The following is a 68,415-nucleotide window of genomic DNA, read 5'->3' as shown; positions in this document are numbered from 1 at the left end:
CCTGGGTGATGATGAGTTATTAAATCCAAGGTGTGCAGATGATGTGGTTGCACCAGTGAATAGGAATGTCAACAGAGATCGTCAAGCTAGAATGAGACCTGAACGCCGAGCTGTGCAAGTTGCTTTTGATGATGACGATGACGACTTGGATGGGGCTGGTGCCACAGGGGCTATTATTCCTCCGCCCTTGGCACCCGAAGCCAAGTTCAATATCACTAGCACCATGATCCAGCTATTGCAACTCAAAGGGTTATTTGGTGGACTTGCAGGCGACGATCTGAATATGCATCTAATTAATTTTATCTCAACATGAAAATCGTTTGACAATCCAGGGGTTGGACAGAATGCGATCCGGCTGCACTTATTTCCATTGTCTCTATCTGGAGAGGCAACTCTATGGTTAAACGGGCTAACTCCTGACTCTATTACCAATTGGAGGCAACTGAAAGACGCTTTCCTAGAAAGGTTCTTTCCGCCATCCAAGAGAGCACAATTAAGAGATGAGATAAGCAATTTCAGACAGCTTCCAACTGAAGCTCTCCACGAGACATGGGAGAGGTTCAAGAAGAAGATTATGTGGTGCCCAAATCATCAGATGACCAATGTCCACTTAATGGAAATATTATATAGGGATTTGAACTCGGTGACTAAGCCAGTGGTCGATAATGCTGTAGGTGGGTCATTCATGGACCTTACTTTTATTGAGGCATGTGATATGCTGGATCGTATGACAAAGCAAAGTAGAGCTTGGCATACCAGGGATTCTGAGGTAGCAAGCTCTACTGTATCTATTGGCATGACAGCAGAACAGAGACGAAGAGAAGAGGAACGTAACCAGGATATGGCTCACATGAAAACGCAGATGGACCTTCTTACCAAGCATTTATTATCAGGAAAGACAGAAAAGGTCAAGGCTGTTGTATCACAGGGAAGAGATGACTCAGATTCTAAGGAGGAAGCAAATTACTTGAATAATCAGGGAGGTTTTTGGGGCAATGTCCAAGGAAACCAAGGTTAGAACTATTATGAAAAATCCGGATACAAGGACCGAGATCAAGGGAATTGGAAGAATAAGAATGACAGGAGTGGTTTGTATGTCCCTCCTGGAAATCGTGAAGTTGTTGCATCTAGCTCTGGGAAGATGTCCATGGAGGACATGATAGCTAAGCTGTTGAAAGGAGTAAAGGCAACCAACACGGGAGTAACTGAGGTAAAAAATGATTTGTCCTCAATAAATCAATTGGTTGACTCGCATTCCACTTCAATAAAAGAGCTGGAACAACAAATGAGTCAACTATCAGTGGCATTCAATCAAAGAAAAGCTGGCTCTTTACCGAGTGACACTGTCCAAAATCCAAGAAAAGATAGATCATGTTTGGCTATTACAACCAGGAGTGCTAAAGCGTTGGAAAATCCATCCAAGGGCAAGCCCGTGGTTGATAGTATAGAGGAGAATGTTATTGAAGTAGATTGTAATGATTCTATAGAAGTTGAAGATCAGGATTAGAACGTTCATGATACTACACCCAGATGCCAGCAGTCTGAAAAGATTGATAATGGAAAGCACAATAAAAAGGAAGTGGTGGAGAAAACACTTCCAAATCCACCACCACCTTTTCCTCAGAGACTGAAGAAGAAGGCTGATGACACCAGGTTCAGTAAATTCATGACCATGCTGAAGCAGCTGACTATAAATGTGCCTTTGGTGGAGGCACTAAAGCAAATGCGAGGGTACGCCAAATTCATGAATGACCTTTTGACAAAGAAAGGAGCAGCGAGCTATGAACTGGCAAATAATTTTCATCATTGTAGTGCAATTGCCACGAGGTCTCTGGTACAAAAGAAGGTAGATCTGGGTGCTTTTACTATTCCTTGCACGGTTGGATCTTTAGACTTTGCTAAGGCTTTATGTGATTTAGGGGCTAGCATTAATTTGATGCCACTAGCCATCTATAGATAGTTGGGGTTGGATCCTACACCAACCAACATGCGGCTTGTAATGGCAGATAGGTCGGTAAAACGACCTGTTGGTATCTTGTATGATGTATTAGTGAAGGTTTCTACCTTCATTTTTCCTGCAGACTTTGTTATTTTGGATTGCGAGGTGGATTTTGAGGTGCCCATAATCTTGGGTCGACCTTTCCTCGCAACAGGAAGTGTGCTTATTGATTTGCGAGCAAATGAGCTTTTATTTTGGATGAATGATGAAGTGGTACGTTTTGATGTATGCAACTCAATGAAGCAGCCCAAAGATATGAATGTGTTCTCTATAGCTGATATTTATTATGAGGATGAGAAGGAATTATCTTTAGAGAAGCAGCTTACTGTTGAGCCATTGGCTGCTGTGCTTTTGAACATTGATCGTGAGGATGTTAAAGAGTACAAAGAAACTATCTGTGCTTTGACAGGAATGGGGTCGTATTCTTACGCCCCCAAGAAGCTAGACCTTGACCTTAAGAATCGACCTTCACCACCGACGATGCCATCCATTGAAGAGCCACCGGTGCTAGAATTGAAAGAGCTACCCCATCATTTAAGGTATGTGTTCTTGGGCAGTGAAAATACACTGCCGGTTATTATTGCTGCTGATTTAGGTGAACAACGGGTAGAGGCTCTCATCTCTGCTTTGAAGAGGTACAAGAGAGCTATTGGTTGGACTATTGCTGATATAATTGGTATCCCTCCTGGCATATATATGCACAAGATTCAGCTAGAGGAAGATTGCGTACCCACTATTGAGCATCAGCATCGTCTGAATCCACCTATGCAAGAGGTGGTGAAGAAAGAAATCATAAAGTAGTTAGATGCAGGGGTGGTGTATCCAATCTCAGACAGTAAATGGGTGAGTCCTGTGCAATGTGTGCCCAAGAAAGGGGGCATGACAATAGTAGCGAATGAGAAAAATGAGCTAATTCCACTCAGGCCTGTCATAGGGTGGAGGGTGTGTATGGATTACCAGAAGCTAAACTCGTGGACGTTAAAGGACCACTTCCCAATTCCATTCATGGATCAAATGCTTGATCGATTAGCAGGAAAGGGATGGTTCTATTTCTTGGATGGTTATTCCAGATATAATCAGATTTGCATTGCTCCTGAAGATCAGGAGAAGACCACTTTCACATGCCCATATGGTACTTTTGCATTCAAACGAATGCCATTTGGGCTATGTAATGCACCTGCCACTTTTCAGCAGTGTATGATGTCCATTTTCTCTGATATGGTTGAATACACCTTGGAGGTGTTTATGGATGACTTTTCGGTTGTAGGTGAGTCATTTGAGTCATGCTTGGCAAATCTGAGTTTGGCTTTGCAGCGATGTGTGGAATTCAATCTGTTGCTAAATTGAAGTTATCAAGAGACTTCAATTTTATGGTTAAGAAAGGCATTGTTCTCGGGCATAAGGTCTCTAAAAAGGGAATAGAAGTTGATCGAGCCAAGATTGAAGTTATCGAGAGACTACCACCTCCAATTTCTATGAAAGGGGTTCGTAGTTTTCTCGGTCATGCTGGTTTTTATCGGAGGTTTATTAAAGACTTCTCCAAGATTGCAAACCCAAACTTTTGGAGAAGGAGGAAAAGTTTTACTTTGGTGAAGATTACTTGAAGGCATTTGAATGCCTCAAAGAAAAGCTAGTTGAAGCCCCTATTATTGTAGCACCCGATTGGTCTCTACCTTTTGAAATTATGTGTGATGCAAGTGGTGTAGCCTTGGGTGCTGTACTTGGTCAGAAAAAAGAAAAGCTATTTCATCCAATCTACTACGCGAGCAAGGCCTTGAATGGAGCACAGAAGAACTATACTGTTACTGAACAAAATCTTTTTGTGGTTGTTTATGCTTTCGAGAAGTTCCGTGCTTACTTGTTGGGAACCAAGGTAGTGGTTCATATAGATCATGCAGCTCTAAGATATCTAATGGCAAAGAAGGATGCCAAGCCAAGGCTAATTAGGTGGGTGCTACTGCTTCAAGAATTCGATTTCGAGGTAAAGGATAGAAAAGGTTGTGAAAACCAAGTAGCTGATCATCTATCTAGACTTGAGAGTGAGCACACAGTGCAGACCCCGACGAAGAGATTCTAGCAACTATGGTGGAAAACTTATCGTGGTATGCAGATTTTGCTAACTACGTGGTAAGCGAAGTGATTCCTGAGCATCTCTCCTTTCATCAAAGGAAAAAGTTCATGCATGATGTGAAACATTACTTCTGGGATGAGCCTTATCTTTTTTTATGATGTGCTAATGGTATTATTAGGCGGTGCATCCCAGATGTATAGGTGTCTAGCATACTGGAAGCAAGCCATGCTTCCCAAGTTGGAGGTCACCATATAGGTGATCGGACGGCCATGAAAGTACTGCAAAGTGGCTACTATTGGCCTTCATTATTCAAGGATGCCTACGATTTTGTAAGAAGATGTGATCAGTGTCAGCGGCAAGGTTCTATTTCAAAGCACCATGAGATGCCCATGTCCAAAACGCTTGAAGTAGAGTTATTCAATGTCTGGAGTATTGACTTCATGGGCCCATTTGTGAGCTCATTTGGGATGAAATATATCTTAGTCGTTGTGGATTACGTATCCAAATGGGTCAAAGCAGTCGCTCTAGCTGATAATGAAGGTAAGAGTGTTATGGTGTTCTTAAAGAGAAATATCTTCTCTCGTTTTGGGGTACCCCATACCATCATAAGCGATGGAGGATCACATTTCTGTAACAAGCTGTTCAGAGCCGTATTGGCAAAGTATGGGGTTAAGCAACATAAGGTAGCTACACCATACCACCCATAAACTAGTGGACAGGTGGAGGTTTCGAATCGGGAAATCAAGCTGATCCTTGCTAAAACAGTGAATGTCAGTAGGAAAGATTGGTCCAGAAAGCTGGACGATGCCTTATGGGCATATAGGACCGCATTTAAGACACCAATTGGCATGTCACCATACCAACTAGTTTATGGAAAGGCTTGTCACTTGCCAATTGAGCTAGAACATAAAGCAATGTGGGCACTGAAGCAGCTTAACCTGAACTGGGATGATGCTATAAATATGAGATTGGGACAGCTGAACGAGATGGATGAATTCTATCTAAATGCATATGAAAGAGCAGATCTTTACAAGGAAAGGATGAAAAAGTACCATGATCGGAGGATTATCCAACGAAACTTTTAGAAAGGTGATTTGGTACTTCTTTTCAACTCCAAACTGAAGCTGTTTCCAGGTAAGTTGAAGTCTAAATGGTTTGGTCCATTCAGAATCAGCCAAGTTTACTCATCTGGGGTAGTGGAGTTAGAAAACAATGATGGTGGTTTCTTTAAGGTGAATGGCGAAAGAGTGAAGTTATATATCGGTCCAACCGACTCAATAAAATGTATAGCCACCATATATCTCAATGAAGTCTGAGTAATCGAGATAACTATGTCGTGCCGCGACAATAAATCAAGCGCTACATGGGAGGCAACCCATCATTTTACAAGGATTTTGTTTTTGGTAAATAAAAATTCAAAAAGAAGAGTCAAGCCACGACCAAAACTAAGGCGCTTGGTGGGAGGCAACCCATTCTTCTAATCATTTTTGTTGTTTTTGATTAAGTGTAGGTGCATGAAGTACAAAGGAGGAGATTAGACCCAATTTTGATTTGGAAGTGAGTCATGTCAATGGTGGTAAGTATAGGAATGATGGAACAATACAGGTAAGTGGGAGTGGTCAAATGTGTAAGGTTCAAGTATGATTTGCATTAGAGTCGCGCCTCGAGTTATGTAGGTTCGACCCAAATAAAAAGTTTTGCGGTGCGACTTTATTTTGTGACCCCGAGGTATGGACCTTTTTCGACCAAGAGTGCGCCATTTTTCCAATTGCCTATGCCAACATAGGCAATAGGCTAGGCGCCGCCTATGCCAACATAGGCAATAGGTTAGGCGCCGCCTATGCCATTATAGGCAATAGGTTAGGCACCGCCTATGCCATTGCCTATGCTCACTGTCTCACATAGACGATAGGCTAGGCGCTGCCTAAGCAAACATAGGCAATAGGTTAGGCGCCGCCTACTTATGTTTAAGCGATCCTAAGGGCGCCGCCTACTTATGCTTTTTGCCTACTAACCCGTTTATGAATGGACCAACCCGACCCATGTCTCATCCTTTAAATATATCCTCTACCCTTAAACCCCATTACATTTTTCCTCAACCTAAGCGCCGCTTAATATATCCTTGCCCTCTCCAAGCCCTTCTCTTTTCTCATCTAATCCTGCAGGCTCACCTTTCCAATTCATCACGAGTTTATCACCAAGTAAGTTGTTCTTTCATGTTCCGTTGTTGTTTCAGTGCTACACTTATAATGGTTAACTAGATTTTGTAGTAGTGCTTGGTGATAAGAGTATGGTTAGTTTTTATGATTTTTGAAAAAATACATCTCATTGAGTGAAAGGATTCTCATAGGTAATCTTGATTTTACTCCGGCATGTATTGATTGGTATTCACTGTCATAATATGTTATTATTATGGAGTTGAAATATTGAAGTTTAATGCATAATTTTGGGAGTTGTAAGCTTGAATATGTGAATGACTCTTTCATCGATGTAATGATCATGGTTAACCACAAGCATAAGATTGTGTGATTGTTTCTATGCTATAGCATGATAAGATTTCTATGTGGTAGTCTTGTTCAAAGATTGCATTGCTCCAATGAAATAAAGTTGGAAATGATAGTCAAGATTACAAGACCATTGTGTGCTGCTTCTCTATATCAAACTGAGAAATTGTTATGTAAAGTGAAGGGTTGAAAGTGTGACTGCACTAATAATGTTGTTGGCACATACCATCTAAATGTATGTCGATGAAGTCTGAGTAATCGAACACACTCACTCAATTAGTTTGTGCAAACAAATTAAGTGTGGGGTGGTGCCATCACTATTTTCTTGTTCGATTATAGTGAATTTTCATAAATGAAACTAACATGACTCTATTGTGATCTCAGGTAACATGGCTCCAAAAGGACGACAGGGAAAGAAGAAAGCATCCACCTTACAAAAAGGTCAAAAAAGATCAAGAAAGGACCAGGCTGATTCCTCCTCTCTTCAAGTGCCTCGATGCACTTTTGGGATCAAATGGGTTCTGGAGAAGGAAGGGAAGGAATGGTATAGAAACAATAAGGTGAAGAAATATGTACATGTGGATTTGATGCAGAAGGAAAGTTTAGCAAAGAACTGCCCTCGCATTTTGGCAAAGATTATGGCACTAAATCTTGACTTTATCTTCCGAGACATGGGCGAATGTAATCTTGATTTGACTCGAGAGTTTTATGCCAACTGGTCCCCAAGGACTACAGGATATAAAGTAAATATTCGGGGGCAAGTCTTGCAATTGAACGCTGATTTCTTCAACTCTTTCCTAGGTACTCCAAGTGTGGATCAATCACCACTCAAGGAGCTCTACAACAGACCTCCCTACAGAGCCATCAGACATACGTTGTGTGGATCAAGGTCCATGACCCGGTGGACTCGTCACAAAGATAATGGTCGTCACAATACTTACCCATATGCTTGTTTGAACAGAGAAGCTCGCATATAGTTAAGAATAGTCAACTCCTGCTTGATTCTTGGGACACAATATACTAAGGTCACGCGTGATCGAGTCTGCTTGGTATATGCTCTAATGACAAATGTTCCCATCAACATTGGTGCAGTTATACGAATGTCGATGCGAAAAGCAAGGGTGCACAAAAGGTCCCATTTCAGTTTCGGCAATTTGTTGACTGCAATCTTAAGGAAAGAGCACATTGGGGATCGTCCCCGTATAATCCGTTTAAATTTTTGTGGCCATTTGGGTGAATAAATGGGCGAAAAGGTGCAAACAGGGAATTTTAAGGCCAAATCAGTGTGCTATATCCCACGGTTTCGTAGGTGGGCCCGGGGTCCGGGTGTGCTATGGGCCAAAAATCAATCGCGGCATGCCCAGCAGGTTAAAGATCATCCCAGTGTGGTCTTTTTAAATTTTTGTGGCAATTTAGGTGGACAAACGGGCGAAACGGCATGAACGGGGCATTTTTGGGCCAAATCGGTGTGCTATAGCCCACGATTTCGGGGGTGGCCATGGGGTCCAGGCGTATTGTGGGCAAAAAATTGATTGTGGTGTGGAGGTTGGGGATCATCCCAGTATGTCCGTTTAAATTTTCATGGCCATTTGGGTGAACAAACGAGCGAAACAGTGCAAGCAAGGTGTTTTTAAGTAAAATTGGTGTGCTATAGCCTACGGTTTTGTGGGTGGGCACCGGGCCCGGGCGTGCTATAGTTCGAAAATCAAACGGAGAATGCCAAGGAGATTGGGGATCGTCTCAGTGTGGCCCGTTTATCTTTTTATTGCCATTTGGGTAGACAAACGGGCGAAACAGTGCAAACGGGTCATTTTCTGGCCAAATCGGTGTGCTATAGCCAACGGTTTTGGGGGTAGGCTTAAGGTTCGGGCATGATGTGGGCCAAAAATCAATCAGGCTATTCTAGGGAGGTTGGGGATCATCCAGTGTTGTCTTTTTAAATATTCATAGCCATTTGGGTGGACAAACGGGCGAAACGATCTAAGTGGGGCATTTTTGGGCCAAATCGGTGTGGTATAGCCCACTTTTTCGGGGATGGGACCAAGGTTCGGGCGTGCTGTGGGCCGAAAATTTATTAGGGCATGCCAGGGAGGTTGGGGATCATCCTAGTGTGGTCCGTTTAAATTTTTTTGGCAATTTGAGTGGACAAACGGGAGAAACGGTGCGAATAATTTCGGGGGTGGGATGTGGCCCAAAAATTGATCGGAGCATGCCAGAGAGGTTGGGGATCATTCCAGTGTGGTCCGTTTAAATTTTTCTGGCCATTTAGGTGGACAAACAGGCAAAATTGTGCGAACGGGGCATTTTTATTCCAAATCGGTGTGCTATAGCCCACGATTTTGGGGGTGGGCCTGGGGTTCGGGCATGCTGTGGACAAAAAATCGACCGAGGCATGCCAGGGAGGTTGTGGATCATCCTAGTATGGTCTGTTTAAATTTTGGTGGCCATTTGGGTGGACAAACAGGCGAAACGGTGCGAACGAGTCATTTCCAAGCCAAATCGGTGTGCGATTGCCCACTGATTCAGGGGTAGGCCAGGGGTCCAAGGGTGCTGTGGGCCGAAAATTGATCGGGGCATGTCAAGGAGGTTGGTCATCATCCCAGTATGATCCGTTTAAATTTTTATGGCCATTTGGGTGGATGAACAAGCGAAACGGCATGAATGGGGCATTTTTGGGCCAAATCGATGTGCTATAACCCATGATTTTAGGGGTGGGCCCGGGGTCTGGGCATGCTGTGGGTTGAAAATCGATCGGGGAGTGCCAGGGAGGTTGGGGATTATCGCAGTGTGGTCCCCTTAAATTTTTGTAGCCATTTTGGTGAACAAAGGAGCGAAACGGCACGAACGGGTCATTTTTGGGATAAATCGGTGTGCTATAGCCAACACTTTCAGGGATGGACCTGGGTTCGGGATGTACTGTGGGCCAAAAATTGACCGAGGGATACCAGAGAGGTTGGGGATCATCCAGCGTAATTCGTTTAAATATTCGTAGCCATTTGGGTGGACAAACGGGCGAAACAGCGTGAATGGGGCATTTTTTGGCCAAATCGGTGTGCTATAGCCCATGACTTTAGGGGTGGGCCCGAGATCCGCGCATCTTGTGGGCCAAAATTTAATAGGGGCGTGCCAGGAAGGTTGGGGATCGTCCTAGTTTGGTATGTTTAAATTTTCTTGGCAATTTGAGCGGACAAACGAGCGAAACGGCTCGAACGGAATATTTTTTGGCCAAATCGGTGTGCTATAGCCCATGGTTTTGGGAGTGGGCCCATGGTTCGAACGTTCTGTGGGCTAAAAATCAATCGGGGCTTACCAGAGAGGTTGGGATCGTTCCTGTGTTGTCTTTTTAAATTTTTGAGGCCATTTGGGTGGATAAAAGGGTGAAAAGGCACGAACGCGGCATTTTCAGGCCAAATTGGTGTGCTATAGGCTACGATTTTGGGGGTGGGCTTGGGGTACGGGCATGTTGTGGGCCGAAAATCGACTGGGGCATGCCAAAGAGGTTGGGGATCATCCCAGTATGGTCCGTTTAAATTTTTGTTGCCATTTGGGTAGACATATAGGTGAAACGACTCAAATGGGTTATTTTCTGGCCAAATCGGTGTTTTATAACCCATAGTTTTGGAGGTGGGCCCGGGGTTCGGACGTGCTGTGGGCCGAAAATTGAGCAGGGCATGACAGGAAGGTTAGGGATTATCCCAGTGTGGTCTGTTTAAATATTCGTAGCCATTAAGGTGGATAAACGGGCGTAACAACGAAAATGGGGCATTTTCGGGCCAAATCTACGTTCTATAGCCTACTGTTTTAGGGTGGGCCCGAGGTTCGGGCGTATTGTGGGTTGAAAATCGATTGGGACGTGCCAGGGAGGTTGGGGATCATCCCAGTGTGGTCCGTTTAAATTTGCATGGCAATTTGGGTGCACAAATGGGAAAAACAAAGCGAACGGGCAATTTTTTCGCTAAATCGGTGTGCTATAGCGCATGGTTTTGGGGTGGGCCCGAGGTCCGGGCATGATGTGGGTCGAAAATAGATCGGGGCATTCCAGGGAGGTTGGGGATCATCCCAGTGTAGTTCATTTAAATTTTCATTGCCATTTGGGTTGACAAATGATAAAACGGCGCGAACGGGGCATTTTTAGGCCAAATCAGTGTGTTATAGCCCACTGTTTTGGGGGTGGGCCCGGGGTCCGAGCGTATTGTAGGCCGAAAATTGACCGAGGCATGCTATAGAGGTTGGGGATCATCATAGTATGGCCCGTTTAAATGTTTGTGGCCATTTGGGTGAACAAACGGCTGAAACGGCCGGACGGGGCATTTTTGGGGCAAATCGGAATGCTATATTCCACGGTTTTAGGGGTGGGACTGGGGTCCAGGCGTATTGTGGGTAAAAAATCAATCGGGACCAGCCAGAAAGGTTGGGGATCTTTCCATTATGTTCCGTTTAAATTTTGTGGCCATTTGAGTGGAGAAATAGGTGAAATAGCATGAACGGGGCATTTTCGGGCCAAATAGGTGTGCTATAGCCCATAGTTTTGGGGTTGGGCCAGGGGTTCGGACGTGTTGTATGCCAAAAATCAATTGGGGCATGTCAGGTAGGTTGGGGATCATCCCAGTGTGGTTCGTTTAAATTTTTGTGGCCATTTGGGTGGATAAATGGGCAAAATAGTGCGAACGGGGCATTTTTGGGCCAAATCGATGTGCTATAACCCACAGTTTTGGGAGTGGGCCCGAGTTTCGGGCGTGCTGTGGGTCGAAAATTGATCGGAGCATGCCAGGGAGGTTGAGGATCGTCCTAGTATGGTCTGTTTAAATTTTTGAGGCCATTTGGGTGGACAAACAGGCAAAACGGGTTATTTTCGGGCCAAATCAGTGTGCTCTAGCCCACGATTTTGGGGGTGGACCCAGGGTTCGGGAGTGCTGTAAGTCGCAAATCGATCAGGGCATTCCAGGGGGGATTGGGGATCGTCCCAATGTGGTCTGTTTAAATATTCGTATCCATTTGGGTAGACAAATGGACAAAACAGCGCGAACGGGGCATTTTCGGGCTAAATCGGTGTGCTATAGCCCACGGTTTCAGGGGTGGGCCCGAGGTCCGAGCGTGCTGTGGACTAAAAATTGATTGGGGCATTCCAGGAAGGTTGGTGAACATCCCAGTGTGGTCCATTTAAATTTTTATGGCAATTTGTGTGGATAAACGGGCGAAACGGTGCGAACGGGGCATTTTAGGGCCAAATCGGTGTGCTATAGCCCACGATTTTGGGGGTGGGTTAGGGATCCGGGCGTGCTGTGGGCCAAAAATTGATTGGGGCATGCCAGGGAGGTTAGGATTGTCCCAGTGTGGTCCGTTTAATTTTTCGTGGCCATTTGGGTGGACAAACGGGTGAAATGGCGCAAACGGGACATTTTTAGCCTACTGTTTTAGGTGTGGGCCCGGGTCTGGGCGAATTGTGTGTCGAATATCGACCGAGGCATGTCAGGAAGGTTATAAATCATCACAGTATGGTCCGTTTAAATTTTTGTGGCCATTTGAGTTGATAAATCGGTGTGCTATAACCCACGGTTTTGGGGGTGGGCCCGGGGTCCGGGCGTGCTATGGGCCAAAAATTGATCGGGACGTGCCAGGGAGGTTTATGATCGTCCCATTGTGATCTGTTTAAATTTTTGTGGCCATTTGGGTGGATAAACGGGCGAAATGGCCCGAACGAAACATTTTTAAGCCAAATCAGTATGCTATAGCCCACAGTTTCGGGGGTGGGCTCGGTGTCCGAGTATGTTGTGGAACAAAACTCGACTGAGGCATACCAGAGAGCTTGTGGATCGTCCCAGTGTGGTCCGTTTAAATTTTTGTGGCCATTTGGGTGGACAAACGAGCGAAATAACGCGAACAGGATATTTTTATGCCAAATCGGTGTGCTATAACCCACGATTTTAGGGGTGGGCTCGGGTTTCGGGCGTGCTGTGGGCCAAAAATCGATCGAGGCATGCCAAGGAGGTTGGGGATCATCCCAGTATGGTTCGTTTAAATTTTTGTGTCCATTTGGGTGAACAAACGGGGAAAACGGTACGAACGGGGCATTTTTAGGCCAAATCGATGTGCTATAGCCCACGGTTTTGGGAGTGAGCCCGGGCTCCGGGCTTGCTGTGGGCCGAAAATCAACCAAGGTGTGCCAGGGAGGTTGGGGATCGTCCCAGTGTGGTACATTTAAACTTTTGTAGCCTTTTGGGTGGACAAACGGCCGAAACGGCGTGAACAGGGCATTTTTGGGAGAAATTGGTATGCTATAGCCCACATTTTTGGGGGTGGGCCCAAGGTACGAGCGTGCTGTGGGCCAAAAACTAATCGGGGTGTGCCAAGGAGGTTGGGGATCATCCTAGTGTGGTCCGATTAAATATTTTCGACTATTTGGGTGGACAACTAGGTGAAATGACGCGAACGATGCATTTTTTGGGTCAAATCTGTGTGGTATAGCCCACAGTTTTTGGGTTGGGCACGGGTTTCGGGCATGCTATTGGTCGAAAATCAATCGGGGCATGCCAGGGATGTTGGGGATCATCCCAGTGTCGTCCGTTTAAATTTTAATGGCCATTTGGGTGGACAAATAGGCAAAACAGCGCGAACAGGGTTTTCAGGCCAAATTAGTGTGTTATAGCCCTCGATTTCGGGGGTGAGCCCGGGGTCCGGGCGTGCTGTGGGCCAAAAATCGATCGGGGTGTGCCAGGGAGGTTGGGGATCATCCCAGTATGGTCCGTTTAAATTTTTGTGGCCATTTGGGTGGACAAACGGGCGAAATGGCGCGAACGGGGCATTTTTGGGCCAAATCAGTGTGCTATAGCCCAGAGTTTTGAGGGTGAGCCCGGGGTTCGAGCATGCTGTGGGCCGAAAATTGATCGGGGCGTGCTAAGGATGTTGGGGATCGTCTTAGTGTGGTTCGTTTAAATTTTCGTGGCTATTTAGGTGGACAAACAGGCAAAACGGTGCAAACGGGGCATTTTTGGGCCAAATCGGTGTGCTATATCTCAGGGTTTCAGGGGTGGGCCCGGGGTTCGGGCGTGTTGTAGGTCAAAAATCAACCGAGGTGTGCCAGGGAGATTGGAGATCGTCCCATTGTTTTTCGTTTAAATTTTCGTGGCCTGGGTGGATAAATGGGTGAAATAGCGTGAGCGGGGCATTTTCAGGCCAAATCGATGTGCTATAGCCCACGATTTTGGGTTTGGGCCCAGGGTCCGGGCGTTCTGTGGGATGAAAATCGAGCGGGACGAGCCAGGGAGGTTGGGGATTTCCCAGTGTGGTACGTTTAAATTTTTGTGCCCACTTGGGTGGACAAACGGGCAAAACGACGCGAACGACGCATTTTCAGGATAAATCGATGTGCTATAGCCCATGATGCTCGGGGTTCGGGCGTGTCATGTGATGAAAATCGATTGGGACATGTCAGGGAGGATGGGGATCATCTCAGTGTGGTTCGTTTAAATTTTCGTGAGAGATGCTAGCAATTGAGCAGAACTAGACATGGGAGTTGGTGAATCTACGGAATGGAAAGGAACCCATTGGACTCAAATGGGAGTTCAAAGTCAAGCATCATGCAGACAGGGGCATACAGAGATACAAAGCCAGGCTCGTAGCTAAGGGATATGCATAACATCAAGGTATTGATTATGATGAAACGTTTTCACTTGTTGCTTATTTTGAAACGGTTAGAATACTCTTATATTTGGCCTCTAAATTGAGCTGGCCTGTTTATCAATTTGATGTTAAATCTGCATTCCTAAATGGGGATTCGGAAGAGTAAGTTTATGTTTCCCAACCTGAGGATTTTGTTATTAGTGGCAATAAGAGCAAAGTTAACAAACTCAAGAAGGCACTTTATGGGGTAAAACAAGGGCCAAGGGCATGGTACAATAAAATTAACTCGTACTTTCTGAGGTATGGATTTGAAAGGAGTGATAATGGGCCTACATTGTATGTAAAGAAACAAGGTACGAGTTATTTTTTGGTAGTTTGTCTCTATGTGGATGACATGATTTATGTGGGATCATCTTAAACTTTAGTTGCTGAATTTAAATCTTGCATGATGGAGCTAGAAATGTCAGATTTAGGTATTTTGCAATACTTTCTTGGTCTTCAAGTGAAACTGGTGGAGAATGGGATTTTTATTTCTCAAATGAAGTACGCAAAAGACCTCTTGTTCAAGTTTGTTACGCATAATTGTAAAGTGGCTGCCACACCCATGAATGCAAATGAAAAGTTTCAGCTTGAAGATGGCACAGATCTTGCCGATCCTAGTCACTACAGAAGCTTGATTGGAGGTTTGAACTACCTAACACATACTCATCCTGATATCATGTTTTCTATGAGTATGTTGTCTAGGTACATGCATTGTCCTACCAAGCAACATCTTGGTGCTGCCAAAAGAGTGTTGCGTTATGTTGATGGGACTATTGACTTCGGTAGTTAGTACTCCAAAGTTGCAGATTTCAACTTGATAGGGTACAGTGATAGTGATTAGGCAGGAAGTATAGATAACAGAAAGAGTACTTCTGGAAATGTTTTTAGTTTAGGATCCGAAGTGATTTCTTGGAGTTCAAAGAAACATGATGTGGTTGCATTATCATCATCAGAAGTAGAGTATATTGCTGTAACTTCAGCAGTATGTCAGACCATATGGTTGCAAAGATTGTTGATTGACGTTTTCTATCGGCAGAAGGATGCAACAAAGATATTCTGTGATAACAAGGCAACAATTGCAATGACAAAGAATCCAGTTTTTCACAGCAGAACAAAGCACATTGACATCCATTATAATTTTATTCTTGACCTGACAGCAAAAGATGATATAGAGTTAAAGTTCTGCAGTACAAGAGATCAAATTGCAGATGTCTTCACCAAGGCACTCCCACAAGCCAAGCCTGATCATTTCTGGCAGAAACTTGGAGTTCGTAATTTTGAATCAAGGGGGTGTGTTAAATATTGATTCAAAGGTCGTTAGTGCTTCCTAGTTAGTTGGCAGAGCAACACGTTTGTTAGGAGTCCTAGTTTAGTTAAAGCATATCTCTGTTAGTTGCTAATATTTAGGTTAGTGGATAATTAGTGTCGAGTAAGTGGGTATGTTTTTCAATAAGTGGTTAGGTTTTTTTAATTCCTATTTAAAGAGTCCTATGTAACTTGGTTTAGTTGTATGAATGAAAAGTACGTGAAGTTCTCTACAACTATATTCTTCTTCTTAGACATTTCTCCTCTTTTCTTCAATTCCCCAACAAACTGAACATGGCGGAGGAGCTGGGAAGATATAATCAGACAAATAAAATTTCTTGGATGGTCTTCGACTGCACTTGGTGGAAAGAGTATCAAGAATACCATAGCGAAGAAATGCCTTGGTCCTTTGGTTCTATTTCTAGGCCATGAAGCAAGATCATAGACTTGTATGACCTGGCTGCAGAAACTGAAATGACGTAAGAGGGCACAATTTCCAGCATAACTTTAACCCCACGCAAGCCTCGCTCTCTTCGTCGACATCTAAACCCTGGTTAAAATTTAACCATATCCCAAACTCTGATGACATACAGGCTGATGTTTCTGAAGTTTTCATAAATGTATCTGAACCTTTTTCAGGCTGCAATAAACTCAAAGGCTAGAGTGGGTTTTGGGAGGCCGTGCCAGCCTACCTTCCAACGATATATCAAGTCCACTCCAAAATTATCTCTTTGAATTTAAGCTATCCTACCGTTCAAGTACCTTATATTGGAAAGCTCATCAGCAACTGTCAAAATTTGCAGCGGTTGTGGGTGGGTTCTAGCTTGTGTTTTACTTTTTTATAAAGTTGCATGTTTTCAGCAGCCGAGACTTGATAAATTATCTGTGTTTGTGATAAAAAAGAAAAGTTGATTGTGATTATCATCCGAATATCTTCTGAGTGTTTTGTCTAAGTTGTAAATGCAGAAGTTTCTGAGAGAAGAACAATAATCCTAACTTATTATTTGTTGTGCTATTCTGATTACGCCAGGTATATATAAACAGTGTCAACAAGCTTCAGTGTAATATTGAAATGACATGTGGACTAAAGATTTTCCAGTTATTTAATTCTTGGTCCTACACTTACAATAGTTTTAAAGCTCTTCTGGTCTAGTGGCTCTAATCTGCCTAACTGGTTATCTTACACTTTAAGTCGTTTGGAATGGATGTGATGCATGTGCTAGATTACATTGAAGATAGTGGTCTTCAGGAGATTGTCAACTCTTGTATGGAACTTCAAGAGCTTAGGTTGTTCTCTTCTGATCCATTTTCTCCAGGACCGAATGTATCCTTCACCGAGCAAGTTCTTGTAGCTATCTCAGTGGGCTGCGCTAAGCTTCAGTCAGTTTTATACTTCTGCAGCCAATGACAAATGACGCGTTGGTCACTATTGCAAGGAACCGTCCTAACATGATCCGATTTTGTTTGTGTATTATCGAGCCTCAAACACCTGATTACTCAACCCTTGAACCACTTGATGCTGGTTTTGGGGCCATTGTGCAACACTGCAAGGAATTGCGGCAACATTCTCTTTCTAGCCTCCTTACAAATCGTGTATTTGAGTACATCGGGATTCATGCTAAGAAGTTAGAGATGCTTTCCTTAGCTTTTGCAAGGGATAGCGATCTAGGCCTCCATTACGTTCTCTCTGGTTGTGAGAGCCTCCGTAAATTGGAGATTAGAGACTGCCCCTTTGGTGACGAGGCTCTCTTGGTCAATGCTGCAAAGCTGGAGACAATGTGATCCCTTTGGATGTCCAACTGTTAAGTAAGTTTTGAAGCATGTAAGCTGCTAGCGCAGAAGTTGCCAGGGCTTAATGTTGAAGTTATAGACGAGAGGGGCCACCCGAATACGAGACCAGAAAGTTGCCCCATTGAGAAACTTTGCATATACAGGACAGTGTCAGGAAGGAGGTTCGACACTCCTGATTTTGTTTGGATAATTGCTGAAGATGCATCGTTGACTTCATATAGCAACGGGAATTGCTAGAAAAGACTTTAGGTATTAGTTCTGTGCTAATCTTTCTCCTTGTGTAGTTGCAGTGCTGGTTATGGTGGGGTTGAAGCTCGTGAGCCATCATTTTACCCTTTGTTGAATGACTTCGAAGCAATTAGTCACAAATAATGAGTTTAAACTCTTCATGTTGTGATGTATCACTAAGGACTACTATGTATTTTTTTGGTGGGAGAGGGCTTGTACAACTGTGTATCCTATTTTGTATCATTATGTATCAGTTTGATTTTTTGTAGTGACTTGTTCTTCCGGTGAAATAGTGTCGTAATGTACTTCTGGTTCAACTTTGATTGTAGTTCTCTTTGAAGATTTATGTGAACCCTTCATTTGAGCATTGGAACTCCATTATTCAGTTTCTAGAAGGTGTTTTAGCGTTCTACTACGAGTTAGTTTTATAACACATATTTTCGTTCGAAGTGGGATTTTTGCCTAAGTTTGTCAAATATTTGAGGGGAGGGAGTCATGAGTACTTATACACAGTCTACGACCTTTTCACTTCACGACCCGACTTTTGTGAATTATGTTTGATAGGCTTGTGACAGAGTGGTATCAGAGCTTCGTTTTGTATCAGTATCCCAATCGAGGTTTAAACGATTGCTTTGTCCACATAAGATGGGACTTCACACTAAGTTTGGAAAATGGATTCACATGAATCTAGTAGCTTTTCTCCGGATTCTTTAAATGTATTAAAATGTCGACTAAATAACTATTAACATGTGATTATGAACTTAATTACTATCAAATTAACTTGATGTTGCGGTAGGAACTCCTATACTTGAAATCCTGATCCATCTACATGAATGCAAAGACTAAAAAAATTACTGCTATACTACTGTACTATCCTAACAAAAGCAAATGGTCGGTAGCTGCTAACAAATGGTCGGTAGCTGCTTAGTCTCATCCGAGAGTTTAATCTCCTTACTGCTTTAGAATTCTTTTTTCTTTTACTACGAAAGACCTAATAGGTAAGGCACCCTAAGCCCATACCCTTCTGTCTTTCTAGTAGCTGCAACCCTCTAAATCCTTACTAGTGTTATAGCTCATTCACCCTTAGTTGAGTAAAGGAATTGGTAGTTTGATAAATGGATAGTCCCTGATTTTTGACTCAGTATGATACTTATTGTCGAAGCCCTCAAAAGGAGTGTGAATGGGTCAGTTTTCATTTCATGGGAGGGTGGATTAATGAATGACTACTTTAGCTCTATCAACAGAGGAAATAGGTTCCTAAAGAAAGGAAAGCCGCCTCCGATCGAGCTTTCTTATGCAATTATGACTAGCATTCTCAGGGATACCTACAAAAGGAGTCTACTGGGGTAGATCCAGCCAGAAAGACTTATTAGATTGATTATTCTCCCTTGGAAACAAGAAGTTCTGGTTCGGAAGGGATAATATCAACCACTTGACGCCCATTCAATGCATGCGTTATGATTTTGCTTACTATACCTGCTGCTGTAGCATTAGAAATTGTATTCTTACTCATGTTGCCATCGGGATAAATCTGTCCCCTTACCTTGTTCCTACCTGCGTATAGAGGATATTTTGTGAAATGCACATCCTTCTTAGTAGCAAGGTCCGGGGAAAAAATAGGGAAGGTTATTACACTATATTCTTTTTACCAGATATAGGGCCTACCACAACAATTTTTTTTTTATTGGGGCGATAGTTCTAAAAGACAAATTGCCAATCTTTTCTTTCATCTCAGGAGAGATACGATTTGGAGGAGCTAATTCATACACCTCCGGTAAAATAAGAACAAAACCCCACGTTCAACCCCCATGAACCAATGTATCTGTATCACTTTTCTGCTAAAAAAGTCCATTAAGTAAAAATAACGAAAGCAGCGATAGAAATAGTACTTTGTTGTACAAGATTGTTGTTAAAAATTTCAAACGAAAGTTATCCTTTCAAAAGTTCATTCATGCACGTAATTGCTTTTATTTGTATATCGAGAGTTCCTCCACATATTATTCAACATAAAATGGATATATTTCAAGTTATTATTAGTGACTAACCTTTTTAGTTGATGAAAAATTGGAAATGTCTGCTCTTTGTTTTTGTGTATTACTATATTAACTTGATAAAATTTGTGTGGAGGAGAAGATAAAGAGAGAATTGTTAGGCAAAAAAAATATGTTTGGAGTAGTGATCAAATGCAGCATTGATTGTAAGACTATAATGTTCCCCTTTGCAGCAAAGTATTAGCTTTGATAAAATTTGTGTGAATGAGAAGATAAACAAAAAGAGGGTGGGCCAATAATATGTTTGAACTGTCAACATGCAACATTGATGGTAAGATTAGTGTGATCCGATCCCTTTCGACAGTAAGTTATACTATTTTATACTATTTTTATATAGTCAAAAATACTTTTATATATATATAGCAGATGTTTAATTCCCTTCGACTGATGTATATGTTTACTTCTAAACTCCTCAATAAAAACTATCTCTATCACTGGAGATTAGGGGTTCAAGTCTTGGAAATAGCCTTAAAAATTAGTCAAACTGAGTCTTGTGAAGTGAAAAGTAAACTAAACGGTGGGAGTACTAAATAAATAATACTCCTAGAGAGTGTTGATTAATTAGTAAAAATAATAAAATAGACACTATTAGAGATTTGAGTTGACTAACATTTTTATTTGTTGAAAATATTCTCTGAAATTAAACACAAGAACATATCAAAAAATAAATATAGAAAATATGATGCGTACAGTAACATATTCAGTGTATTCTCACAAAATGAAGTTTAGGAGGATAAAGCGTAAGTAATTCATATCACTACCTCAGATGAAGTAGAGAAGTTGCTTCCAATAGACTCCCAGCTCAAAATAGATAACAGTATGACAAACAAAAAATATTTAAATAAACAACAAAATGACATAACACACAGCTAGATAATAAAAGAAACAAGACACCGATTGAGTAATACTATAAATTATCTATTCGAGATCACAAACATCATCAGAAAACTGGGAACAAGAAACCAAAGGCATAGATAAAAACACAACACTCTTCCCTAATATTATGAATGCACTCCTATCAATTAAACCTAATTCGCGTTCACAACACCTTCCTATCAAAAGATCATACAATCTGTAAGTAGTAACCGCTCCATGTCATGCTTAATCACATTCAATTTGGCTTTAACTTGCATCTATGCTATTCAATTTCGAGTGTGTATAAATAGATACTTAAACTATTATAAAATTTAATAAGTAGACAAATGCCTCCTAATGGAATAATACACATTGAATGCTATGTAGAACATAAATTGATCACGCTTATTTTACAAAGGTATAATACATAAACATGCCTTTTAACTTAACTTCAGATTACATCTATAACCTAGCTCCAACTTTAAAATCTTAATGTGCATCACATACGCCATGTCATAATTGTACGAGGCATTTGTTATTTTGACAAGTGAGCTTTTTGCCCCCACTCGCCAGACAATGTTTTTTTTTCTGCTCAGCATTTAAACTTTTGTTTTAACAAATTATTTTTTTCTCTTCTTTTCTTGAAGCTATCTTTTTATTTTATTTTATTGTTTATCTTTTTTCTTTCAATTATTTATTTTCCTATCTATCTAATACTAAATATACATTAGGTCATGAATATTATTCACAATATCTTAAAATATAATATTTATTTTATTTTAAAATATTTATTTGGTCATAAATATTTTGAAATATATTTTAATTATATTTGAATATTTGAAAAACACTTCAAGAGGTGTTTTTACTATTTTAAAATTATCTTTTTACATTTTTTTATTTATTTTTTAAATCTAAATTTATTTTCAAAAAACAACCCCATTTTTATAAAAATGTAATTTTTTTAAATCTACTTTCACTTTTTTCATTTTCATTTAACTTCAAAAATAACCTATTTCCCAAATACTATGTCAAACACAACTCCAACTCTATTTTCAATTTCAAAAATATCAAATATGAAGAACCATGCATCATATATTTTTTTATTATTAAATGCATCTTTTGTATAACAAAATTATTTTAAGCGGGTTGGATTAAGAATTGGATCGGATTTAAAATGGGTTCCCCGTCCTAAATAAATTTAAATATTGACATTAGTTTTTATTTTTTACGTTTTTCTCTCAAAATTAGAGTTGCCACATCATTAAATGACTCAAAAAAATTATAGTTCGAGCTAAAATAATAATGAAAGTTAATTAAGCAAAGCTGAGTAACTTTGACGGTCAATTATTATAAGTTGAGTGATTGTTCACACTTAGTTGATGAAAAGAATATTCTCTATATTTAATATCTTTTGTCTGATTTTTGTTTTGATACAAAATCTAAGAAAGTAAAGAAAACTTTAGAATTTTTTTGGTCTTAAATTCAAAATATGTAGAATATATCAAAATATTCTTTTAATCTTTGTGATTTTAAGCGTGTCATATGAAAAATTAAAATTAAAAAATAAATAAAAATAAAAGAATATTTCTTTTGAAATAGACTAAAAAAGTGAGATAAGTATATAAAACAGAACGAGTATTATATAAATTTGATTTGCTTAGTATCACGAGCACGGAAAAAATTTGAAAGAAAAAAAAAAAAAGAAAGACTAGTATAGTGAGAATATTGTTAATTAGTTAAAAAGACATGATGAAGAGATATGGGATGAGTGATTTGGGATTATTGCATCATTTTCTTGGTCTTGAGATCTATCAACAAGTTGTTGGTGCACTTGTTTGCAGCAATACTATATTGGAACAAACTTAAGCAAGTTTGCTTGACAATGACAACACCACTTGCCTCAATTGCAAAGTTGATGAAGATGGAGGAAGAGAAGTGGACAACATGTTTTATAAAAGCACTATTGCAAGTTTGATCTATCTTACGACCTTTAAGCCGAATGTTATGTTTGTTACAAGTTTATTGTCAAGAATTATGCAAGATCCCATCTATTTTCACCTTGGAACAACTTCAAAAAAGAACATGGCTTATGGTATTAGGTGAAGAGGTCAGAGGGGACAAAAATTAAAGTTAGTTGGCTTGTTATAGTAATTGGCCAAACTCTGAGTTGACATGAAAAGGCACAACAGTTATGTTTTTCACTTGGTTCGGGAGCATTTTCTTGGCAATCAAAGAAGCAAGAAATAGATACACAATTACCCGCAGATGCTGAATATATATTAGCAAGCCATGGCAAATTTTCAAGCTATTTGGATTAGAAGAATTTTGAAGGAAGTTGGAGAAAAGCAAGACAACAAGGATGTTCTGTGACATCAAATCAGTAATAGCAATGACCAAAAGCCCAATTTTGAAGGAAGTTGGAGAAAATTTCAGAATATGAGCTTTAGGGAGTTCAAGACCAATTCATTAAGGGGAAGTGTTGATATTAATGTGTTGTCTTTGTGTTAAACAAAAGAGATCTTGGTTGTCTCAAAAGTAGTTAAGTTAGATTATTATTATATAACCTAGAATATTCTAAAAGCCTATAGAAAAGTGAGTCTTTGGGAAGTCAAAGAGTTTCCAACGAATAGATACATGAGTGAAAGTGTACTGAACAAGAAGAATGAGGAAAAACAATTACAACTGCTGCTGAAACAGTACAGGAACTCGTTGAGTAATCTTTTCTTTCTTATGTTACTTCATTCCCTACTATGCTTACTCTGCTTCCACGTAGATGAAGAAGGTGAATTTGTTACGGCCTGAAATTTTACCATATACAAATTTGTGTTCCATAAGAAGAGGGGAAAAGTATAAGAAAGAGAAACAAGGCTAAGGAGAAGGCCTTGAAAGTTACAGCGACAAAATATAAGCTGGATATGAAATCAGAGGCAAAGAAATGATACCCTTTATTTTTCTGAGATGGAAAAAGGATATGAAACTGTGACATCAAGTAAAAGAAAGTTTCCCCTAAACGCTAGTAAATGAAATCAGACAGCAAAGTGCACATGTATAAATTTTAAGTACTTTCTCGACAACTAATATAATTTAAGTTATTTACCATTCTAGTTTCTAAAGCAGGAAAAATGGAAATAGCATACAGTAATAGAAAAAACACATCATCAAAATCATAACATAAAATGCAACAGATCAACCAAAACCCCAACAATTCAAAGAAAACAAAACAAAAAACAGCATGTTACGTACCCATTAATTATCATAATCTGAAGATGCTTTATTGCTGGTGGAAGGCGAATTTCCAACTGGTCTATATCGATGGTTCTCCTTATTATTGAGTTGGTAATGCTGAGCTGTTACTTGAACTTCACCAATTCCTTGAAACTGACGCTGGAACTCAGGCTTTAAACCCTCTAGTTCATCTAACACAGCTAACAGATGCTGAGGCAATCAAACAATCAAAAGTTGAAAAATTGGCAACTTCAAGTCAAAAAATCAACTAAAAGCACACCATCACAAATCGTATCTGGACACATTACTTAAAAATAACAAATCGAATACAAATCACATGGAGAATTAATTTGCAATCAAGAATGTTGATTAGTAAATAAAGAAAAAGTGTTCAACATAGCCCCATTCGTAAGGGACCATTTGGGAAAATGAACTGAAGAAGCACCGACCGTTTTGGATAATGCTCTTTCTTTAGGATGCAAAGCCTGGTAATCTCGATGAGAGGGTATTGTTTCAGTAACCAAGCTGTACAAATAACACCATTATGTTATTAGCAAACACAAAATGTCCAATTAAGGATAAATTGGCCACAAAAAGAAAAAAGAACTATTCTTGATTCACCTTGAATATCTCAGAAGTATTATATACAAGTCTATGATATTCTTCTCCCCACGATGAATATTAGCCTGTAAGTAAACCATAAGACAATCACAAAACTCATTCCAAACAAAACCATTTGTCAATATGAAGTTCTGGAATGCAGCAGATATCAGGATTCATATACTAGGGACTTTCCCTATCACAAAGCAACTTAAAAATCTAAAAACGGAGGTCGGGAAGGTCATCAAATAAATCCCCGAAGTCAGGAGGTCTAAAATGAGAGTAAGTGTTGAACTTGAACACTTAGCAAAAATTTTTTCTAAGTGTTGGAATCTCTCATGGAGCTTTACAAGCTGAATTTGACATGCGATTTTTACGGGGTCTTACACATTGTTTCAAATTTTAATTTTTAATTACTACTAGTTATGTTGTGACTTGTGCATCAATTTGAACCAAATTAAAAATGCAAACAACTAAAATAAAATGATATGTCTACTTTGTATGTCTAGTGCTTGTTGTTTCAAAGTTCCATCATCTTCTCCATTGATAATGTGCCTACTTAGCTACTTGTTCAATTGTACAAGCTATTTTGAATTTTGAGAGTTAAACAAGAAAATATGTTATTGTTTGATTCTTGTAAGTTCTAATTGAGTTCTTACTTTACAACAGTCTCAGCATTCGATGAAGAATAATTTTACCATAATACCAAAATCAATTTTAATCTCCATAATTCTGGAATCCAATTTAGTCTCTCATAATCATAATCAATCTCACAAAAAAAGAAAATGCCAATCATTTTGAAATACCATTACCTCCTTCTCAAGAATTTGATTTGAATTCTTTAAAGTTTAATCCTGGAGAAAGAATTCCAACATTGAAGTATCCTTCAAAACATCATGATCTTATTAGAAGAACATATCTCTTAAAAGGTCCTTGTCAACCTCGTTTGAAGCTTCATGAGTATTCTCAAACAAATATTTCTGGATCAATGCGGCATTTCAATCGTGAATGATTTGATGATGTATATCATGACTAGTTAGAGTATAGTGTTAGTAAAGATGCAATCTATTGTTTGTATTGTTATCATTTTAAAGACAATAGCATCCATCAAGGTGGAGGTGAATGTAACGACCCGAGACTACCTCTAATCGTCACAAGGTGCTTAGGACCACAAGTGATCCCCTTTGGATGTCCAATTGTTCAGTAAGTTTTGAAGCATGTAAGCTACTAGCTCTGAAGTTGCCAGGGCTTAATGTTGAAGTTATAGACGAGAGAGGTCATCCGGATACGAGACCAAAAATTTTCCCCGTTGAGAAACTTTACATATACAGGACAGTGTCACGAAGGAGGTTCAACACTCCTGATTTTGTTTGGATAATTGCTGAAGATGCATCATCCACTCCATATAGCACGAAAACTGCTCTCTGGCTTCTTCTTAGAAATGCCTTCAGGTATTAGTTCTGTGCTAGTTATGGTGGGGCTGAAGCTCGTGAGCCATCGATTTTACCCTTTGTTGAGCGACTTCGAAGCAATTAGTCATGAATAATGAGTTTAAACTCTACATGTTGTGCTGTATCAGTAAAGACTACTATTGTATTTTTGGGTGGGAGGGGGCATGTCCAACTGTGTATCCTATTTTGTATTATTATGTATCTGTTTAATTTTCTGTTGTGACTTGTTCTTCTGGTGAAATGGTGTTGTAATGTACTTCTGGTCATGTATGGTTGAACTTTGGTTGTAACTCTCTTTGATGATTTATGTGAATCCTCATTCATTTGAGTACTGGAATTCCATTTGTTCGACTTTTAGAAGTTATTACTTATTTTAGTGTTCTACTAAGAGTCGGATAAACTAACATTTATTTTCGTTCAAAGTGGGATTTTGCTTGTTTCTGACACAGTGGTATTAAAGCTTCGTTTTGAATCAGTACCCCAATCGAGGTTGAACGATTGCCTTCACCACATAAGATGGGACTTCAGACACAAGAGGTTTGGACAGCCAAAGGCAAATCTACAGCGTAATCTATGGCTTCACGTGAATCTAGTAGTATTTCTCCAGATAGTTTTATATGTATTAAGATGTCGACTAAATAACTATAAACATATGATTATGTACGCAATTACTGTCCTATTAACTTGAGGAAGGAACTCCTATACTTCAAATCCTGAATCCATCTGTGTGAATGCAAAGATTAAAATAAAATTACTGCTATGCTTCTGAACTATTGTAACAAAAGCAAAAGCATGAACCAATGTATCTGTATCATTATTCTGCTAAAAAGGTCTATTAATGTTCAAAATTCCAAACGAAAATTATCCTTTCAAAAGTTCATTCATGCACGTAATTGCTTTTATTGGTATATGAACCAATGTATCTGTATCTGTATCACTATCCTCCGCGTATTATTAGACATAAAATGGATACCGGATTCCTCTTGGAGGATTTAAGCAAATGGCAGGGTGATATATATATGCGCTACTCTAACCACTTGAATAACTCCGAGCAATAGATTCTTCTTCTCCATCCGAACCTTCCTGCATTGGACTTTGTGATGTGATTCCTCTAAGGTGATAGTTTCCATGATGTGTATCTGGGTAAAAGTTGCTTCATTTCTAATTGAGTAGCATCTAGATTACAGACTTCTCTTCGTTAAGCTCATCAATCGTATATTTAATGGACTTAAAAAACAGAAAAGAATTATCTAGGACGATTTAATCTAGAACCGCCATTACCCCGGAAAGATTCAATACTTCTAATTCTGAGAATCAACAATGCGGACCTTGAGTATTCTTGACAAAGGAACAGAAGAAGCGTGCACATTAGTGAAGGAGGCCGATCGCCATGTTGGTCCTGTCGAAGATATTCAACTTGCAATCTATCAATGGTGGAGGTGACAGCCATTTACCTATAGTGCAATCTATTGATAAACTTCTTTATCTTAGAAACAGGAGGGAAATATGCACCAATTTTGTCTAAAAGTTTGAGATGACATATCCTTAGCAACAAGACGTACAGTTGTACATGAGGCCAAATGCAGCATCAACATCTTGATCATTAGAAACAGCAGTCTCTCAACTCCAAATGCTTATCGATGGCTGATTCTTAGTGACGTAAATTTCACCACCCTGCATCACAATTCAAACTCTTTGCACTACGAATATCCCACTTCTTATTGCATTGGACTTCCCCGGTAACTTTGTTACCTGAAGAGGTTTCACTTCTTATGGTACAGAGGTTGCCAAGCTTTTGTTTGATTTTCTTCTTGCCCATCATATCAGAGAATCAGCAATCCCACTAAACCAAAACTGGTAGCTGATATATCCTCGCTGATCTAGCAACATTTGAATAATTCTGAGCAACGGGTTCTTCATCCCTGTCTGAACCTTCATGCATTAGATTTTTAATGAGATTCTTGTCTGTTGTATCACAGCTATCAGAGAAAGAGCAGCAGCTAATTATTTCTAGAGCTGACTGCAACCAAAATAGGTTTTTCCATTGTTAAGTTACAAAGTAAATCCACATTGTCAAATATAACATTTCTCTCGCTATCTATATGTTCAACATCAAGACTCGTCCACATTATGATAATGAAGATAAATTTAGCAAAGGAAATAGGAGATAGAAACAAAAGATTAAGATGATAATTCATTGATGAAAGTTACTAAGCAATAGCATAGTATGTGATTACCTCCATTTTTACTCTATTCATTGCACTTCCTTTTTCCTCTACTTGATTGGTTTCCTGTATCTTGATCGGTTCCACCTCCGTTTTCATGATTACTATTGAATTTCCTCTTGCTGTGTTGGCTGGCATTTTCGATTCAGTTGTCTGACAGATTAGGAAATGACTGATGAGTTGTTTGTTTCCTCCTTCTCTCGGTCTCCTTCATTCTCTTTTCCTCTTTCCATGATTGTTCCGAAGTAACTTATCCTTCCCTTCCTTTCAGTGTTTTCAGGATATAATGTATAAAATGCATATAACTTTATCTTTAAGAATACAAGAAAATGAAGAAAGAACTAATTACGTTAAGCTTTCATCAAACACAGTGCAAAAGAATAAAGAAGAACCTGTTCTGGTGGTGCTTAAGAGCTACTTGAATAACGGGATATTATTCGGGCCCAGGACCTGAAGCTCGTCCCCTCCCATATCTTCAACATATTGTTTAATCTTCTTAGCAAAATCTTCAAGTTGAGGGCTCTTTACAAGTTTGATGATTTTCAACGAACAAATTTCGCCGAAACTAGGTGGAATCTCCTCAAGCATATGACATTTCCGCAGTACTAATTTCTCAATCACAGGAAAGGATTCCTCTCCAACCTCCCACTTAGCAAGAGTCACTTCAGTCAAGTTCAAATATTTGAGATTCTCAAAGGTGTCTTCCTCCCTCATGTTCCATTCCTCCCCCTGGATGATTGTTCTCCTAAGGAACAACTCTTCAAGATTGGGCAGTCTCGCTATTGTTGATAGTGAATCGGATGCCAGAGGAAAGTCATACAACAACAATGTTTTCAAATTGGAAGGGAAGTGAAAATCCCACGACCGATTTGTCGCTACTGAGGCCTCACTGTCATTGGAGTTTGAACTTTTAAAATCTACTGTGAGGTGTTCTAGTTCAGTTAGGAAATCAAATTTCGGGAACCAATATCGCTCTGTTGAGTAATCCCATGATTCCTTGAGATTAAATCTAAGCCTTTGAAGATTGGGGAACCTTTTGAAAATATCCTCTATTTCTTCCGAATACGAAAGCACGAGGGTCTCAAATACTCTCAATTTCTCTAACTTTGAGTCCTCTGCTATCAGTATTGATTCATCTGTATCCAAGTCAAAGAAATAACAAGCATCAATGGACAGCACTCGCAACTTTACAAGATCCCTAATTCTCGGTAATAGTACCAAGGTTGATCCTTTTTTATCAACAAACAGGGTTTCTAGATTCCAGAGGTTTGAGAAAGATGAAGGCAGAGATTTAACTTCTGTCTCAATTGCTAAGAACCTCAAATGATTCAACATGCATATTTCATTCAGCAAAGAATCTTTCACCATCATAAAAGAGTCACGCATGACCAACACTCTAAGAGGCCTCAAGTCTCTTAGGTGACATGCATCAGAAAGACTGTCGACCATCTTGTGTCCAGTTATCTTCAAAGAATAAAGGTGTTTACCAGAATGCCTTTTCCTTTTTGAACTGAACAAGACAACATTGCTAAGCTCAAACTTCTCCTTATTATAATCAATGTTTACCATCTGTGGCATCAAATCTGAAGAAGAAGAAGATGGATCACTTGAACTTATCTTCTCAAACAACGTTTCCTCTTTTGCTTTAATACAACAAAAGTCATGCACAAGATCATGAATTTGGCAACTCGGGAGATCACCCATCTTATTGAAAGCAATTACCAAGCTACTGGAAATTGACATAGCCAAATAAATTTCCATAACTTCTTCCAAACTCTTCATCTCTGTCTGTTCAACAAGCCCTTCAGCACGCCAATACATTTTCAACACATCTCTGTCCACTGCTGTATCCTTCAGATAACTTGAAAGGTAGAGAAAACACGGCTTCAGTTGAAGAGGTAAATGGTCATAACTTAATTCTATAACCTTCATCACGTCAACTTCACTGTTCAAAATAAAGGAATTCAAATTATTTTGAACTTCAAGCCAAACAGACTTTTTATTTTCCTTCCCTGCAATGACTCCAGCAATCAGATCAACAACCAAAGGAACTCCCTTACAATTATGGACATTTTCTTTTCCAACTTCCAATAGTTCATCAGGGAAAATCTGTTCTCCAATTGCCCTTTTCTCTAATAACTCCCAACTTTCTTCTGGACTTAGCAATCAAAGGTTAAGAGGATCATTGTTGCACTTTCCATGAAAAGCCACTTCCTTTTGTCGAGTCATTAAAATAATTCTACTTCCTTTCTCAGCTTCAGAGAAAGGTCTTGTTAGATCATCCCATGTAGTAGTATCCCACACGTCATCTAACACAATTAGATACCTCTTTCCATACAATTGTTTCCTCAGCTTATCGGCAACATCAATATCCTCACTGGACTTCAAATCCGAGCCAGTAACCTGATTAAAAAGGTACACCAACAACTTCTTCTCATCATATTCTTGGTCGACTGTGAACCATGCACGAATGTCAAGATGACTACAAACTGATTCATCATTGTATACTTTGTATGCCAAAGTAGTTTTGCCAGAACCCGGCATCCCAGTGATTGAGATGACATCAACATCTTTCGGCCCTCTGGTGAGCTTACTAATTAACCAGTTTGTCTCCTCCTTAAAACCTACAATTATTTTACCAGTTGTCAATGACTTTCTTTCAACTGGATTATTGGGAGCGTTTACAACAATGAGGCTCTTGTTCTTGGGAATCTTCTCAAGTAATTTGGAGACATCTTCTTTGATAAGGCTGATCTTTTTTATTGTGATGGGAAGTGAGAAAACAAAATGTAAGAGACCATTATCTCTTATGATAATTGAATCGATGACATCTTTAGCCTCATATGCCACATCTAAAACACGTGCCCAGAGATCTTTATACAATCCTTCCTCAAGATTCACGATACACGATCTTATGAATTTGAGGGCTTCTTTCACCAACTCAATATCTTCCTTTATCAAAGCAATTGAATAAGCGTTGGAATCTTGCAAATCATTTAGGTGTTTGTGTAGCAGATGCAAGAAGAGAGGTCCATCACTCATGGGGAAGCTCCATTGAAATGCGTCCGGGGCTTTCAGATAAACATATTTGAGATCTTCCTTGAGGAGTTCAATATTTTTCAGCAAGTCTAGAGCACGACTTGTTTCATCAGTACTCTCTTCATTCCTTGATTTTTCTTCTAAGTCGTGAACGAGCGTTGATACCTCCCGGATAAGTGTTCCAATACGTTCCATAGGATCAAATAATTTATCATGATGAATAAAGTCCTTCGGCATATCAGTAAGAACAATTAATAAGAACTCTATCATGACATGAATTTTTCGAGCCCCTGAATTGCTAGGGGTAGTAACAGTTATCATTTGCTCTTGTAGATGAATCAGATATTCTCTAATAATGTCTGGAGAGGTTTCTAGGATCTGCTTGATGAAGCGTTCAACTTCTGCTGATGGTGAAGCTTTCAAACTTGTAAAACATATGTGCATCACCTCCAGTTCAATTGGAATAATCTTCATGAGTAGATGTGCTAGCTTGAAGAGTTGAGAATCTCCATAAGTTCGACTATTCCAAAAGAAGAGTCCAACTCTCTCAGTCATGAGTTGAAACTGAGGAGAGACATTGAACAATCTCGTGCTCAACGCAACCATTCACTATCAATCCATGGAAATCTTTCATGTTTCCACACACATTCTGAAGAATCTCAAACTGAGTCTCTAATGGAAATATCTGTTCAGTAAGATACTTGGTTATATGATGGAGATTCAAGAGGAGGAAGTCCAACTGTTCGTCAATCATTGTGGCACTTGATTTAGAACGATAACACGAGCTGATGCATTCATCGATATTATCCATGAGGCTAGGAAGGACATGATCCATGTTGTTTTTACACCCGACGTTGTTGTCAACATCATCCAAAATTGGTCAAAGAAGATTCTCAACCTCTTGTCTTGGCTCACTCATTACATCTTCAAAAAAATTCAAATCACAATGAGAAAGCTGGACTTACGTACAAATAAATGCCAGCGCCAATTTCAGCTCTTCAATTTGATTGGCCATGTTGACAGCATTTTGACCTCCTTCATTCTTTAACCCCTCCAAGAAATCCAGAACGTTGACAACGTCCTTACGAAGAGCAGAAAATAACACCTGCCAAATGACCAAACCATTGTTTTATTTATTTTCTATATTTATCAGAATATCAAGTAAATAAGCAAACCCATTAAATTGAAGTCATGTATTGAATTTCATATCAGGAAGGAAAAATTTATACATTGATTTTGTAGGATTGTTGGGTTTATCAACAGTTTTGGTGCTTCAAATGTTCTATCACTCAAGGCATATATTTTTCTTGCAATTGGACTTTTGAAAAGAACTTAAAATAATTTGTAATGTGGCCATAATTTTTAGCTAATGTTTTATTCAAAATCTCTTGAAAGTCTCATGATAAATGATACATTGTAAATCTCTCAAGAATTTTTTTAATTAATTTTTATCGTGAGATTATTTTGAGCTATTTATTTTCTCTCAAGAACCTCCCCCTATAAATAGGGGAGATTTGTTTTACTTTGAAGACGCACTTATTGAGAAGACACACCAACATTTGAGACGATTTAGTTGTGTTTGTTTCCTCCTTTGTATAGAGTATTTGTGATAGAGTTGTGTTGGGAAATACTCTGAGTGAATCTCTTCTTGGGAGTGATATTTGTGAGGTTATTTGGGATATTAGAGCATTTAATTACTCTAATTTTGTACTCTCTTTTTGTGCTTCTCCTTTTGGTTGTGAACGTAGGTCAAGTTGACCGAACCACGTACAATTTGTGCCTCCTTTATTTTCTCAACTTATCAACTTATCGTTATTATCGTCTTTGTTATTATCTTTAATTGATTACTTTGTTTAATTTTGCACTATCGGGAATCTCGATCCTAACAAATTGGTATCAGAGTAGGTTAATCCCAGTTTAGTCTTAGTAGTCACCATGATGATTACAAAGATTTATGTTTAGAAATTTGACCAAGTTGCAAAATTTGGTATGTGACAGTTGAAAATAGAAGCTATCCTAGTTCAGGATGGTTCAGATATGACACTTATCAATATTATCGTCTTTGTTATTGTCTTTAATTGATTACTTTGTTTAATTCCGCACTATCCAGGATTCTCGATACTAACATAATTGACATATTATTTTCCAACACCTAAAAATTTGACTTTCTGGTGAATTGTACTTTCAAGGTAAGTAACACATAGTTTTGAGACTTTAATGAGACAAAAATTAATTTTGTTCACCATACTGATACATTGCGTGAAGTCCAGTGAATTAATTTGAAGGGTAACGTTGATGTAGCATATCATATAATATAGTATGACATACCGCTAAGTTGTTTGCTTCCCGTTTCTCTTTTTCTCCTTCATTTTCCATGACTATAAGTGTCTTTCAAGTACCCTTCCTTTCAAATTCTCTACAGGCGTAACACACTATTTACTCTCTACTTTCAAAACTTGTATACATTTAATCTCCCTTTTACTATCTAAACAAAAAATTGACCTTTCAGTGAATTGTATTTTCAAGATAATTAACACATAGTTCAATGACTTAAATGGGACAAAAGTTACATTTTGTGATTATACTGATACAACAACTAAAGTTCAGTGATTTTAGTGAGTCAAAATTAGTTTATATAAATAACTAATTAACACATACATACCTAAGTAAAGTTCAGTGTTCATTACTGTTGAATACAAAAGAAAGAGGTCTCAAGTGTGGAAGATTCTAGAAGAAGCAATAATAGACTAGTTGTTTTTCTATTATAACTGTTTTCAGTTAGTTACACTAGCGCTAACGGCTAGTTAGTTAGTTAGTTAGCCTAATCTCTAGCCTATAAATGTATATGACTATACACATTGAAGAATAAGGGAAACAGGCAGTTACTCTTCTCTCTCATCTTCTTCCTCTCTCAGTTCTCTTCCTTCCTTTCTTCTACAAACACTATCAAACTCTGTACTTCCTCTATTGTTGAATAAACAAGAAGCTTACTACTATCTTGTATAATTACATGGTATCAGAGACAACTTGGCTAGATCAAAACTAGCTACCTTAGTCGATTATGAAGATTGAAGAAAGTGCTCAATCACAGATTCAGATTTTTTCAAGTTCTTGAAGGATTTCTTGAGTCAACATTTTAAGGTTCAAGTAATGAAAAATGATGTCGAAATGGGTGGTGGATCAACCAGAAGTGCAAAAGCTGTTATTCCAATGGATTACAATCATCCTCTCTTTCTCAGTCCCTCAGATGTTAGTGGAACGCAAATCATCTCCTTCCAATTGACAGGTGTGGAAAATTTCTCTATCTGGTTTAGGTCTATGCGTGTAGCTCTGTTAGGAAGGAATAAATTAGGACTTGTTGATGGTTCTTGCACTAAAGAAAAGTTTTCTTCTAATCTGGGAAACCATTGGGAAAGAGTAAATGCTATTGTATTATCATGGATTATGAACTCTGTGTCTAAAGAGTTATTAGGTGGAATCATGTATGCATCAGTTGCAAGTGTTGTGTGGAATGAATTTCTTGAAAGATTCAACAAAGTAGATGGTGCTAGAACTTTCAATCTGCACAAGGAAATTGCAACACTATCTCAGGAACAACTTCTGTGTCCTTCCATTTCTCAAAACTGAAGGATCTATGGGAAGAATTTGAGGCACTTGTGCCTGCTCCTGTTTGTGATTGTGAAAAGTCCAAGGAGTTTGTTCTACATCTACAAAAAATGAAGTTGTTTCAGTTTCTCAAAAAATGAACTTATGGCTCCTTTGCCTACTGTTAATCAGGCATATGCCATGATAGTGAGTGATGAAAGCCAAAATCTATAAATACTAATGCAGGTGTGCTAGGATCTGGTCCTGCAGGCATTGGTAGAAGTCTTGACTTAGCCATGTTTACAAGAAACGGGACACAAAAATTCAAGAAGAACTACATTTTGCAATGTGACTTATGTAAGCTTAAAGGTCATACTAAGAAAATTGTTGGAAGTTAGTTGGATATCCTCAAGATCACAAGTTCAAAAAGAGGTTCAGGTTCGAAGGAGCTAATGCAACATACAAGGTGACTAGTGATTCTCAAGATACTACAAAAATGACTACAAGGAAAGGTTCATATTCAAGGTCTGTCCAAAGTAACTGGTTCAATGATGGATGCCATCAAGAAGAGTTTGAAATGCAGTTGGATCAACTAGATCAGATGGGAACAACAGCCTTTACTAAGGAACAATATGATCAAATCTTGAAGATGATCAACAAAAATAGTGGTGCTAGCACTTCTACTGAGACAACAAATGCTGCAAATGCAGGTATTAGTGTATTTCTAGCTTTATATGAGTCAAGAAATTGGATAATTGAAACTGGTGCCACAATTCACATGGTTGGAAAGTTAGACCTACTAGTGAATGAGTCCATAACAAAACTAGATAAGCCAAGAAGGGTGTATTTGCCTAATAGTGATCTGACTTAAGTTACACATATGGGATCTAGTTATGTGTCTATTGAAAATAGTATAACAAATGTGTATCATATTCCTCACTTTACATGCATCTTGCTTTCAGTATCACAACTGACCAAGAAATGGAAATGTTCAGCGAACTTCTTTCCTGATTTTTGTGTTTTCCAGGATCTTTGTACTGGAAAGATGAAAGGGATTGGTAAGATTGATGGAGGTCTGTATATCTTAGTGAATTCTCAATAAAGGAAGGTTGCATCAGCAACAAAGGTCTCTACTAAAGCTGATGAAAGTAAAGCTCAAGCTGAGGTTAATCTGTGGCATAGAAGATTAGGACATGCCTCCTCTAATATACTTCTAAAGTTGCTACCTACTAAATTTCATGTAGTAAAAGATAGAGTAAATAAATGTACTATCTGTACTTGAGCCAAGAAAATCGGACTTTCTTTTTCTACAAGTAATACTCAGTCGATCTAATACATATGGATCTATGGGGACCTTATAGAATTCCTACTATGAATGGTAATAAATTCTTCTTAATAGTGGTTGATGATTGTTCGAGGTTTACTTGATCTTTCTTATTGAAACTCAAGTCAGATGTGTATGTGCAGATACAACAATTTCTTGAGTATGTTAAGACACAGTTTGGCAAAACTGTGAAAGTAATTAGAACTGACAATGGAACTGAGTTTGTGAACTCATTATGCAGTAGTTTATTTACAACCAAGGGTATTGTACATCACACCTCATGTTATTATTCACCTCAATAGAATGGTGTGGTTGAAATAAAGCACAGACACATCCTAGAAGTCACAAGAGCATTGAGGTTTCAAGCAACAATACCTGTTAAGTTTTAGGGATATTGTGTTTTAGCTACTGTGTATCTCATAAATAGGTTACTGAGTTCAAGTATTTATTATTATACTCCACATGAGAAATTATTTGGTACTAAACCATCTTGTGAGCACCTAAGAGTAATAGGTTGTCTCTGTTATGCTAATGTGCTAAATGAGTTTAACAAGCTTATGCCAAGATCAAGAGCAACTGTGTTGATGGGATATTCCAGTACTAAGAAGGGATATGTGTTATATGACATATCTACTAATGTTTTCTTTGTTAGCAGGGATGTGTCTTTCAGGGAAGATGTGTTTCCTTCAAGCTTGAAGCAGCTGATGATCAGATTCTCTATCATGTGTTTCCATTAGAAGATTAATATTCAGCAGCAAGTGATGTTATGGCACTCTTGCAGGCTCCTATAAGTGTCTCATCTCAAGAGATTTCGAACAATGTGAACCAGTAAGAACACCTACAGCCTCATGTGCCTACTATTGGACAGACCATAACCAAGGTATATCAAAGAAGATCAAGCAAACATCAAGAGGTTACTCAGCAAGAACATCAACTACAAAGGGTTCCTAATACTACACAGCCTACAACTCAACCATCTGCAGCTCAAGATCAAAGAAAATCAACTAGAGAAAGGAAGTCACCAGCATGGATGAATGATTTTGTCTCTAAGAATACAAATAGGCTACCTCATGCTCTTTCTAATCATGTATCATAGGATAAACTATCTCAGTCCTATAAGAGTTTTGTGGTGAAAACCTCATCTGTTACTGAGCCTACAAGCTACTCTGAGGCCTACAAAGATCCTAGATGGATAGATGCAATGAAGACTAAAATAGAGGCCTTAAATTCCAACCACACTTTAAATTCCAACCACACTTGCGAGGTTGTTCCCTTGCCTAAAGGTAAAAAAGCCATTGGTTGCATGTGGATATATAAGGTGAAGTATAATGCTTTAGGTGAAGTGGAAAGATTTAAATCCAAACTTGTAGCAAAGGGTTATGGACAAAGAGAAGGGATTGACTACAAAGAAACCTTCTCACCAGTTATGAAGATGAAAACTGTAAGAACTATTCTTGCTACTGCTGCAAAGAAGAATTGTTTTGTTCATCATATGGATGTCTACAATGCATTTCTAAATGGTGACCTCACTGATAAAGTATACATGGAGTTGCCTCAGGGATTTGACAGTATGCAGACTAACCAAATCCCTATATGGCTTAAAGAAAACACCTAGAAAATGGAACACGAAGCTATCAGAAGTCTTACTAAGGTCTAAGTTTGTTCAAAGTCAATATGATCCATCTCTGTATATAAGAAGGACACAAGAAGGAATCACTTTGGTACTTATGTATGTTGATGATATGCTAATCACCGATGATAGTTTGAAATTGATAGAAGATGCAAAAGTTATGCTACAACAAAGCTTCAATATGAAGGATCTAGGTGAGTTAAGGTTCTTCCTTGGTATAGAATTTGCAAGGTCAAGCAAAGGGATACTAATGCACTAGAGGAAGTACACTCTAGAGTTACTATCATAGTTAGGATTGACAGCAGCTAAACCAGTGGTTACTCCTATGGACTACAATGCCAAACTGACCTCAAAACAATTTGATAATCATGTCAAACAGCTACAACCTACTGATGATCCTCCTGCAGATCAAGGTATATATCAAAGATTGATTGGCAAGTTACTATGCTTAATCATGACTAGACCTGATATTGCATTTAGTGTACAGACACTAAGTCAGTTTCTACAAGAACCAAAGAAGTCTTACATGGATGCTGCAATCAGTGTTATGAGATATGTTAAAAATCAACCTGGTCAGGGTGTGTTACTATCTAGTGAACCAAGTGATCAGGTGAGTGTCTACTGTGATGCAGATTGGGCATCATGTCCTCAAACCCGGAGATCAGTGACTAGTTAATTTGTAAAAATTGGGAGGTCAGTTATATGCTGGAAGTCAAAGAAACAAGCTACTATTTTCAGAAGTTCAACTGAGGCTGAATTCAGAAGCTTAGCAGTTGTAACAGCTGATCTGGTTTGGATACTAGGCTTGCTAAAGGAAATTGGAATGGAAGTAAAGCTACCAGTCAAGGTGTTTAGTGACAGCAAATCAGCTATTCAAATAGCTGCCAATCCAGTTTACCATGAGAGAACTAAGAACATTGACATTGATTGCTTCTTTATAAGAGAAAAGATAAGCCAAGGGATGATCACTACAAACTATATTGCTACACAAGATCAACCTGCAGATATGCTGACCAAAGGCCTCACCAAGGCTCAACAAGTGCATCTAAATCACAAGTTAGGAATGAGTGACATTTTTTCACCTTCCTAGCTTGAGGGGGAGTGTTGAATACAAAAGAAAGAGGTCTTAAGTGTGGAAGATTCTAGAAGAAGCAATAATAGACTAGTTGTTTTTTCTGTTATAACTGTTTTCAGTTAGTTACACTAGCGCTAACGGCTAGTTAGTTAGTTAGTTAGCCTAATCTCTAGCCTATAAATGTATATGACTATACACATTGAAGAATAAGGAAAACAGGGAGTTACTCTTCTCTCTCATCTTCTTCCTCTCTCAGTTCTCTTCCTTCGTTTCTTCTACAAACACTATCAAACTCTGTACTCCTCCATTGTTGAATAAACAAGAAGCTTACTGCTATCTTGTATAATTACAATTACATACCTCAAAATTGTTTGCTTTTCCTTTCTCTATTTCTCCTTGTTTTCCATGACTGTAAGTGTCTTTCAAGTTTCACTAGCAAAACTCTCCGTATCTGATGTAAAAAAGAAAGAAGCATAAAATTTATTTCATAGCAGATCAAATTGTCTTTCAAGTTCCTTTCCTTTCAAATTCTACGTATAAAATGTAGATAAAAAGTTTATCAATAGAATTAAGTAGCAAAAAATGTACAGATATAAATAAGTAAATAGTATTCCGTGTTTACTTTCTCAATTTTTGCTACAGATCTTAATACCAGAATTAAACAAATTAAGTTTGACAAAGACTAACCTTATCACTTTGATGAAAATTCTGATATTGTTGCTTTGTTCCTCTATGTTCTTGTGTACTCTCCAGAAAACTATTAGCTTGAATAATGAAAATCTGAAATTAGAAGATAGAGAGAGAACAAATCACTGATTTCCAATAAAGTCTATAAAGAAAAAGAATAAAGCAATGGCCTCACTTGTCTGCCATGAATCATACTCTCAAGTGGAAACAAAAATCTGCAATATATACTACTCCCTCCGTTTCGAAAAAGAATGAACTATTTTTCTTTTTAGTCCGTTTAAAAAAGAATGATCCTTTTTTTTTTGTAATACTTTAATTTCAACTTTTCACATAGTATGTTTAGGACCACAACATTAAAGGACATTTTAGTACATTTGACATAACTTTAATTTAAAGCCACAAGATTCAAAATTCTTCTTTATTTTCTTTAATTTTGTGCCAAGTCAAAGTAGGTCATTCTTTTTTAAATGGAGGGAGTATATTTGTTTTGAGACAAGCATAATGGAGGGAGTATATTTGTTTTGAGACAAGCATCCAGTATCATTTCGAATTATGATCGAAGTTGCTACGACATATTTCAATTTTACAGGTGTCCTATTACTCCTAAACTCAATTTTAATATATTTTTATCACCCTTTTCAGCTGACGTGGAACCTTTATTACATAAAATGGAGCGCACATTAAAGATGTCTTGTCAGCTAAAAAGATTGACAAAAGATGCCCCATCAGATAAGAAGGATGATAAAATACTCTAAAATTTAGTTCAAGATAATAGGGCCCATGTAAAGTTGGTGTATGTTATAGTGAATTTGGTCATAGTTAGAGATTATTAGATGCTTTACTCTATTTTTTTGGTGTTGCATTTGACCATAAAATTTTGGAGTTTTTAGTAATTTGAAAAATACGAATAGTTTTAGGGGTACTTGAAATTTTTATCATCTAGTCTTTGTATTCAATTGTTAATTCTGCTGCTTTGTGTAAATACTTCATGATTAGATGGTGTTGTTGAGATAAGTATTCACATGAAAGTTACTCTAAATCTAACTTTCAATAGTTTGTTCACTTTATATTGTTTTCTTAGTTTCATTTTGTTTGACACTATTTTCTTATTACATCGTCAAAATAATATTCACATTCTTATAATTTCTTAATTAAAAACTTTTATATTCACACAAATATTATGACATGTTTATTGCTAGGACCCAAATAACCAGGCGTCATACGAAAACTAACCAAGCAAACCTCGAAAAACGCTAAAGTCTAAAAAGGAGGGGAGAGCTTGTATGCAGGGTTACAGGGGAAAGGAGGGGAGAAAAAGTTGTTCCGACTCGCTAAGGCTAGGGAGAGGAAGGGTCGTGACCTCGATCAGGTGCGGTGCATTAAGGGGGAGGACGGTAGAGTGTTGGTGGAGGACGGCCACATAAAGAAGAGATGGCAGTCGTACTTTCATAGGCTCTTGAATGACGAGGGGGACAGAGCTATTGTGTTAGGGGAACTGGAGCACTCAGGGGAGTGTCGGGATTTTAGCTATTGTAGACGTTTTAAGGTAGACGAGGTTAGACAGGCAGTCCGCAGGATGCGAAGGGGTAGGGCGACGGGGCCGGATGAGATACCGGTGGAGTTTTGGAAGTTCGTTGGAGAGGCTGGTGTAAGGTGGTTGACTGCATTGTTCAATGAAATTTTCAGGACAGCAAAGATGCCCGAGGCGTGGAGGTGGAGTACCATGATCCCCCTCTATAAGAATAAGGGGGACATTCAGTGTTGCAATAACTATAGGGGGATTAAGTTACTGAGTCACTCTATGAAGATCTGGGAGAGAGTGGTCGAGGTGAGGCTGAGACGGATAGTGTCTATCTCGGAAAATCAGTTCGGATTTATGCCCGGCCGCTCGACGACGGAGGCAATTCACCTGGTACGGCGGTTGGTGGAGCAATATAGGGAAAGGAAGAAGGATTTGCACATGGTGTTCATCGACCTAGAAAAGGCGTACGACAAAGTCCCCAGGGAGGTGCTTTGGAGATGCTTGGAGGTGAGTGGAGTACCGCAGGCATATAGCAGAGTAATTAAGGATATGTATGAGGGAGCGAAAACCCAGGTGAGGACGGCGGGAGGAGACTCAGAGCATTTCACTGTCCTGACAGGATTGCATCAGGGATCTACTCTTAGTCCCTTTTTGTTTGCGCTAGTAATGGATGTGTTAACGCGGCGTATCCAAGGGGAGGTGCCGTGGTGTATGCTTTTTGCAGACGATGTAGTCCTGATAGATGAGACGCGAGGGGGTGTGAACGACAAATTAGAGCTGTGGAGGCAAACTCTGGAGTCTAAAGGGTTCAGGGTGAGCAGAACCAAGACAGAGTATGTGGAATGTAAGTTTAATGACGTAAGGCGAGAGAATGAGGTAGTGGTGAGGCTAGAAGCGCAGGAGGTAAAGAAAAGGGATAAGTTCAAGTACCTCGGGTCCGTGATCCAGAGTAACGGTGAGATTGACGAGGATGTCTCGCACCGTATCGGGGCGGGATGGATGAAGTGGAAACTTGCATCGGGGGTGCTGTGTGATAAGAAGGTGCCGCCCAAGCTTAAAGGTAAATTCTATAGGGTGGTAGTCCGTCCGGCCTTGCTGTATGGAGCGGAGTGTTGGCCAGTTAAGAACTCCCACACCCAAAGAATGAAGGTGGCAGAAATGCGGATGTTGCGCTGGATGTGTGGACTGACCCGAAGGGATAGAGCTCGGAATGAGACTATCCGGGAGAAGGTTGGGGTGACTTCAGTGGAGTGTAAGATGCGGGAAGCACGATTGAGATGGTTCGGACACGTGAAGAGGAGGGGCATGGATGCCCCGGTCCGTAGGTGTGAGAGGCTAGCGTTGGATGGTTTTAGACGGGGTAGGGGTAGACCGAAGAAGTACTGGGGTGAGGTGATTAGGCGGGACATGGAACAGTTACAGCTTACCGAGGACATGACCCTAGATAGGAAGGTCTGGAAGACGCGAATTACGGCAGAGGATTAGGGCCTGTTCGGGTCGCTAATGTAGGGAGGTAATTGGTGGGGGTGTATTCCTGGGATGATTCCGTATTCAATGTTCTGTTCCGTGTTCCGTGTTCTATGTTTGTTACGAATCTGTGTGCTTTCCTCTGCTTTATATTCCTGCATTCCTGCTTTACTCTGTTTTATATTCCTTATGGCTGCAGTATCTATGTTATGTCATCTGCTTCTGTGCTGTACTATGTGTTTGTTTGATATCTCGTAACTTGAGCCGGGGGTCTTTCGGAAACAGCCTTTCTACTTCATCAGAGGTAGAGGTATGGACTGCGTACATCTTACCCCCCCCAGACCCCACAAAGTGGGAATACACTGGGTTTGTTGTTGTTGTTGTTGTTTACCTTTTGACCACTTAATGTTCGGCAAACCATGATTGTTAGAATACCTCTTATTTGAGAAATAGTAAGTTTGAAAGAAATTAGCTAAACAAGTATTTTGAAAATTCACCAACAGAAAGAAGAATCAAATTCCAATATTATTAGAACAGTATGGGATGCAATTTCAATGGGGCCTTACCGGTCTGCCATTTTACACAGTGATTTGATTAATGGAATCCAAGAATGAAGTCACTGATGAAGTCTGAAAACAAACAAATCATCAAATGAAACTGTGTATTTATAAAAGTTTCTAAGTTTTCTAACGAGATAAGGCACAAGTATACCCCTAAACTATATCCAAAGTTCCTATTACCCCTTGTAAAAATCATTTTTTTCTAATTAGCTTAAGATTGATGTCGTGATGAAACAAGATCATATCATATACTCATTGCTACATAATATTCACGAATAGTTGTAAGTGGTTGTGCCTATTCACTTTGGTGGCACATGGGACGATCGATACAAGACATAGGTGTCCATACTCGACAGACATATGGCGTAGGCTCCTTCTTTGGTTATATATTAACAAACAGGCAATAGTGGTTAAAATTTAATATACCACCATCATAAATTTATGTAGTTTTTAGATTTTTTCTTAAAAATAAAAATAAAAAACAATTCATTAAAGGTTGCCTCCATTAAAGTAACATTCAAGTCCGATGAAAATTGAAAGGTTCATTTAGAAAAAGATGTGAAATCCGATAAAAATCTACGAAACTTCCATCTCTTAGTCACTATCAATTAAGAAAAACTTATTGAAATTCTCCATTGAAGCCTCACAAAATAGAAGCCGTTTAACATGAAATCTGCACAATTCCTTTACAACTTGTAGCTCTTCGGATATACAAATGAAGCATACACCATGTCTCAAGGAGAAACAATAGAGCACTAGATAATTGATGTGCTTTTTCTAATTTGGAAAAAATAAAAAGAGAATAAAGTGGAAATTTGATTTGTCAAAAGGAGATATATATAAAAAGGATTCATTAAGATATAATAGTCGTTTAAGCATTTTTTTTACTACTTTTGGGGGCTCCAATTTTTACTTCCACATGCATCGTTTAGTGTAATCACGCATTTTGCTAGGTAGGATAGGAGTGTTTTTTTGTTCAGCTTTTGTATAGTTAAAGTGCCTACTAGTGTACGAACAAAGTTAAAGGTTATAATTATAATTTGATATCAAGTTAAAAGTCATGTTCATGTATTATGCCTTTAGAATTACGAGACAAGAACTGGGAATTTTAATACAATTCCAAAAGAAAACTACAGCTGAAATCTCCTCAGTTGAATGAAGGAAATCCAATGATCATTAGATACAACATCCCTCAACTTTGAAGTACTTATCAATGGCTGATTCTTGGTGCACGTAAATTCCACCACCCTGCATCACCAACAGTTGAATGAAGTATCTTTTTCTACTTATTGCAGTGAACTCCCTCAACTTTAAAATACAATTGACGGTGTATGAGCTTCGAAAGCCTTCTTCAATAACCTTTAGCTACAATGTTCCATCGACTACAGCCAGCATGCTAAACCTACACAAGGGGCTCGAGTAAAAAAATTGTGGAGAAAGATCAATGTAGAACTAATAACTGCAGTTCTCCTTTGCAGAACCATGGATCATCAATACCCAGTTCTATATGAAGTTGATGCTGCTGCATCTTCATCATCGGTCCAAGTGGAATTAGTCATGCCGAACCTCCGTCCTGCCACTGTCCTGAATATGAAGAGTTTCTCGACAGGGAAAGTTTCTGGTGTAGTGTCCGGATGACCCTAACCCTTGGAAACCTCTGAGATAGCAGCAAACACGCGCCATAACTTACTAAACAAGAAGACAACCAAAGATAGCACATCGTCTCCAGCCTTGCAACATTGACCAACAGCCTTGTAGCCGAAGGAGCAGTCTCTGATCTCCAAGGAGAGGACGTTTATTGGAAAGATGATGGTTAGCAGTTAGTAGTTAGTTAAGTTAGCTGTATCTTCCAGTTTTACTGTTACATTGAATTACTGTGCTTAGGAGTTAGTTACTGAAGTGTGGCCACTGATTCATTAGTTAGTTATCAGTTAGTTACTCAACTGTGAGCTGTCATGATTAGTGTGATCAATCTAAGAACCTTCTAGACTATTCTGGAAGGCAATGTAATCATCTATATATAGATGAGTAGCTGAACCAAAAAGAGAACAATACACAATTTTCAGTTTTTCATCTCTCTGTTTCTGCTCGTAAGAGCTTTAGTTAATGTATTAATAACAGTTACTGTTGCAAACGAGGACAAATGTTGCACAGCAGCACCTATTCGAACGAGTTGATCATTAGATACAGAAGCATCTAAACTCCAAATGCTTGTCGGTGGCTGATTCTTTGCACCACAATTCAAGCTCTTTGCACACAAAAATCCCACTTATTGTTGTATTTGAATTTCTCTATAACTTCGTTGACTGAAGAGTTTCCTGATGTTTGTTATGATGGTCTATCTTGAAAGATTTACAGAAACTTGAAAAAACTGAGATATAGGATATCAATATAGCACAGAGGCTGCCAACCATTTGTTTAACTTCCTTCTTTCCCATCATAGCAGAGAGTCAGCAATTCCATGTATGTTTCCGGACTTGAGGAGTAAACATGCCAAGAAGAAAAGAGAGTATCCAACAACAACCATTTGAAAGAACAAATTTTGGAGTACATAATTGTAACACCCTAAACTTTCGGGCTAAAAAAAAACCCAGTTGGACTGCTATTCATATGTACTTATACCTGAGTCTTGAAAATTTATTGTATTTAGGTGTAAATGTCATGTCTTAACCTTAGGGGTGTTGGATATGAATTAAGGGTATAAGAAATCTCTAAAAAAAATTGAGTTGAAAGGTCCTTTAATAATTAAGTTTTCGTATAGGTTCATACAAGGACCAAATTTAAACAAGCATTTCTCCTAGAATATTTAGAGTTTAGTGGCCCATTACCTATCAAATTAAAGATTTTTGAGTCTTCATTCCAACGCCAAAAACAACTCATTAATCCGAGACACAACTAAAAAGTTATGTGTGTTTTACTAAGAACAGTCAGAACAGCCTACCAGACGAATATTTTCTATTCTTTGCTTATCTTTTCACATTCCAGGAGAGGTTATTTCATCCTTTACTTTTCCCATAAACTCCAATTCCTTTTAAAAACTCTATTTCAATCAGTTTCAAAGTTTTTTTTCCGCCTTAACACCTCTCTCCTTTCTCTCAAACTCAAGCTTAAGAAATCCAAGAAAATTGGCTCAAGAAATCAAGCTTGGTTCACTCTTTGCCACTTAAATTTCATCAACGGCTTGTGATATCTAAAACTACTCTTTCCTTGTAATTCTTTGAAATTCATGGTCTCCAATCCAAGATGTTACAAATAAGCTAGGGTTGACTAAATTCCCATACTCCTATCCCTCAATTGAAGGCATAAATATCTCCCAGATCCTTTGGATAAGAAAAAAGAATAAAAAAATCTTTTTTTTGTCCATCATCTTCCATCCTTCTAACTGTTGAATTGATCTCATCCAATTGTAGCTTTATAATCTTTTGTATATCTATTTTATTGGTTGTATGCCTACTGCACTTGTCGTATAACTGCTTCACTAGTTGTTTTGTATGATTTCCTTCTTGTTTTTGCAAAAAATATTGACCTGTTTGCTTGGTAAATGGCTCCTTGAATATTGAACTCTCCATATTGATATCGTCTGATTCTTGGATTGGGAGTTTGAGTTCTCTTTTGACTGTTAATAACTGCTTTATCTTCTACACGGATCTCATGTTAATCCATTTTCAAAAATCTCAGGTTGTAGATGATCTGTAATACAATATCTAGCCAATCCTCCATGTCAAAATCTCAGTCATGCCATCATGTGAATGTTTCTATTAAAGTTATAAGATCAAATTTTATGAAACTCTTAAAGTTTATGATTCCAATTCCATAATCCATAAGAAAGTCACCTTCTCGCAACATTCCTAATATTCATTGCACTATGAACTATACATTATGAAATTGCAAGCCCTAGTCTAATAATATCAACTTCTCAAGAATTTTTCCATTGACCTAGTTAATAAATACTTAATATTCATATGAATATTTTTACAAGAACGCTTCCAATTATGTACATGAATTATATCATATTAAACCATGAAATTACCTATCATGACTCTCCACTATTGATAGTGTTAATTCATGAATATGAACCTATTACGGTTAACTGTCAATATGAGCCTAAAGTTGTTATACATAATTATGAACATAAAGAGGCTAAACCATGAGCATGAGCCTAAAAAGGATAAACTATGAACATGAATGTAACAAGACTAACATTTTGATCAATAACTAATCAAATAAATAAGATAACGTCATGAGCATAAGGGAGTTAGTTAGCAGACCGTGAAGGCATAGGTTGAAATGACAAATGCCCGAAACTATGTTTGTCGATATAGGATAGAGATTATTCCACAAGTCGGATGACTCTTTTTTTATGTGTCCCGAAAAGGGACTAACCATGGATACTTGCTAGCAAATTATGTTATGTCACATCCTATGCCCGACAAGGTATATGACGGCTTAGTTGATCGGGCCGAGATCAAACTCCATGTGCCCACATGGTGGTTTATGATGGTTCACTACCTTCTCCCACAAATAATCAAAGGAATTAAATCTACTTTACTTGGTCAAATATAAATTTAGTTTACACCCTTGTTCCTTTCCAGTTGCCTTCACTTATATTTGAATTTCATTGTTACTTCTAATCTCTTGTTGTACTACCCTCCCGAAATTGTTTTGCATACCAATATGTTCCATGTATTGATCGTCTTTGACACTACATCGTTTCATGATGTAGGTTTGGATCTCAAGTCCGCGGTCAAACACATCATTAGGATTATCATCTTCTGCTATTGGTGAGCCTCCTTTCTACCTGGGGCAAATTTAGATATGACAATTTCTCTATGGTCCTTTCAGTGTCAGGATATACCGGGGCCTTTTCCCGACAATTATAGTTAGTCATTAGAGCCTTCACAGATTTAGTTGTCAGACAGTTTTGTAATTTTTAGTCTTATTTGTCATGACTATTGTATCTTCAGATGTTAAAGTGATATTAATGAACATTGTTGAAAGACTTTATCCTTTAAGAAATCTTATTTATTCTGTTTCCTCTCTATTCGTTATGTTAGTTGTATGCTCATGTGATATGCCAAAACGTTCACTCGTACTAGCAATAGTATCGGGTGCGTGTCACGTCTACGGCCTTGGGTCGGGGAGTGACAATAATTCTTTCAGCTTCCTTTAGATTTCCACGACAACAAGTATTTCACTACTCAGATTGAACTTCTTTTTCTTGATGGTATTCTGGTTTGTTTGGAAAGCTGCATCTTTTTCTGAAGTTTGAAATGGGGCATTCAACAAGAGAAATTTTAATAACACATACTGTTGCATGAGGCAAAAGTTGTACAAAAATTATCGATGGTTGATTCCAAACGCATATCGATGGTTGATTCCACCAGCCTGCATGACAATTATTACTCCTTGTAGGCAGAGATCCCACTTCTTATTGCATTGGAATTTCTCAATGACTTCAGCACCTGAAGAGTTTTCACATGTTTGTGATGATGTATTTCATAGAAATATTTATGAAAACTTGAGTAAAACTGAGATATAGGATAACTTTCATATAGTAGAGAGGCTGCCGACCTTTGGTTTCACTTCCTTCTTTTCCAATAGCAGACAGTAGACTCCATGTATGTTTCAAGGAAAAACTCACCATTGAAGTCCCCAGCGTTCGGTGGAAGAAAAGTCAGAGTGCAAGGCATAGCAGCGGCATGCCTACTAGGAGGTGAACTGAGCGGCAAGGAAAGGTTCTGCTTTTGACGGGGACAGAAAATGTTTGTGGGAAAGAAAGAAACTTCTGCATAAAAGTTCTTTAGACATATACATGACATTCTGTATCTTAATGTTAGTGTTAATATGGATGATTATTGTATGACTTACCGATAAGTTGTTCACTTCCTCCTCTCTTTCTGCATTTTTCCCTCTTTCCATGATTGTACTTTCCAAAGTAACTTCTACTGCCCTTCCTTTCTAGTTCTCAAGGTCTGAAGCGCAAAAATTTTATCAGGTGGAAGAAGTAAGATTTCAGGAAACTGAAGAAAGAAACATACATGTCATAGAAGGAAACAATTTGCAGTAGTCAGACATATGAAAAATCATTTTCGAGATACTGGGCAAGTTCAAACATCACATGGTGTTTACAAAACGGTATCTCATAATGTTAATTGATACACACAGACAAAAAAAATGAAGTTTATACAATAAAGAAGAAAATAGAAGACCATTCACAAACAGTTCAGTTGAGACTTTCATCAAACTACGCGTTCAGTGTAGACATCTTTTTACACTGCAGCAATTGCAACTAAAAGAATCAGAATGGAGAAGAACCTGTTCTGCTGGTACTCAAGATATTTCGACCTTAAGTGCATCCCATCCTGTCATCTCTTCAACATATTGTTTAATCTTCAGTGCTGAATCTTCAAGTTGAGGGCTCTTTACAAGTTCTATCAGTTTTAATGAATCAACATCCCCCAAATTAGTCAGAATCTCCTCAAGCATATGTAGACACATAATTTCGTCCCTCCCCGATATCATTTTACCCGTTTTTACCTTATCCTACCGTGTACCCTCACCCATATAATTACATCCCACAAAAATACAAAAAAATAACTCTCAACAAAATCCCTAACAAATTTTTATTCTTTTTAACATCCTAACAACCCTTTCAATTAAAAGAAGACATACTACCCCTACCCCTACCCCCAACACCCCATACCCACGTGACCCCTTCCCCCTCATATTTCTTGTCCACAAAGGCAAAAAGGGATAAACATTAGAAAGGGGCCCACTAGGAAACTTCCAGGAAAGCCCACAATGAACCCATTTGTTTTAAGGGGATGAAATACATATATACACACATCATCATCATAATCACATTCTCACATAGAAAAACAATACCAAAAATTCATTCACAAAAAAAAAAAGAAAAGAAAAAGGAGATCATCCATCATCTTCTCAACAATTCTCACTGACCTTCACTCACAAGACACACTCACCATTCTTCGATTAACAACATCCTCCCCAAGATACTCTCACCTGACCATTAATCTCATATACACACAGTGAAGCGAGGGAGGGGGATACAAATCAGTGAGCAAAAACAGGATCAAAGGGGGGAGGACACCATTTTCTGGTTTCTTCTTCTTCGGAGACGAGGTGAAGCCACTTTCTTCTTCTTTTTATTCTCATTGGCTATGCATACACAGAGGATAGATCGGGAGTGTGAGATTGATAGGGAGAACTGATCAGAGAAAGCTGAAAATGGGGAGAGATGGAATTTGGTCTTCTTTTCGATTTTTCCGTTTCGGGCTTCGACTACTGATACCGAGTTGGATTTGTTGGATTTTGGTTCATCGTCGAGGATTTTATGGTCGAGGGTTCGAATTCGGACTTCTTTAATTCCTTATTATCATAAAAAAAAAAATCAATTGACAAAAGGTCCAACTATATCTCTTCTCATTCTACTTCATTATATGCGTTTGATTTGCACTAGTTGTGATTGAATATGGATGACATTGATTTGTCGTTGAGTTTCATTGAATAGATGGTTGTGGATTGTTGAAATAGTAATCTTGAATTGTTGGAATTTGGTGTTTGCAAAGAAATGTGGGGTTCGATCTGGAAATTGATAAAAATAACGAGTTTAGATTAATGTTGGATTGTTGTTTTGTTTAAATTTGGAATAAGTATGAATATTGTTTGAAATTTTATAGTATTATGTTTAAACTGAAGATTGGTAGGCAAATCATAGGTTTCGGGTAGGTAAAGTTTAGGACTCATGGTTCTGTTTGAATGTTTGAAAGTTTTCTGAATGGTTTGTCTTTCTCGCATTTGAAAAAATGTATTCATTTAGCCGGGGAATGCCTCGAAGTTCATTGTATCTATTCACCGGGGAATTCCTCGACATATTATGTTGGCGGAGGATTATCGTGATGAAGGCCTGAGGCGTCAGGTAAGAGCATAGTATAGGATTAGTCTAAGTCAAAATAGGATTTACGTTTCGCATTTTTATTTATTTTGGGACTGTATAATTGGGCTGAACACTATATTTTGAATTTATTTGGTTTTGTGTGTTTGATTGATTGTTTTACATGTTTTGTGTGGTTTATACATCTGTGATGTCAAATTAGCCGATACGCTCCGCCAAGTGACCGTGGTCGAACCACGAGATCAAGGGGTGCCTAACATCTTCCTCTCGGTCAACAGAATTCCTTAGCCGAAATCTCTATTCGCGGATCAGTGTTACAGAGTCAAAACCATTTTTGAAAAAGGATATCCACGGGTGACTTGGCACACCTGATTTGTGCCAAGCGGCGACTCTGAGTTTTGAATATAAATAATCCTTTTTTTCGAAACAAATTTTCACCTTTTGTCACATAACAATAAAAACCCTTTTCAAACTTTAAATATATGCTTACGGAGTTAAAAAAAAAGGGTGTGACAGCTCTGGCAACTCTTCTGGGGAGTTTTCAAAATTTGAGCTAATTTTGGAGTTGTATCGGCTTAGTTTGACACTATAGGTGTATAGACATTTTATTTGAGTTGTTTTGTGTTATTGTTTATCATTGTTGAGTGCCTACGTGCTTTTGTTTACAGTTTTTATCGTATGTGTTACTGCTTTATATCTGGCATCATGTGCATAACCTGAGTCATTTATTCTGCAACAAGTCCTGGAGTGCATGTCGTGCACACAAACTCTAGTTGAGTCACCCTTATTTTAGGAGGGGGAGCCGTTGGACATATGGAGTGGGTGGAAAGAAAAGCAGCCACTATCGATCATATGCTCCCCGAACAGCCTTGTTAGTAAACCCCAACATAGGTCAGCCTTTAGGTCATTCTTATCTGCATCATATTGAGACCTAGTGGGACCCACGTGGCCCTTTGTAGGAGATTCTCCTCTAAAGCATCCCTATGTTCTAAATGTTGCATCTTTGAGGGTAACTTGATCATTTGATGGACTAATTCGGAGAAAACATGTGTTAGAAGTAAGGTGTCTTTGAAAAAAAAAAAAGTGAGTCCAAAAGTAAAAAAAAATGAGTTTCGCAGTTTTTAGAATTCTTTATGGCTTTTGTTTTTCACAATCCAAAAATTCAAAAAGATTTTTTTTTTTTTTACTTGTTGCACTCATTTTATCAAAGACAAAAATATCAAAAAGATTTTTCTTTGTTTCTTTGATAAGCTTTCATAATTTGAAAATTTCAAAAAAGATTTCTTTTAATAGGAGATTTTTATAAAATTCAAAAACTATGGTAGAAGTTTTGTACATTTCATCTAACGAAAATACCAAAAAGATTTTCTTTCATAGTTGTTGGTGTCATTTTTTATGTGTAGTGTCAAATTGAAAAATCAAAAAGATTTTGTTATGTTGTTCATCCTGTGTCTTTGGTCGTGTCTCAAGTCAGGGTACAATCTGTGATTTAATCATTAATTGTCCAATCTGGATGAACTACGCAGCCCTGATTCTCCTCTCTTGGGAGTGAGATACGTAGGCAGCCTATTGAGGGCTCGGGGATCTTATTTCAAAAATCCAAAAAGATTTTATTCACGCTTTATTAGAGTAAGTGTCATATACATCTTTAAAAGAAAATCACAAAAAAAAAAATTCATTTAATAGGTTCAAGTTTTATTTTCATGTGAAATTCAAAATCGAAAACCAAAAAAGATTTTTCTTTGGTAATCATAAGTTTCATTTTGTATAGGAAGCTGAAAAATTCAAAAAAAAAAAGAAATTTCGTCGATTATTTTGACAATTTTATTTTATTTTCTTATTAAAGTTTCAAGAAAAAGAAAGAAGAATGAAAAAAGAGTTTAATTGGCCGTTTTGGCAAGGTTTCACGAACTACGCACACCTGATTCTCCTCTCTCGGGAGTGAGATACGTAGGCGCCCTTCTTGAATTCGGTGATCTTTTAAAAAAAATGAAAAAAAAGGAAAAAGAGGTTTTGAAAAAGTGTTGAACTCTAACACATTTGTTGTTTTTTGTTGAGTTAGTTTAAGGTGGTTGGTTTGTGGCATTTTGGTTGGTCCTTCACATCACACCAAATTCAAAGGGTTAGTTGTGTCCAACAAAGATATAGAGAATGACATCATGGATCAGACAAAGAATCAGGAAAGTGAGAGTTTGAAGCAAGATATTAGGAGGCTAAGATAACAAATGACAGAAATGCGTCGAGCTTGGGCCATTGGGTTGCCTCCTCCTCTATTTTCCTTTATTGATCCTACAAATACCTCGAGTTTTCCTCCAAAATCTCAAAGTCAATTTTCTATTGTTGTTGATGCACCGCAACATGACTTAGAATTTATTCCAAGCCAAAAGCAGCTCAATACTTCCACCACTTTTCCTCTAGCTCCTCAGCATAAGCCTGCTACATTCACAACCCCACATGTCATCTATAATCTTGTTGCTCAATCCTCTACTGGGACTTTCACACTGGCTTGCCCAACGATTGTGCAACCCCATGCTGCTAGTGAACCTATATTCAATACTTTTGGTGAACATTGTTATACTCCTGAGACTGCTTTTAAGTTAACTAGACCACCAAAATTTCTTAACAAGAAGTTCAATGTGCCAGAAGAGTCGTAGAAAATGGTTGGAAAAATAAAGAGTGCGGAAAATGCTATGAAAAATTCTCTAGGACCTGCGGGTAAAGAAAATATTTCATACAAAGACTGGGGAATGCCTTCAAGTGCTAACCTTCCTCCAATCTTTGAGATGTTGAAATTTGAGGAGCAAGATGGGCATGAGGAATCCATGAAACATTTGGGACAATATTGCAATAAATTAAGGGAACCCGGAGCGAAGAAGAATGAGAAATATGGCATTGCTATTGTAGTTGGAGAACGGGCACATCCAATAAGACGACGTCATCATTGACGTCAGTCTCAAGCCCAAGTTCATACCCCAAGCTCTCCATAATCACTCCCAAAATCCATTATACTCTGTTTCCTCACCTCCATATCGAGTATATTGCAGACAACCATATGTTCAACTCCCTCCTTACTCACAATGGTGCACACCAACTCTTCAAAGTCATCCTCCAATTCCACAAACATACCAAAGCCCTTCTGTAACACCCTGTGATCCCATCCCGAGACATCACACGGTGCTTATGGACCCAAAGGACCACAAGCTAACCCTTTTTTGATATTTGTACTTGTACAGTACATACTATCTGAAATAAATGTGGAAATTGGCCATAAGGTTCAACACATCTATACATACTCAAACTAAATACTGAATACTTATACATCAACTTCCATCTGAATATCCTCTAAACTGTCTAAAATGTGGAGTTGATGGGACATGTCTCCAATTAACTCCATCAACTGACAATATAAACAAAATCTGATACAATAATAGTAAACTGAGATTCATCCTCGAAGAAAGAGGACTCACTGATACTACTGCTAACTGAGATTGAACTGCTGAGGAAACTCTGAATCCTGTGCCTCTGAAATTATGGTGTCAAATAAAACACCATAGCGTAAATACGTCAGTACAAAATATACCGAGTATGTAGACGAGGTAAGGCTAAATGCAAGGGATCATGCATGCACAATATGTAAACTGAATAATCATGAAAACATCGCACGAGAACACATACATGAATGCACAGGTCATAATCACAATCATCACAACTCTAGATTCTGGGAGTCAGATACCACTTTCCTGCAAACTGAACTCACTATTGACATTGAGATACTGAATCACAGACTCATTTGATATTGATAACTGGGAAATATGGATGCACTTTCATCAAGGAGTGAGTTTTGAAATCTCTGAACATACTAAAATTATGAGTATCTGAAGATTCTGAAATGGATAGCAACCCTATCTAATAGGTTGTCTTTGAGTCTATGAATAACAATTCTTCTTCATAAATGATTTTGAGATCGGCCTATTTTGTAGCAGATCTTTGAATTAGCAAGTAATCATACTTAATGGACTGTATCTAATAGCCTTAAATTCTATACACTGAACTGAGCTCTTTCTTGAAGTCTGAGACTGATTTTGAAACTGGGACTGTGGGAAATAGTTACTTAACCGACATGCCCCTACTATCTCTTAGGGTAAAACCTCTAACCACGATTGGGAGGGTGTCAATACCGTGCCACGGGTAAAGACATTATCTTTATATGACCCTCATCTATAAGGTCCGTATACGAGAACGGTGGAGCCCTCATCTAACAGGTCAAGCCGCCTCATCTGCCCTCATCCAGCAGGTATGATGTTTCTCATCCACCCTCATCTAGCAAGTGTGATGTATCAACTTATGCTGGCTACGTAGTTCTGGAGCACAAAGATCGCATCTAAGGATCATACCCTCCACTAGTAGGTGAGTCCCCAACCTTGTGCTCGCTCGATGCTAGTTTCTACTCCCAACTGAAAGACACTAATTTGATTCTTAACTGAACTTAGAATGAGATGAATCTGATACTGATTATATTTCTCAAGAAATTTGACTGAGTTATACTGAGATTACTTAGTTTCGTATCTGATGGAAAGGTATCAAATCATAGCATCTAACTGACGATACAGATCTTGAATGGATTATTCAAATCGCTTCTGAGATTAGAATTGAATCACTTGAATACTATTAGATCTGAGTTGATTACAGGACAGAGGCTAAATTAATAGCGATACAAAGATTACAGAGATAACTGAGATTACAGAGCCTGATTAAGCTCCGCACTTGTCTGAAGATACTTAGTTCTATAGTTCACTGAGTTCTGAAAATCGTGGCTCAATTGAAATTATCACGAAACTGACACGGGCTCTAGACAATAGCTCTATTGTCGGGTATAAATACCCCCAGGACTCAATAACATAAAAGTAAAACATAATCATTCTCACATAATCACGATCATCCACTCACCATCACAATCATTCATGCATCAACACAAGCATTCATTTATCATCATAATTATTCATGTATTATCGTAATCATACCTTAATTGTCACCATCATTAATTCATCATCATAATTATTAAATCATCTCTCCAAGTAATTAGAAATCATAACATACTCCCCTCTCCCCCTCAAAGTCCTTAAGGCATCACATTCAACATTTAGGAAACATAGACCTCTATTCATCATCACAATCACCAAAGGGTCGCTTTAAGCATCTCGGGATATTAATCACATAATAACATAGAGTAAATATGCTATTAGATCGTACTCCATTCAACAAGGTTTTACCTCAACTATTTCATACCTATATCGGTCTTAACATGTATATGGATTTCACACCGCTTGGGAAACTTTATACTATCATGTCATAGCTTACTTGCTAATCACTTTGCATATATTAAAAACTTAGCATATATCAAAGGGCACATACTGGGGAATTTAAAACCATCACATATCCACTCTTTCACTAAGGTCTTTCAACAAATACTAGACATGCATAGGTTCACACTTATTTGGGGATTTCCTAATAGCATGGAATAATTCATTCACTTGGTCATTTATCAAACACTAGGCATAAGTATAATAACCCAACTACTCATCATGAACAACCAAATTTACATGTTTCCACTCATATATTATCATAGATTCATACAAACCACATAAGTATCCCATCTGGAGGTCATTCAACATCAACAACAAGTACATAATCCATTTACCGCACAAATACCACATACTAAGGACAAGGCTTGATAATCTTGTAGACAAACATGAACGACAACTCAATCATAGCAAGAACATCAATTTCAACTCACAAGAATTATTAAAAATTCATAAACATAAATCTTGGAGATTTAGAAAAAGGTACTTGAGCTTCTTGGATGAAAGGGACCCAAGAATAAACATCTAAATACCTTGGGGAAACTCTTTTCTTGAAGGCTCTTGGAATAATTCTTGATCCTTGCTCTTGATTCTCTCTTAATTTTATGTGGAAGAAGAGAGAATTTTTTATTTTGGAAACCCTAGTTTTTGGGTGAAAGAAGAGAAAAGAAAATAAGGCCTTCAACACTTAAGTGGGTATTTATAAAGGTTGGGAAAAGAGTGGAAAATACCAAAATTCCCTTTAAAGAAAAAGAGTTGAAAACTGCTGATCGGGGTTTGTGACGGTCGATCTGATGGTCCGTCAGAGGGACTGACGGTCCACCAGGTCGTTCGATAATCGAGTTCCAAATATGGGTCGTTCTTCCTCATCATGATGGTCGAAGTGATTGTTCGTTAGGAATCTGATGGTCCACCAGATCATCCGTCACTTGGGGGTCAGGAATGGGTCATTCTGTTTCGACCTGACGGACCCCTTGACGGTCCATCAACTTATTGACAGTCCACCACTTTGGCCATCACATGATGACCAAAAAGATGGGTCACTATCTTGTCTTGACGGTTCACTTGACGGCCTACCAAGGACCTGACGGTCCACTAGGTCGACCGTCAAACCTGGGCTATTCCGATACCATTTAATAAAACGTCCATAACTCCCTCGTCCAATGTCGGATTTTTTATAAAATTGGTATCAATGGAAAGCTTATTCAATTCTCTACATGAAAAAAAATTTAAATTATATAAATATAACATGATTCAAAGTGTTTCATACTTGGGAAGATATTTCTAAAATTTTTAAACTCAGATTTTCATTTTTTCGAAAACGCTCTAAGGCTCAGAGTAGGAGAGAACTTTGTGGGGTATTAAACCTTCTTGGAACGACGTTCAATCCAAGTTAAACAAAGAAATGAGACAGAAGTCGAGTTATAGTTTCACACCAATCGGAGAGCCATATACCAGTTTATCTCTAGTCATGTTGATATGCAAACCAGTGGCTAAGATGTCAGGCTGAGCAATTGAGAAGTCACCCCTCTCCATACTAGGAAGTGGTCTGGTAGTTTGTTTTATTTTATTTTCTGTTATCCAAATTATTTTAGGGTTGTAGTTTGGGATCTATCTTGTTTTGTCCATTTTTTATGATGTTCAAACCCTTCTATCTTTTATTTTAATTAAATGAAGTGTCCCTTTTTCCTTTGTGTTTTAAATATGTGTTGTTTGTTTGTTTTCTTTATACAGTACATTTTATGCTGACTCTAGTAATATAAGCATGGAATCAAATGGTTAAATTTAGAAAAAGAGAGCATCTGAGAAAATAGATAGAGTGCTGGGGCATTTGGTGATCAAGTTGAAGCCTTCTTTGAAAATTAAGACAATTATTTTGAGAATCATAAGAATAACTTGGTAAACAATTGAAAGACATATCTCAATTAGGTCAAGTAGAGAATGTGTGATCCTATGTCAAAAGGAACAGAAAGAAAATCAGCTCCACGAAATCATGAGTCATTCAATGTAAGAAATGTACAACAAAAGTGGAATTGTATGCTAGAAAAGCGCAAAAGAAGTAGTGAAGCACAGACTCAGTCAAAGTTAATATTGTAAAAGATGTTGCACATGATCTTCATTTCCAACTTTCAAATTGCATGTTATGTACTTGCATTTTCAAAGATTGATAAGACGAAGGCATTTCATTTTGTTGTCCAAACATTGTGTCATCCTTTGTTTATCCCATTTAAGCCTTAATTTTATTTTCTTTCATACACCTCTTTTGGAATCAATATAGACTCAACAAAGCTCAAAAGAAAAGGTGTCGAGCAAAATAGTAGAGTCAGAAAAGTTTCAAAAAAAAGAGAGAAAAAGAAGAGCGTCGAGAAAAATAAAGTCAGAAAAGTCCCAAAGAGAAAAAGAGTCAACAAAAGAAAAAAAATCAGAATCAATCAAAAGAACAAGCTTTCAGAACTACGTACGACCTGATTCTCCTCTCTCGAGGGTGAGATACGTAAGCTGCCCTACCCGGGGCTCGGTCCAACCAAATAAACAATTTAGAGTGACCTAGTCAAAAGAAACTGGGGCATGAGGTAATCCTCATTATTTGAGTCAATTTCAAAAGTTGTAAGTCCCACCCAATAAACAATTTAGAGTCATCCACTTCAAGTGTCGTTTGAGAGAGATAGAAAATGAGAGAGTCTTATTAGTGAAAACTTCCATGGGCACCGTAAGAGGATTGTGAGTTGGGAAAAATAAGAATAAGAGAGTCTTATTGGTGAAAAACCATTACAGACACCATAAGGCAATGGTGAGCTAAGAAAAAAAAAAAGAGAAGTTTGATGATGAAAACCCTTCAAGGTGCCACTAGTCGGATGAGGTCTTAAAAGCAATTGACCCAAGGAAGCAACTTAGTTTCAAGGCCATTAACTCAATAACAAGTTGTGAGAGTTTTGGATGGAAATATCAGGAAGTTTAATCCGAAATGCATGGCATAATCATTAGAGTTGACTATCATTTTTAGATAATTTTTTATTTCTTCAAATGGGGACATTCATTGTCTTTTCTTTCTTCTCTTTATATTCATTTTATTTTTCTTGAGTCAGTTATCCCAAATAAAAATTATTGTTATTTTCCTCTTGTCTGTGAGTCAAATCCATGTCAAAATAAATGAGAAAAGATTTCAAAACTGGCTACCAGCTTCTTCAATTACATAAAGCGAAACAAAAGGCCATCATATGAAAGGGATATGATTGTGAGTTGAATTAAGGCATGCAAAAGTTTTGTCAACAAACGAGTCTGGGAACTCATAGAAATATCAATGTTTAAAGGGTCTATCTAAGAAGCATGGCAAAGCAGAAATACTATGTTTACTTCAGAGTCACTCTTAATAATCTGAGTTTGGATCAATGACACGACAAAACAGGGACAAATGCCAGCAATCTGAAATAAAATGTAGGGAATGAACACTGGAGCAGGTTTTGGGACAGCCAAGTACTGCAAGCCGCCACTAAGTTTAAATGACAAATTTTTTTTGTTGAAACAGGGGCAAAGTTGCTTCACTTAATTCATCTACCATTGGGAAAGCATATCCGGAGATATTACTTTCTGTTCAGGACCCTACTGGAAAATGGGATTTTACTTTCAGTTTAGGACCCTCTTGAAAAATGGGAATTTACTTTCAGTTCAGGACCCTCCTAAAGAAAGGGATTTTACTTTAAGTTCAGGACCCTCCTGAAAAATGGGAATTTACTTTCAGTTTAGGACCCTCCTAAAGATTGGAATTTTACTTTCAGTTCAGGACCCTCCAAGAAAATGGGATTTTACTTTCTGTTCAGGACCCTCCTGGAAAATGGGATTTTAGTTTAAGTTTAGGACCCTCCTGAAAAATGAGAATTTACTTTCAGTTCACGACACTTCTGAAGAATGGGATTTTACTTTAAGTTCAGGACCCTCCTGAAAAATGGGAATCTACTTTCCGTTTAGGACCCTCCTGAAGAATGGGATTTTACTTTCAGTTCAGGACCCTCATGAAAAATGAGAATTTACTTTCAGTTCAGGACCCTCCTGAAGAATGGGATTTTACTTTATGCTCAGGACCCTCCAGAAAAATGGAAATTTACATTCAGTTCAGGACCCTCCTAAAAAATGGGAATTTACTTTTTGTTCAGGACCCTCCTGAAAAATGAGATTTTACCTTCTATTCAGGACCCTCATGAAAAATGAGATTTTACTTTCTGTTCAAGACCCTCCTGGAAAATAGGATTTTACTTTAAGTTCAGGACCCTCCTAGAAAATGGGATTTTACTTTAAGTTCAGGACCCTTGATACAAGTTCAAAATTACAACAAGGAATCAAGAAAACAACAAGAACAACATCACTAGAGAATCAAAGGCCCCACTCGGTTTCTCTAGGTTTTCAAGGAAACAACAACACTTTTAAACAAGATAGATAAATAACACAAGATTGCAATAACTATAATGAATCGAAAGAGCCCCACACGGCTTCACTATATCAAGATACAAACAACAAGATTACAAAATGATGGATAGTAATTTGACACAAAATATCCTAAAATATAAGAACCCTAACATGAAGATTAGGATCCTAAGACTAAAGTATATTTACACCAAATTCTTACTTCAATCAAGAGGAACTCATGACTCTCAAGACCCCAAGTTTCTAGCCAAAGAACAACAAAAGTCTTACTACACTTTGTTGTCTAGTTTTGGGTTCACTCTCAAGAACAAGAGAGAGAAGTTCTCAAATATTACAAGACTTGTGTAGTGAAAATATCAATAATGAACTAAGTCCAAGAAATAGCCCTATTATTGTCTATTTATAGTACTCCACAAAATTAAAGGAAAATGACCATTCTAGCCTTTGTCTTATGTGGCTTTAGAGTGTAATTAAAAAAAAGTGTTACTACACTTTTTGGAGTGTAGTAAACTTACACTTCAAAGCCCCTCTTCATACTTTAAAACATAAAATCCCTTAGATGAATTAATTACACACTCACACACGGCCATTTACATGGACATGACTTGAAGTTTTTGTAACTCCCGAGCTTGGCTACGTGTGAATGGTCTTGATCTAGTTATACTTGTATCATCCTCTACATATTGAAGGGAATTTGTCTTTAAATTTGGTGGATGTTCATCCTCAACCGTTGAAATAGGAGAGAGGTCACATAGATTAAAGGTGTTGTGCACTTGATATTCGGGAGAAAGGTCAATTTTGTAGGCATTATCATTGATTCTTTCAAGTACTTGAAAGGGACCATCACCCCTCGGCATCAACTTGGTTTTCCTTTATGAAGGAAAAAGGTATTTTCTAAGGTGCACCCAAACCCAATCACCCAGTTCAAGAATAAGGTTTCTTTTCCCTTTGTTTTCTCTCTTAGCAATCTCTTGATTTTTCTTGTCAAGCTTTTGCCTCACTTTCTCATGCAATTTCTTCATGGCTTTGGCCTTCTTGCTTCCATATAAGCTAATCATAAGATCACTTGTCAAAGGAGTTAAATCTAAAAGGGTGAGAGGGTTGATGTCGTATACACACTCAAAGGGAGTTATTCCCGTACTTGAGTGTATAACCAAATTGTATGCAAATTCCACCAAAGGTAGGTTGTTCTCCCATGAAGTCATTTTGCCTTTAACCATTGATCGTAACATAGAACCCAAAGTCCTATTTACAACCTCGTTTTGGCCATCGGTTTGTAGGTGGCAAGATGTAGAGAATAGTAATCTAGTGCCAAGCCTACCCCACATTGACTTCCAAAAGTGACTAAGGAACTTAGAGTCCCTATCACTTACAATGGTCTTCGGAACACCATGCAATTTGAAAACATTTTCAACAAATAAAGACGCAACACTTGATGCATCTTCACTTTTTGAACAAGGAATGAAGTGTGCCATCTTAGAAAACTGATCAACCACAGCAAAAATGGTATCCCTACCTCGTCTAGTCCTCGGTAATCCTAACACAAAATCCATAGATATATCAATCCAAGGACGTAAAAGAGTAGGAAGCGTGGTATACAAATCGTGAGGGAGGAGCTGAGACTTGGCTCCCTTGCAATCTAAACATTGGCCGCAAATCCTAGATACATCCTTGTGCATTCTAGGCTAATAGAATTGCTCCTCCAATATCCCGAAGGTTTTGTCAATCCCAAAATTACCCATTAGACTGCCATCATGTGCTTTCCTCACAAACAACTCTCTCCAAGAGCTAGAAGGTACACACAATCATCTACCTTTAAACAAGTAACCAACAAATTTGGTATAGGGATTTGAACCCCTATCCGAAACCCACTTGTCCCTACCCAATTCTTTGTATTCCCTAAAGATAGGAGCAAAGTGAGGGTACTCGTGATACAATGCTTTTAGGCTCTTGAAACCCATTAACTTTGAAGTCAAAGTGGACACAAGTACATGTTTTCTAGAAAAGGCATCAGCAACCACATTGTCCTTACCCTTCTTGTATTGAATAACATAAGGAAAGGTTTCAAGAAATTCAATCCATTTGGAATATCGCCGGTTAAGCTTGTCTTGTGCCCGTAGATGATTCAAGGATTCATGATCCATTTGGATCATGAATTTTTTAGGCCACAAATAATGTTGCCAAGTGGCCAAGGCTCTAATCAAGTCATACAACTCCAAATCGTATGTAGAGTATTTTAGAGTTGCTCCTTTGAGCTATTCACTAAAGTAGGCAATAGGCTTTAATTCTTGCATTAAAATTGCGCCTATGCAAACTTTGCTAGCATCACATTCGACCTCAAAAGTCTTGTCAAAATTCGGCAATTGTAGCAAAGGGGTCGAGATAAGCATAGCTTTCAAGTCCTCGAAGGCCTTACTTTGTTCATCTCCCCACTTAAAAGGTCGATCCTTTTTAATCACTTCGGTCAAGGGGACGACAATGGTGCTAAATCCTTTGACAAAACATCTATACAAACTACCCAACCCGTGGAAGCTTATCACTTCTCCTACGATTTTGGGAGTTGGTCAATTTTTAATAGCGTCAATCTTAGATTCATCCACTTCGACCCCTCTTGAGCTCACCAAAAACCCAAGAAATAAAACCTCATGGACACCAAAAGAATAATTTTCTAGATTAGCATATAACTTCTCCTTTCGGAGGACATCAAACACACATTGCAAATGTTTTACATGCCCATCTAAGGACTTACTATACACCAACACATCATCAAAGTAAACAACAACAAACTTTCCAATAAATGGCTTCATCACATAATTCATTAGCCTCATGAAAGTATTTGGAGCATTTGTTAGGCCAAATGGCATAACCATCCATTTGTAGAGACCGAATTTAGTCTTGAAGGTGGTTTTTCATTCATCACCTGGTTGCATATGGATTTGGTGATAGCCACTCCTCAAATCAATTTTAGAAAACAAACATGAACCACTCAATTCATCGAGCATATCATCTAGACTAGGAATAGGGTGACAATATTTTACCATTATCTTATTAATGGCTCGACAATCAATGCACATATGCCAAGTCCCATCTTTCTTAGGAATTAGTAGCACCACAACCGCACAAGGACTTACTCTCTCCTTGATGTACCTTTTGTTGAGAAGTTCCTCAACTTGGCATTGCAATTCCTTGGTATCCGTCGGGTTGCTTCTATAAGCAGGTTTGTTGGGCAATTGTGAGCCTGGCACAAAATTAATTTGGTGCTCAATGCCGCAAAGTGGAGGCAATCCTTTCGGAAATTCCTTTGGGAAGACGGCCTCATAATCCTGCAAAATATGAGAAATAGGAAGAGAAATAGAAATATTAGTGGGGTTAGTATTAAAACAATGAGCCAAGAGGAGCATCGAAGTGTCCTCATCATAATCTACAAATAGTTCCTTCCTCTTAGCCATCATCACCATGCTCCTGTGCCCTTTAGAATTTAGGGACCCCTCGGCTTCCCCTCTTTTCCCCTCACTCTCGGCCTTCTTTTCTTTTTTCCTTAATTTCTACATCTTTTAGTGTAATTCATTCACTTAGGAAGGCAATAAAGGATGAACAACAACCTTTCATCCATCCTTCTTAAGTGTATACTGATTGGACCTTCCATCTTGTTTGGTTGACCTATCATATTGCCAAGGCCTTCCTAACAACAAGTGACAATCTTGCATTAGTATCACATCACAAAGCACCTCAATGGTAGTTGACAACCTTAAAAAGTATCACACATTGCCTTGTGACCTTTAACTCACCGCATTCATTCAACCATTGCAACTTGTAAGGACTAGTGTGAGGTGTAGTCAGCAATTTCAAGAAGTTCACCATTGCAACGCTAACCACATTCACACAACTTCCACTATCTATCACCATAGTGTACACACTTCCCTTTACATAACATTTAGTATGGAATAAATTTTCCCATTGGCTAGGATCATCTATCGCCTTACTAATCATGGAATGCCTCACTATAAAGTTTGGAACCACGTACTCCCCTTCTTGTGGATAAGCATCCTCACAATGATCATCATTATCAGGTGGCTCCCTCGCGGACGTCTCTCCATCTTGAGGCTTGGCCTCACTCTCATCACCCTCAATACCTACTTCTTCTCCAAGAAAATACAGCCTACCTTCCCTGGGGATTACATTGCATCTGTTAGGACATTCATTGGTTTTATGCCCCCAACCATGGCACTTGAAGCATTGGAACCCTTTAGGATTAGGATAATTGTGAATTTCTTGCCTCGAAGGGATTTTATGGGCTATTTTGGGATCGGGCAGCCTAGTAGTGGTGGGTTGGTCCTTGTTTTTGGGCCAACCCAAAGAGGATTGAACCATATCCTTGCCTCTCGGCCAACCCGAGGTTGATTGTCACTTTGCTTTGAACGATGACCTCTCTCTAAGTTCCCTTTCAATCTCAAGAGTCTCTTGGAAAATACCTTCGATGGTATCAAACTTGTGAAGTGTCAAATGAGTGGAGATCTCTTTATTCAACCCACACTTGAACCGAATGATGTCATGACTAATGTGTTCTCCCGATGATCAAGCTTCAACATAAGTTGTTGAAACTCATCATAATATTCCATCACACTTCAATTCCCTTGCCGTAAGTTGTACAATCTAGCAAGTAACTCATGTCGATAACTCTTGGGAAGGTGCCGTTGTCTCATTAGGTGCCTCTACCGAAACCAAGGTGGTAGTGGCCCATCAAATAACTCATTGCCAAATCGTTTGACGTATTCCCACCATGTGTTAGCATAGCCTTCAAAGTGAACTATGGCATAACAGCTCTTCTTCTCCTCTGAGATATCATTCACTTGGAATAATTTATCGTACGCCGACTCCCAAGCAAGATACACCTCAGGGTTACTTTCACCCTTAAAGATAGGTAGGCTCAATTTGATGGTATTGATGCCTATGTCTCTCTCTTGGTGTCGGTTTCCCCTTTCTCCATACCCTCGGTATCTTCTTGGATCCACACGTCCTCCTCTCATCTCCTCCTCCCTCTTGTAAGCATCATCAAGTGCTCCATACCCTTCATAATTCTCTCTACCATATTCCTCAAAGTGGACGGGATGGTTTTGGATGGTTGGAACTTGATTTGGAGAAATTGGATTTTGTGCAGATGGTGGTCTTCGATTTAGTGGAGCTTGGAAGGGAGGGTTTGGATTTAGTAGAAGTATTGGGCATCCAAGTCCCTCTTACGAAACTTGAGGATTTTGGGAATGGGTTGTTCTATTGGAGTCTTGGGTTAGGGGGTTAGGGTAGTTTGGCTTACAACATTAAGTGGAGCTAGGGAAGGATTTGGTAATTGAGGCCACGTTTCGGGAGTAACGATAGCGGAGGAATTTCTATCATGTCCACTTGATGAAACATGTCGAGAATTAGAAGGGCGAGAGTTCCTTTGACTCTCCACTTGTTCTAACCTCCCACTAATAGTCGTCACTTCCCCTTTTATGGCTCCCACCTCCATACTCAACCTTTCAAAAGTTCGGGTCATAGCTCAAGAGTAACCCTCATATTCTCCATTTCATTAGAATCCATGGTTTGAGATGTGGTTACCTCCATTTTCAAGGTATCACCTACACAAACAACAAACAAATTAGTTAAAAATCCCTCTCCTCACTCACACTCTTTCAGCTCACTCACACTCGAGCTCCACAAGTGTTGTAGATTGGCTAGTAACCCGTGAATCCTTAAGGTATGAGTATGCTCTTGTCCGGAATGGATTCTTGTTGGAAACTCAAAGAATTCTTGTCGGACTAGAGCCAAGAGTTACAACGTAGTCAAACGACAAAAGAACACAAACAAACGTTGACACGAACACTGAGCTTCAAAGGACTAATTAAGAAGCTAGTAGGAATGTACTAGGTCGTCAATTAGTGTTCGAACCAACAAACGAAACTAAGAAACAAGAAAATGAAACTAAGAAATCTAAAATTTGAACTCAAAATGTTGTGTGAACAGTAATTTAGTGATGTGGCAGTCCACTATTGGCCTCGGTTTTGTCAAAATTTTACTCTCCAATTTCAAGTCTTGACCAATCTACAATTTGGAAATGATGGAATTGGTTAATGGAGGGAAATTTGGTCTTGAAGCTTCTTTTTTTTTTCAAGTTCAAAACAAGACTTGACCCTTTTGGTACTTTCTCCTTGAAACAAGGTCCTTAAATCAAGGAAAGTAGGTGAAAAGTGGTTGTCAAGTCTTTTGAGTGATGTGATCAAGTCTTTCATCAACAAATACTACAACTTGGTGTTTCACCTTTTGTGGATCTAATGTTCACTTTTTGTTTTAAAAAATATGAAAAGGATGAAGAAAAAAATAACACAATAACAACACCAAGAACAACCAACAACAACCAATTGCCATAACAGTCCACCACAATAACAATGTTCAACAATGAACAGCCAAGTTCAAGTTCTCAATAACAACATCAATTTTTTTAGAGCTCAAATCTAGATAAACTCAAAGTGTTAGTGAAAAAGAGAGATAACACTAGAAACAAAATTTAAGACAAGTAAAAATCTTGGCCAACATAAAACAAGAATACAATTTTCGGCCAAGAACACAACAACGGACAGATTTGCGGTTTCTGGAATTTTTCAGTTTTCAATTTTATTTTTTTTGTAGTTTTCAAGTCCCAATCCCAAGATTGATCTTTTTAGAAAAAAATCAAAGATGGCTTTGATACCAAATGATACAAGTTCAAACTTACAACAAGGAATCAAGAAAACAACAAGAACAACATCACTAGAGAATCAAAGGCCCCACTTGGCTTCTCTAGGTTTACAAGGCAACAACAACAATTTTCAACAAGATATATAAATAACACAAGATTTCAATAACTATAGTGAATTGAAAGAGCCCCGCACGGCTTCACTATATCAAGATACAAACAATAAGATTACAAAATAATGGATAGTAATTTGACACAAAATATCCTAAAATCTAAGAACCCTAACATGAAGATTAGGACCCTAAGACTAAAATATATTTACACCAAATTCTTACTTCAATCAAGAGGAACTCATGACCCTCAAGACCCCAAGTTTCTAGCCAAAGAACAACAAAAGTGTTACTACACTTTGTTGTCTAGTTTAGGGTTCACTCTCAAGAACATGAGAGAGAAGTTCTCAAATATTATAAGACTTGTGTAGTAAAAATATCAATAATGAAATAATTCCAAGAAATAGCCCTATTATGGTCTATTTATAGTACTACACAAAATAAAAGGAAAATGACCATTCTAGCCTTTGTCTTGTGTGGCTTTGGAGTGTAATTAAAAAAAAGTGTTACTACACTTTTTGGAATGTAATAAACTTACACTTGAAAGCCTCTCTTCATACTTCAAAACATAAAATCCCTTAGATGAATTAATTACACACTCACACATGGCCATTTGCATGAACATGACTTGAAGTTTTTGTAACTCCCGAACTTGGCTACGTGTGAATGGTCTTGAGCTAGTTGTACTTGTATCAACCCTCCTGAAAAATGGGTATTTACTTTCATTTCAGGACCCTCCTGAAGAATAGGATTTTACTTTAAGTTCAGGACCCTCCTAAAAAATGGGAATCTAATTTCAGTTCATGACCCTTCTGAAGAATGGAATTTTACTTTCAGTTCAGGACCCTCCTGGAAAATGGGAATTTACTTTTAATTCAGGACCCTCCTGAAGAATGGGATTTTACTTTAAGTTCAGAACCCTCCTGAAAAATGGAAATTTACTTTATGTTCAGGATCCTCCTAAAAAATGGGATTTTACTTTCAGTTTAGGACACTCCTGAAAAATAAAAATTTACTTTATGTTCAGGACCCTCCTGAAAAATGGA

General features: G+C 38.4%; 1 protein-coding gene, 1 long non-coding RNA gene and 2 pseudogenes across 2 annotated transcripts; 1 reads left to right on the top strand and 3 right to left on the bottom strand.

Annotated features, from left to right (window-relative positions):
• The first annotated feature begins 14,642 nt into the window (after positions 1-14,642).
• On the top strand, positions 14,643-17,569 carry LOC124899253 (annotated as a pseudogene).
• Positions 17,570-23,712: 6,143 nt separating this feature from the next.
• LOC124899661 (AMSH-like ubiquitin thioesterase 3) lies at positions 23,713-24,406 on the bottom strand. Its single transcript, XM_047414629.1, has 3 exons — positions 24,313-24,406; positions 24,141-24,216; positions 23,713-23,901 (listed from the first exon to the last, which is right to left on the bottom strand). Exons 1-3 carry the CDS (start codon positions 24,390-24,392, stop codon positions 23,713-23,715), a joined length of 345 nt encoding a protein of 114 aa, XP_047270585.1. The 5' UTR covers positions 24,393-24,406.
• A 2,157-nt stretch (positions 24,407-26,563) lies between these two features.
• Positions 26,564-39,512, bottom strand: LOC107875164 (annotated as a pseudogene).
• A 7,986-nt stretch (positions 39,513-47,498) lies between these two features.
• Positions 47,499-49,374, bottom strand: LOC124899225. The gene is made up of 4 exons (XR_007056338.1): positions 49,172-49,374; positions 48,725-48,828; positions 48,428-48,641; positions 47,499-48,318 (listed from the first exon to the last, which is right to left on the bottom strand). It is a non-coding gene; the product is annotated as an uncharacterized LOC124899225 (long non-coding RNA).
• Positions 49,375-68,415: the final 19,041 nt, after the last annotated feature.

Source organism: Capsicum annuum, chromosome 6 (assembly GCF_002878395.1).
Source record: "Capsicum annuum cultivar UCD-10X-F1 chromosome 6, UCD10Xv1.1, whole genome shotgun sequence".
In the NCBI taxonomy this organism is placed as follows: domain Eukaryota; kingdom Viridiplantae; phylum Streptophyta; class Magnoliopsida; order Solanales; family Solanaceae; genus Capsicum; species Capsicum annuum.
The sequence above is the reverse complement of the archived record's forward strand: the minus strand, read 5'-3'. Positions and strand labels throughout refer to the sequence as shown.

What these genes read in the sequence shown, in the direction of transcription:
- LOC124899661 (XM_047414629.1), bottom strand. Translation starts at nt 24,392, where the DNA reads ATGGTTTACTTACAGGCTAATATTCATCGTGGGGAGAAGAATATCATA. An exon ending in ATACTTCTGAGATATTCAAG is followed by an intron (nt 24,217 to 24,312) that starts GTGAATCAAGAA and finishes TTATTTGTACAG; the next exon opens with CTTGGTTACTGAAACAATAC. An exon ending in AAAGAGCATTATCCAAAACG is followed by an intron (nt 23,902 to 24,140) that starts GTCGGTGCTTCT and finishes TGATTGCCTCAG; the next exon opens with CATCTGTTAGCTGTGTTAGA.